The sequence below is a fragment of the Adiantum capillus-veneris genome, chromosome 17 (assembly GCF_014529385.1).
Source record: "Adiantum capillus-veneris isolate H3 chromosome 17, ASM1452938v2, whole genome shotgun sequence".
Classification (NCBI taxonomy): Eukaryota; Viridiplantae; Streptophyta; class Polypodiopsida; order Polypodiales; family Pteridaceae; genus Adiantum; species Adiantum capillus-veneris.
Window position 1 is genome coordinate 93,420,446 of NC_140947.1, and position 72,089 is coordinate 93,492,534.

General features: G+C 43.5%; 2 protein-coding genes and 1 pseudogene across 4 annotated transcripts; 1 reads left to right on the plus strand and 2 right to left on the minus strand.

Annotated features, from left to right (window-relative positions):
* The first annotated feature begins 3,432 nt into the window (after positions 1 to 3,432).
* Positions 3,433 to 51,502, plus strand: LOC147437720 (serine/threonine-protein kinase/endoribonuclease IRE1b-like). 3 transcript variants are annotated; one of them, XM_086487219.1, is made up of 8 exons: positions 3,631 to 3,768; positions 4,506 to 4,642; positions 4,710 to 4,755; positions 4,848 to 6,037; positions 7,171 to 7,340; positions 7,457 to 7,706; positions 47,965 to 48,268; positions 51,133 to 51,502. In XM_086487219.1, the coding sequence occupies exons 2-8, from the start codon at positions 4,578 to 4,580 to the stop codon at positions 51,286 to 51,288; spliced, it is 2,181 nt and encodes a 726-aa protein (XP_086343345.1). In that variant the 5' UTR covers positions 3,631 to 3,768; positions 4,506 to 4,577; the 3' UTR covers positions 51,289 to 51,502. The 3 variants fall into 3 exon arrangements, with proteins under 3 accessions (XP_086343343.1, XP_086343342.1, XP_086343345.1); XM_086487217.1 differs by having other exon boundaries at positions 3,433 to 3,768; positions 4,506 to 4,755; positions 51,117 to 51,502; XM_086487216.1 differs by having other exon boundaries at positions 3,434 to 3,768; positions 4,506 to 4,755.
* A 9,802-nt stretch (positions 51,503 to 61,304) lies between these two features.
* LOC147437721 (uncharacterized) lies at positions 61,305 to 63,201 on the minus strand (annotated as a pseudogene).
* A 963-nt stretch (positions 63,202 to 64,164) lies between these two features.
* LOC147437722 (uncharacterized) lies at positions 64,165 to 65,343 on the minus strand. The gene is made up of 2 exons (XM_086485988.1): positions 64,373 to 65,343; positions 64,165 to 64,288 (listed from the first exon to the last, which is right to left on the minus strand). Exons 1-2 carry the CDS (start codon positions 65,314 to 65,316, stop codon positions 64,270 to 64,272), a joined length of 963 nt encoding a protein of 320 aa, XP_086342114.1. The 5' UTR covers positions 65,317 to 65,343; the 3' UTR covers positions 64,165 to 64,269.
* Between the last annotated feature and the right edge of the window lie 6,746 nt (positions 65,344 to 72,089).

Consider the following 72,089-nt stretch of genomic DNA (forward strand, 5'->3'; position numbering starts at 1 on the left):
TTTTTCATCTTTGGAGAAATTTAATTAATCTCACAACCGGGGTATTTTGAGAATTTCCACAAATTAGAGGGGTATTTAGGTAATTTTCCCTTAATTATACATATGATCACCACCTTCAATGAAGGTGCCAGTCCCTTTTTGTTTTAAGCCCTTTTATCACTTTATTTGCAATAATTAAACTGATGGCTTGGATAGAGACTTGCCAACACTTGATATATGGAAATAGAAAGATGTTTTAGTGAGAGAAATCTAGTGTTTCTTTTATTAAATCTATCATCTCCCTTGTTTTATAGAAGACCTTACAAGGGGGTCTTCTCGTCTCTCCCTCTCTAACAAAGTTGTTCAGTTTGCTTTCCAGCAAATGGCTTTATCATAATTGGAAATCTAGTCGTGCATGTCATCCTCAGAGCATCTTGAGATTTTTGGATAGATGTAACACATAGTTGACCATTGAAGGCATGTGACATGTATCTCTTGAAAATTGAATTCTCATAGCAATTCTACACATCCGGGTAGAGGTGATAGACCATCCATTTTGAATTGGGAAACCATTTTGCAACATTAGTCTTGAATAAGTACGCCACAAAAATAGATACAATCTTCCTTGCATTACTACCTTGATGAACATGGATATTCAAAAGGGAAGGAAATGCATAGTTAATAAAGATGCAACTTTGCTTCTGCTGAAGTTTGATTTTTTTAATCCATTGAAACTCTTTAGCAAAAGGCAATTTGAAGCTCCGTAACACATCAATGCCGTTTCTGATTGCACTAGGCACAATGTTTTCTCAAAGAATTGCCTAAGATTACCTGCAGAAAGAAGAGAATGCCCTCAAACGTTCTAATGAGCTTCTTGCTCCAAAGCATTATTTCCTCTAACATCTCACCACTTCTATACTATATATAATTGAGCTTAAAATTTTCAAGAAAGGAGAGGGCATCCATGTGTCACTCTCTCCTTCATTTCAATAACCTCAAGAAACATTTGGTTAAATGTAAAAGTGAAGGGTAAGTAGCAAGTACTCTCATGGTAGAAAATGAAAAGACTTAGTTTTGCTTCTGGATTCTCTTAAAAAATGTCACAAGGCTTAGTACTTATCTATATTTATATTATTTTAACTCTTTAGCAAGGCCATGGAGTTTCACTCCAACCTTCAATTTTGAAGGGCGATTACTTTTGTTTTTGTAAAGGGTGGCTTTACTTCGCATTTGAAGGCCGTAAAAAACATCGAGCACTATATGGCATGGGCGTGGTCAAATGGGATCAAGGGTGGAGGTGACAGATCATGACACACATGCATTGTAGACCATGCAATCGGCACCCAAATTTACAAATTAGTCTGCACTTACATTGTATTATATAGGAGTACCATGATCTTTAGTGAAAGCATGTGAGTGTGGTGGTTAGAGCCCATGCCTTGAATAGTGGTTTTGAAGTGCAAGGTGAGAGACAATCTTGACTAGCTCAAATTTACTTGCTGGTCCGAGTTTACTTTTTCGCCTTGAATTTACTCAACAATCCAAATTCGACGGTCCGAATGACCTCCAATGTTGATCCCATTGGGATGTGCCCGGGCTAGATTGTACGGAGCATAAAGAACTCAATTTTCCTTTCTAGCCTTGAAATTTATACTTGAGCTTCAAAAAATGTAGAACTTTCAAAGATTTCACGCATTGTATGATGTTGAGCTAAAATCTCGTACTTGACACCTTTATGTATAATTTTCCTTCTAGCCTCAAGAATGTGCACATTGCATGTTGTAGCTTTGCACAAAGGGTCAGAGTCGAATGATCTCGGAGTCAATTGGTGCTACCTACAACTTATGTGGGACAACATGAGCGTGCACACACACACACACACACACACACACACACACACATGTTTCTCGAATAGGGCCTACCAAAATATCTTTTGTAATCGAAGAAATCTTAAAATAAAAAATTGCACAATTAAACAAGCTTTTGAATTTTAGGTTAAAATTTGAAGAATTGATAGTATTGACACTAAAAATTGCAAAATTTTATCAATTTTCTTCATTGACAAGCTTGAAATCTATCCAAAAATTTACAATTTTAGTGGGAAAAATACATTAAATCTTGCTTATTGCAAACATTGGGAATCTCAAATAGCCCCAAAATAGAAGAGCATGATAGACGTAGAAAAGTTGAATACCCAGTACATCCACGATCACTTTCTCACCACCCCGAGCACACCTATTGAAAATCTGCTACACCCTTGCATGGGGCACTGACGTGTGTGTGTGTTAGAGAGAGAGAGAGAGAGAGAGAGAGAGAGAGAGAGAGAGAGAGATGAGCCCTAGAGGCATCCATGTTTCACTTAAAGGGTTACTCTATTTTCTTTTGAAGGCCATAAAGAAACTCCATCCCTCAAATTTAATACTTTGATATCTATACTACTTCTTTATGAAACATGAGAAATCCTCAAGCACTGAAGCCTTCCACGCATCAAAAAGTGTTCTCTCTCTCTCTCTCTCTCTCGCGCGCGCGCGCGCGGGTGAAGCACCACTTTTTTCAGGAATGTAGAACCTCACAGGCATTGATAATCAAGACGGCTGTCTCCGCTATTCCTATGCCACTACTGGCACAACTAACAAGGACGACAAGTTTGAAGAGTAGAGTGAGCTGAACGGAAGAGAAAATGAGGGAGCTATAGTGATAGCATTTGGATTACACAAAGTTCCTTATCTTTCTCTCTCTCTCTCTCTCTCTCTCTCTCTCCTCCCCACTGTGCGCATGTTGTCGTGTGTTTTCGTCAGAGCTACAGGGCACACATGCCGGATGAAAGAAGATTCAACACGTGTCAGGGGGCTAGGAATCCCTCCCCCTTTATAATAGTATAGATTCAATGTCTGGGTAATGAGTATCTTTTAGCACTTCCAACCAATCAAAAAATTTTGCATTTTAAAAATACAACCTCCTCTTTTTCATAATTAAAAAGGTGCTGCATCACTAAGGCCTCACCCCTTTGGGATAGGCCGAAAGCCAGTTCACATGTGTCTCTGGTTCGCCACGGGTTGGCAACCAGTTGCAAATCCTTTTGGTTTCCATGAGGAGTTTTTTGAAACGGAGTCGCAACTTGTTGGCAACCAGTTTGCGGAGCTGCTCCATGGTGAAGGGGTGGAGCGAGCAAAAAACCGCACAAAATGACAAGGCCATGTTCGTTGCTTTTTTGGCAGGATGTGCACCTTTCTGTTTGCAAATAGAAAAACTCCCCTTTTTAACCAGTTTCTTGCTGCCTGAGTAGACTTCACATGAATGTGGCGAGGAGAGGTTGTAGGTTGCGCACAAGTGCGCAATCCCTCACACATGTGAACTGGCTCCAACAAGAGAGGAAATTCGCTTTTTTCTGTGATAGTGCAAAAAAATGTTTATGGTAGACCAAAACTTGGGGCTAGGTTGACAAATGTGCGACTTTCATAGGGTAGATAAAGAGGAAGTCGCTTAGTTTTCACTGTCCGCGTTGTTAGATTGTCAGATACGCAGACAAACAATTCTGAAAGAGCAAAACTGGAACATGGTGGATTGCGAAAACAGTTTTAGTTAGCAGGTCGTAAAGCAGATGATGGATTTGGCCCAGAGTCCTCACGCTTTGTCTGCGTTTTTCTTCGTTCTTTTGTGCATGACAGCATTTTTGGCCAAAGCTCAGCAGCTCTCACAATTTGAAGTGGCACCTTCTCCATCAACTCCATCCTCCGCTCAGTCTCCATCTAAATCGCCTCCCCTTCCCCCCGGAGAAGATCCTGACAAGTAAGTTCCCTTATGCTTCTCCTTACAATCCAGATCTTGTCGATGCCCTCCTTATATTCGCACAAGCCCTTCTTCTCTCTCTTTGACAACCTTGTTGGATAGCGCAGCCTTAGTTTGTAGGATTTGGGTTCTCTTGTCTGCGCAATTGTATTACTTCTGTCTTAATCTGGATAAGCTATTTTTCTTGAACTTGTGCTCTCCGCTAGGCAGGTTTCAGAGCATATTGAGGTGAATAGCCTTTGCATCATTGTAATTGTAAGGCAGCATCAATTGGCAATCTATTGATTGAATGTGTGAGAGCAGCAAGTGAAGTGAAATACATGGACATAATTTTCATCTGATGCTTTAATGCTGAAGAGAGAATGCATTGTATGATCAAGTACCAAATTATATCGAGTGTAAGGGCACAAGTGTGCGTCATGTTACCACCCATACAACAAATGAGACTGATTAAAAAGCTGAGACAAAGTGTTTCTAGGTAAGAGAAGCGGTAAACAGAAGCTAGGTGAATTATTTATTGAATGAAATAATTGCTTCTTTTCAATTTTCTTAAAAGGAACTACCGACCTAGCTATCTTGGTCCTATATATTGCATGTTTTTGCAGATTAATCAATCCGTTTTGGAGACAAGTTACTGAACCTAGTTTTGTATACTTTTTGGAGATAAGTTACTGGACCTTGAAAGGACAAAGGCATGCTTATTTCATTGCATTGATCCTTATTTCCACTTGCTGCAGATTTCAGCTTTCTTTGGAGGTAATGTGGGATGGAATGGTTACTGCTCGAGATGCCCAGACAAAGGAAGCTAGATGGTCATTTTCTTCAGGAAGTCCTTTAAGCTCCGCTCATGGTCCAGTGCTGGATGCTTTGGAGGGTAAAAACGCATCACTTGGCATACTAGGCGAAACACCTATTTCTGATGACGAGTTTGTCTTCTGTAGCTCGGACTGGAGATTATACTCTTTTGACAAAAAGCATGGCTTACAGGTGTGAGGGCGTTTGAGTAGGAGGGTTTGAGTTTACTTGGTCAGTGTTGTGAGCTTTTGTATTAGACGATTATTGATCCTTTTACTTAACAGGTTCTTCCAATTCCACCCCATGAGCTTGTTCAAAACACTCCCACTATCTTAGACGGGGCTGTCATCCTTGGCACTATGACCACTTCTGTGTTTGTTCTAGATACTAAGTCTGGGAGCCTTGTAAAGACATTTGATTCTAGAAATGAATCATTCACAGCCGGCCATGTTGGTGAAGAGGACCTATGGCGCTATTTAGAAGAACTAGTCACAAAACCGGGCAATGCAGATTACCTTTTCTTATTAAGGAGAGATTACTCAATCAAGTCTGTGTCACTGGCAGAGGGAACGCTTTTGTGGAATGTAAGTGTAGCAGATGTTCGATTGCATCACATCAATCCTGATAGCTTGCTTCAACTTCCAGGATCAGGGGAAAAAGGATTGAGGGATATTCCAGCACTTCCACCTGTCCCACTACCTGCTGCATTGCCAGGTGGGCATGAGAGGAATGTTGTGTTGCCTCCAGATGGAAAGCAAGATATTGTTTCACGATTGCTACGCCTCAGTTACATTAAAAAAACTAGCATAGTTGTAACTGTGGCATTAACTTGTATCCTTGCTCCATTCTTTATTTGGATTAAAACTCCACCGAAGCAAACAGTGAAGAAGCGAAAGCCAAGGAGAGCAAGATCAGGGACAGTGCCCACACCAGAAGAGCCTACACAATCTTCAAGTCGTACTCCAGAAAGTACTGCCAGTTTGCAGTCATCTTTGACTGATACACAGGTGCCTTCATACGACGCTAACAGTGAGGAGACCATTTTAGGGAGGCTACGTGTACTGACTACCAAACAGATTGGGTATGGAAGCAATGGGACTATAGTATTTGAAGGTTTTTTGGGGGAAAGACACATTGCTGTCAAGAGAATGCTTACACTATACTATGATAAAGCTCAGCAGGAAATCAATAATTTGATAAAGTCTGATGAGCACCCCAATATCCTCCGCTACTACCATGTTGAATCAGATGCGCATTTCGTTTATGTTGCTTTAGAACGTTGCCGGTTCAGCTTGAATGATCTTGTTCTTGCCCAGAGTGTCAAGCGCTTTAGAAGCAATGGAATTGAGCGTATGCCTGGTGATATTAGCGACGAGGAAGTGCGAAGTGTCACAGAAAAAGTTGGAGATGCTGAGGATTGTCAATTGTGGGATGATTTGAATCGCCCTTCTGCAAAACTTTTACAATTGATGAGGTAAGATTTTGATTCATCTCTCAGCAAATTGTGTATTTTTGGTAAAGAGTGCAGCAGCACTATGATGTGTATCTACTCTGGTTTTATGTGTACTTTCTTGACGGAAGTATGCAGATGGGGCTTCTCTTTGTAATACAGCTGACAAGCGGTTTCTGAAGTAAACAACTTTGCACGGTGGTGCCATCTATAAGTTTGCATGACTTATATTTGCATTAATTTGTGTGCAAATCTCCCGACATAAAGTAGGCTTCTGATGATTCTAATTTAGTGAGCGTCGAAGAAGATCTAGTTGTGTCGAATTTATTCTGCATGAGAGTTAGGTTACAACCCTCTTATGCCATTCTTCTTCTTTAGAGAAGAATAGGCTGCAAATTGTTAGTTATTGTAGATGAGTGTTGCTCTATTTTGTACTAAGAGCTCTGCTTGAATGAGTACTGCGGTGTGTATGTCAGTACCATGACAGTGGTGAAAGCATCCGGACAGGTTGACACTGAATTTGGTTGATCTCAGGAGTTCTATGTATTGCCAAGGGCTCAAAACGAATGAGTTTGTCTTGCTACAATCGCTAAAGTTTGGCTCTTTAGCTCTGTTTAGATTGTTGCTCCTTCATTTTTCCTCATGGCTTATTCCATTACGTGGTTTACGATGAATTTTACCAGCGCTCACATACTTTTTCATCAGAGAAAGAGATTGTAAACTTAGGCTTGTTGGAGAATGTGTCATCATCAGATGGGGTGAGCTCCGTAGCAAACTAGGGAGCGTTGCATTAGACTTACCACCCGACCGATCAAAGAGCCACCTCTCTGAGCGAGGCTCTTGGAAGTGTGTCAGCTAACTCATCAAAACTGCCCCGTTCAACTGGTTAAAGACCGCCTACTGGTCCTGATATGTGCATGGGGTCTTATACATTGTTCATGAAATATAAATCTTGTGTACTTGTAAATTGTTGTGTTGACAACAGACAAAAGTCTGAAAAAGTACAATTTTTGTGCAAGAATTTGTGGTTTTCAGTATTAAATAATATTCCTTACTTGAACATATATCTGCTTTGGCTGTTATCTCCGTTTTTTCCAGCACCGGACTCCAGTTGATAAAATATTTAAGCGTTAGTAACGTGCTTTGCAAATGGCCAGGGATATTCTGGCAGGGCTTGCACATTTGCATAGTGTGGGAATAGTGCATCGTGATCTCAAGCCCCACAATGTGTTGATAAGCCAGGGATGGTCACAGGCAAAACTTTGTGACATGGGTATAAGCAAACAGTTGGCTGATGGAGTAACCGCACTTGACTCTTATTCTACAGGTAAGAATTGTTGGTTTCCAGCTTGTTGTCGGCAATAATGGATCTCTTGCTTTACCAAGTGACTTTTATAACTATATTTGGTGGAGTATCTGTCAATGATGTGGCAATCTTTGCAGGTCCAGGAAGCTCTGGCTGGCAAGCCCCTGAACAGCTTAGGCGGGGTGCACCTCAAACAAAGAGTATGGACTTGTTTAGTCTTGGTTGTATACTGTTTTTCAGTATAAGTGGTGGCTATCACCCATTTGGTGCACACTTTGAACGAGATCACAACATTGTTAATGGAAAGCCTGACCTGTTTCGGATTGAGCACATGCCGGAGGCAACAGACCTGATATCAGCTTTACTTCAGCATGATCCATTGCAAAGGTAAGAGGTTGGTGGTTTTGTTATTTGTGAATTGTATGTTTGAACAAATTCTGTTGGATCCTCCAGGTTTCTATTTGGAGAAAGGTGATGAGGCACAGTGTTTTATTTCCTTTTTTTTTTGGGGGGGGGTGGGGGGTGGGGTGGGGTTTGTTGTTCTGGCATTGCTGCAAGCAAACCTTCAGAGGTTTTATGACTCAGTCAAGAACCTTTTCGACTCTTCAACAGATGGGAATGTCTGCTCAATAGATTCGCCATGGGTGATCATCTACTAAACATAGACAATGTGTGCGGTATCATCTAAATTAAGGGATTTTTCTGCTCACATATTTTGTCTATTATGGAGTACCTTGAAATTACCTTTCTGATATTTTTCCTTTGAAGCCCTGATTTTTTAACATGAAGTGGATTCAAGTCATGTTTTTAAGTGCATAATGAAACAAGGTGGGCCATCGATTGGACATTCACCGTGCCAGGTGAATTGGAAGATAAAACGTTTAAAGCGTTTAGCCGGATGCTTTAATGGAGCCTCTACGTGAATGCTATTGCATCATCATCTTGTTAAGGTGCCCAAAGAGCCTCTATGTGAATGCTATTGCAGCATCAGCTCGTTAAGGTTAGTGCCCATGATCAAGAGTGAAGAAAGATACGCTATCTGGATTTATAACAAAGCCTCCATGGTGCATACATCATAATTCATCATCAGCTTGTTAAGGTTGGTACCCAAAGAGCCTCTATGTGAATGCTATTGCATCATCAGCTCGTTAAGATTAGTGCCCATGATCATCAAGAGTGAAAGAAAGATAGGCTGTCTGGCTTTATAACAAAGCCTTCATGGTGCATACATCATATTTTTCAGTCATCATAACTGCTCTCCCATAGCAAGCTCTATCCCATGCATGATAGTGAGACTCCTGTCACAAAGTGATGGCATGGCAGGACCTTGGACCAGATGGAGGAGAGCCAAACGCAAATCCCCAGCATTTGTGCCGTAAAATGTGACGGAATCTCCGTATGTCTGAAAGTGATGCCAAACACGAGTGATGATGTGGCCTTGGATGCTGGCACCTTTTTTGGCTAAAATTATTGAAAGCGTTGACCTAACAGGGCGTCGATGCTTTTGGGCTTCTGCTGTTGATATCATATGCTTTTTGGTTTGTGTGCCTTCATAAGGAGACCTAGGGGTGTCTCTAGTGCTCTTTGAAGTTCAAGTATTAACATTTTTCAAGTCCTTCGTGTGTCTGTTGTTGATTCAGTGCCTTGCTAGTGACTTTTCGGTTACTTCTAGGGAGGATCCAATCTGACTTTATGCAGCATATGTTATGGAAGGAGACATACAATTTGACAAGGAATATGAGCGGGAGACCAAGTCTGAAGATAGAGGAATCTGAAGATAAAGCAGCAGAGGAATCTGAGATAGGAGCCAAAGAAGAAGAAGCCTATCATGAGAAAGCTTAGGATGAGGAGGTTGAGCGAGATGACGCTCAGTCTGAAGGCAAGGGCGCTTACGATGAGGAACCTGGAGATCCTGTTCTCGTCGATGACAGATGGAGGTGCAAGTTTATATGGATCTGTGCTCAGGACCTCTTATGCCAAGCACATATGGACTCCGCTACTGACGGAAGTCTACAAGAGGTGGCAGAACACAGTAAACCCTAAATCAAAGACGCCAATGAAAGTCAAAGCAAAGCCAAAGCAGACATCTTCTACCAACAAGAAGGGATCAACCTCCCTTTTTTTTTTTTTGCAAGGAAAAGATCCTTCCATAAGTTAGTATTAAGTGTCCAAAGGCTACAAACCACTTCTGCGAGAGAGGGCTACATGTGAAATATGGGGAGACTCTCCTAGTGAGAAAAAAGTATGTACAATGAGGGCCAGATCACGGGTTGGGAGGAGGAAAGAGCCACACCGGTGGCCGGTAGTGCGATCTAGGCAGTCCTCGAACCATGGTGAAGAAAGGCCCTGGGTGCCAAAGTCGCAAAAAAGCCTCTTGGCACTCTCGCATGCGGTCGGAGCTGCCTTGAAGTCTCTCAAACTGACCCCTGAGTGTATGAATCAGCTCCAACCAAACGTCACGAACAGTCTCTACCGTTGAGACAGGGCGAGCCTCGAAGATGTGAAAGCAGCGGGCCTGCTAGATGAACTAGAGTGTCAGGCTGCATACGAGCTCCTGACACCACACTCTATCACTGCACCACTCTCTGGGGGATGAGCTCTGTGGCAAGGTGAAGTGTAGGTCGACCCCCCTGAACCACTATCATCTTGCTTGTGGAAGCCAACTCAAAATGGAGCGGAGGGCACGTGAGAGTGGACCAAGGTGCAGCACCCTAAGTGTACTGTCGGGTTGTGGAAAGGGCTGGCATCAGCCGAAGAACTTGAAGCCAAACTTGCCGTGCCATGGGGCAGTCCCATACACAGTGGTTTCGGAACCCGAAGCCAAACCTGCTGTGCCATGGGGCAGTCCCACAAACAGTGACGCTGACTCTCCAGAGGATAGCCACAGGCTGCACAAGCTGTCGGGTAGCCGTTGTGTACCAACCAACTCTCAACTGCTGTAGCCCTGTGCGCAACTAGCCACTGAAACATAGTAACTCTCCTCGGTTGCGTGCTGTCCCACAACCTCTCCAAGAAAGCCTGACAAGAAATCGGCTATGAGACCCTCCTCTTGCCAGTGAAGTGTTGCAGCTGGGCGAGCCTCGCTTCGTGCTGCTAGTATGTGTCGCCCCAGGCGAGCTGTGTATTGGAAAAAAGGAGTCCCTGAGTGGTCGGTTGAAGAGAGAGGATCCCGCCAGAACCACTCTCCTGGGTCCCACTGCACTCGTACCAGAGGGCGGCTCTCCCAAGCCAAAGCCGCCAGTGTCCTAACTCAAGATCTGATGGGGCAGGATCTATGACACAAGTCCTCCCACAGATGCCCACAAATTGGATCCTCTGAAAACAACACTCTGCCACTTGTGGTGCCTCTACTGAGACTCTGGGAAGATGACCCTCACCCTGAACTTCGAAAAACATGTGTGGTACCGACTCCGAGAAAGCCCTAACTGCATCTGGGAGCTGCTGCCTCAAGAGGGGTATGCCACTTAGCTGGTATAGCCTTTGTGATATCCTGACACATGCTCTGCACTCAGGTGGATTTTTACAGAGATGAGCCGAGTTGGCCTGAGCAAGAGCTGGGAGGACCGATTTGAGCCTACTTAGGTCCTGGGAGCGGCCTGGAGTAGCACTAGCCCACTTGCATGGAGGAGCGCTTGAGGCAGCCTCTTGTTTGGAACCCCACGGTTAGCAATTAGAGAAGCCACGTGGTTGGTAGCAAGCCTCACGTTCCTTGGGATCCCATGGCAGAGGGTCCAGCCCGCCCTCTCGGCGACTGGCTAGTCTTTAGGCATTCCCGAGGAGATTCGGAGCATCCAATTATTAGGGATGAGGCCAACGCCGCCCGTATGAGGGACTCGAGCACGAATCCCACTCCTCCTTCCAGGGCTCCTCCCCCGGAAGAAGTCCTCTGACCACAAGCTTCCCAAGGAGGGCTCTGCTCTGTTGTGCTCGGTCGATCATCCCCAGCCCTTCCTGAGAACATGCTAAGGTGATGACTTGCGAGGACACTTTGGCCCGGGCTGAGTGGTATTGGGTATCGCACCCTGACCACAAAAAAATCATCATCAGCCTCTCCAACTGGCTGATGTAGGAGCTCGAAAAGATCTGGCAAGATGTTATGTAGCACAAAGTAGCCAAAAGCACCTGGTTGGCCACTACAACTCTGCCAGCCAAAGAGAGCCGTGCCGAACTCCAATGAAGAAGTTTCCTCCTAATGGAGAGTAGGGGAGCAGTCTGCTTTTTTGGAACAAATCCAAGCCAGGTAGCGTACAAAAGGCCCTAGGGGGGGATCCTTGAAGCTCTCACCGGGCGACCAATCAGGCGTAGGAGCACTACCAACCCAGGATGCCATTGTCTTCCTCTAGTTGGTCAATGCTCCTGATGCACAACAAAACACCTCAAGAGCCTGCTCACACGTGTAGATTGCCCTTATTGCCCTCCAAGTACATGCCTGAGTCATCAACAAACTCAGCGTCAAGTAGCTCGACTCCCCTAATAGGGAGAGCTCTAAACCACTCAAACCAACCTCCTACAAAGTCAAAAATCTGCTCATTGCCTCAGCATAGGAGGAGAGAGGAAGGGGGCAAGAGGGAAACCCTGTCTAACCAAACGCTTAAGCATGAAGAGTTCCCCTCTTCCCCCTGCCAAGAGCACCTGATTGTGCGCACATCTGTAGAGAGCTGACATCCGCAATTGGCGCCGACTGCTTTTACTAGTAGATTTTAACCAAGATACTTTTCGGAGCTAATTGCTTTTGATTTATTGTTTTTGGGGGCTTTGCTTTTGGCATCCCTTTGTAACCTTTATAAGTGACCCAAGGGGCTCACTTCTCAGAGCATTTGGACGCAGAGTTTGAGAGCGAGCACTGGCGGGCTGTTGTACTTTGCTCAAAGATTAATATAAAAGATATACCGAAAGGGGCGCAGTCTTTGGGGCCTCTCTCTCTTGGCATGGAACTACAGCGGGCTGTGTCGACTCTTAAATTTGTGAAGTGTTTTGAAGTGAATCTCCGCTGTGTTGCGACAAAATCTTGACTTGGGGTGTCCAAGTTTGTGTCAAAGTTGACGATGCGGAAGCGTAGAGATCAAAAGAGAGAGAGAGAGAGAGAGAGAGAGAGAGAGAGAGAGAGAGAGAGAGAGAGAGAGAGAGAGAGAGAGAGAGTCTCCTGAACCAATTAATCTTGGCAATGAATAACTGAATGTGTATACAATGGAGGCAAGGGGTTGCTTATATAGCAATCCCTGTAAATTGCCCTACCCAAGACTTTGACAAATAAGTAAAATAAATACCTAAAAGCCAAACTAAATAATGGGATCACATTGAGCAGTTCACTTGAGATGCCTAAACTTTAATACCCTCTCTGCAGCTCATAGTGGACATCAATAGTGAGACCAAGTCGATGAAGAAGCTACCATGGACACCCCAGTAGTGGCCACCTGGATACACCTCGGTGTTGCTCTCCTCAACTTTGTACCTGAAAGTAATGCCATCTTGAGCATCGGTTGCCTTTGTAGAAACTTTGAATTGTAGACTATACGATGTCCACTGTCCAATAATCCCCATTTGTGAACTGTGAACACATTACTTCTAAAATATAAAACTCCAAGATAATGAATTGTTGGAACACATCCTGTCCATAATTTGACCAACAACAATGAATTGGCTAGCCCATCCATAGTGTTTTAGACGTCTGATTGGTTCCCTGCCAGATGCATGTGCATTGAACTCCGACCTACGGGTCCAAACACCAATAACTTTGAACTCCAACACAAGGGTCCAAATTAATCATAGGGCGCATTGCTTGCCCCTCTCTGCCACTCACAAGGCTCTTATTGGCTGAAGCTAGTGGTGACAGCTATCATTTGACTAGAAATTTGACATCGAGGCCACTGTGGCCACCGTGACGTGTGCCATGTCGATCTCCTCTGCCAAATCTTTATTACCGTAATCTTTGTCCGGCTTGCCTTTATCCTTGTCTTCAAGTGAATTCTTGCTTTTGCCTTTGGTTTCCAACTCTCGAGCCAAACAAAGCATTGAATCATAGTCATGACTGTGGTCGTACCTCTCGGGTACCGAGGCAGCTAACTGAGTACTGGTACTGCCATCCTTGTCCAACTGACCTTTACCGTTGTTCTCTAGCAAACTCTGCCATTTGCTTTTGACTTCACAAACTTGAGCCAAACAATTTGCCGGGTTCCTTGAGAATTGTACCGATGCACAGGCCGCTAAATGGATGGTTGACGATCCGTTATCCATAGCTTTTGGTCGGTTAATCTTGCCTCTTTTGTTGCTCCCCGACCGCTTCAAAACCGCTCCCAAGCCGCTCCGATTTAGCTTCTGTCTCGGCCTCTTTTGAGCCGCCGGGTAGCACTTCAATGGTGGCTTTGGAATGTGCACCAAGCCGGCTCCTAAACACATTAGGACGCCGAAGTCTTTCCCTCCAAGAGGTGGCCGTACAAAACTCCACCAAGCTGTTTTGCCAAATTTTCCCTCCAAGATCCTTGCCTCCAAGGACTGCAAGATGGGCACATAACCACTCCCAAAACTGCTCACAGCCCTTGGGGCTATTGCCACCTTCTCCCTCTCTTTATCTTCAGAAGCACCCTCCACAGCCCACAGCCCACAGCGTTTCAAAACGCTGGGCTAAGAGCAAAGAAGGGCTGGGTGGGAGCGTTTTAAAAAGCGCAGGAGAAGTGGCTGGAGTCCGGCGCTGTTGGGGCGTCTCATAACACGAACGGGAGGGGGGTCAGGGCGCTGCATTCTAAAAACGCAGGCAGGCAGGGGGAGCTTTGTGGATTGACGGCAAGGGAGGGAGGCGCGGGCTGGGGGGGGCAGTGTTTTGAAACGCTGTAGTGCAAAGGGGGGTCGACGACAACGGCTGCTCTGGAAGCTAGCGTTTTAAAACGTTGCAGGCTGCTGCTCCTCCTTCCGGTTGCTCTTCTCCGTGCTGCTCCTCCACGCCAAGGCCTTCAAGGAGCACACAACTCTGATATCATGTCAAAGTCGACGATGCGGAAGCGTAGAGACCAAGGGGAGAGAGAGAGAGAGAGAGAGAGAGAGAGAGAGAGAGAGAGAGAGAGAGAGAGAGAGAGAGAGAGAGAGACCAATCAACCTTGGAAATGAATAACTGAATGTATATACAATGGAGGCAAGGGGTTGCTTCTATAGCAATCCCAGTAAATTGCCCTACCCAGGACTTTGATAAATAAGTAAAATAAATACCTAAAAGCCAAACTAAATAATGGGATCACATTGGGCAGTTCACTTGAGATGCCTAAACTTTAACAATTTTGTTGCAGTGGTATCAGAGCACAGCCAATTTCTCTTCTACCGGGAAATTCGATCCCTTTTCTCGTGACACTTATGGATTTCGAAAAGAACCAATCAACCTCTTATGCAACCACTGAGGCGGGAGGAGGCAACGGAGAAAATTCAAACGACTTAACAGAAGATGAGTACGAGCCACCTCGGCCTACATAGTATGAACTTTTTGGAGATACAAAGTCGATTGAATGGGTCGTCAATCTTCTTTTGCATGTGCACGAAAGCAGAAGAAGCAGGACTACCCAGTTCTTCTTCCTCTTCTTCTGACAGTTCTTCTAGCTCTTCCGACTCGAGTGAGGAGGACAAAAAGGGCAAGAAGCGAAGCAGAAAGCAAGCTTTGGAAAGGACAAGAAAAAGGCAAAGAAACTCAGATTCTGACCAGTTTCTGATAGCTAACGGAGGAGTTATCCTCTGACAGTTTGGACTCCGACGACCACATGTTTTATGCGAAGAAGAAGCATTTCCACAAAGCCAACCAATACGATTTTCTTGAAGATAAGAGCAAGAAGACTAAGGAATTTAAAGTGGGTGGATATGTCAAAGTCGACGATGCGGAAGCGTAGAGACCAAGGGGAGTGAGCACGAGAGGGGGAGAGAAAACGAGAGTCTCCTGAACCAATCAACCTTGGCAATAGATAACTGCATGTGTATACAATGGAGGCACGGGGTTCCTTATATAGCAATCCTAGTAAATTTCCCTACCCAAGACTTTGACAAATAAGTAAAATAATTACCTAAAAGCCAAACTAAGTAATGGGATCACATTGGGCAGTGCACTTGAGATGCCTAAACTTTAACACCCTCTTTGCAGCTCATAGTGGACATCAATAGTGAAACCAAGTCGATGAAGAAGCTATCATGGACATCCCAGTAGTGGCCACCAACTGGATACACCTCGACGTTGCTCTTTTCAACTTTGTACTTGAAAGTAATGCCATCTTGAGCATCGGTTGCCGTTGTAGAAACTTTGAACTGTAGACCATACTATGTCCAATAATCCCCATTCGTGAACTGTGAACACATCACGTCCAAAATATGCTGTTGGAACACATCCTGTCCATGATCCGACCAACAACAATGGTGCACTCATCCATAGTGTTTTAGACGTCTGATTGGTTCCCTGCCATATGCATGTGCATTGAACTCCGAGCTACGGGTCCAAACACCAATAACTTGAACTTCAACACAAGGGTCCAAATTAATTATAGGGAGCAGACATTGCCCCTCTCTGCCACTCACAAGCCTCTCTCTGACTGAAGCTAGTGGTGACACTTTCCTTTTGACTAGAAATCTGACGTAGAGGCCACTGTGTGCACCGCCATGTGTGCCATGCCGATCTTTTTTGTCAACAAGTGAATGCCTGCTTTTGCCTTTGGCTTCCGACTCCTGAGCCAAACACAGTGTCGGATCACAATCATAACAACTGTGGTCGTATCTCCCGGCTATTGAGGCAGCTAACTGAGTACTGGTACTGCCATTCGTGTCCAATTGACCTTTGCCGTTGTTCTCTAGCAAACTCTGCCATTTGCTTTTGACTTCACAAACTTGAGCCAAACAATTTGCCGGGCTCCTTGAGAACTGTGCCGGTGCATAGGCCGCTAAATAGATGGTTGACGATCCGTTATCCATAACCACTTGTTGCTTTTGGTCGATGTCGGGGGCACTCGAGCAAAGGGAGGCCATGATGAAGCTGCAAAGAACTGGTAATCTGGTACCTTCTTGCACTTCCAAACTGGTCGCACAAAGCAAGCCGATCAATAAACTCCTCCAATGCCCTTCTCTCGGGGTTTCGCAATCCTTGCCTCCAAGAGTTGCAAGATTGACTCCATGCCAATGCCCAAAGCCGAACTTTCAGGCCCTCTCTTGATTCCTGCTCTTAAGCCAAGGTTGCTCCTCGAATGGACACTTCTCAAGCCGGCCATCACCATCGCCCAATGGGCAATCACAAGCGCTCTCCCACTCCTCTGTCGGAAGACTGCGTTTCAAAACGCAGGACACAAAGGGGGGCGAGGTCGCCGCTGTCCAAGGGATGCCCGACTGGGCGGCTCAAAACGCAGGTCTTGGGGCTGTTAGACATGGCAAGCGTTTCAAAACGCACAGGGGGGGAGGCGCTGCCTGGCTTGGCGTCTCAGAACGCACATTGCACAAAGGTTTCCATCACGTAGCGCTATCGATAGCGTTCTGAAATGCTATCCGTAGGGGGACAGTTGAGCTCTCCACCACGCAGGAGAAGAGGGCGCTTTTCGGCAGTGCTGGGGACAAAGTTTTAGAACGCAAGCAGGAAAGGGGGGGGGGCAGCGACACAGGGAGCCGGGGAGGGAAAACACTGGATTCTTCTCTTCTCTTCACGGTGTTGGCTCCTCCACCAAGCGCTTCAAGCTGTAAGCTTTGATGCCATGTCAAAGTCGACGATGCCGAAGCGTAGAAACCAAGGGGGGGGGAGAGAGAGAGAGAGAGAGAGAGAGAGAGAGAGAGAGAGAGAGAGAGAGAGAGAGAGAGAGAGAGAGAGAGAGAGAGAGAGAGAGAGTCTCTTGAACCAATCAACCTTGGCAGTAGATATCTGAATGTGTAAACAATGGAGGCAAGGGTTGCTTATATAGCAATCCTAGTAAATTGCCCTACCCAAGACTTTGACAAATAAGTAAAATAAATACCTAAAAGTCAAACTAAATAATGGGATCACATTGGGCAACTTACTTGAGATTCCTAAACTTTAAGAGGATAGTGTCAATAAAATTTGAATCCTTTTCTGGGTTCCGAGATGCTCTGAGGGCTTTGGCCTCCATCCATCAGTTTGACATAGCCTTCTGTGGAGGGTATTACTCAGAGCACTCCAAGATCAGGAGGGTTGTATCTTTTCTAAAAGGAAATGCTCGAACATGGTGGTCCACTCTTCGCTTGGAACCATCTTCGGATGACCAAGGGAGATTCTTGGATGCATATTGCAAGAGGTTTTGGGACTCTTTTCTATCGACCTCTTCATTTAAGAAGGTCACCTTTAAGGAATAGACTGAGCGGTTTTGCTGCGGACTATCTACAGAGATCCGAGATCACTACCTTGAACAAATGTCAGACTCTATTCAAGAATTAACGGGTCATGTGAAATGGGGGTTCTCGATTCATTCGGGGAATTTGACTTACCCCATTGATAAAATCTTGACTCGGAGGACCAGACAGACTTCGAACAATGAAAAAAGAACCCCTAGGAAAAGAAAGATACATGACCCCGATTGACTCTTAGGGAAAGGGCTAACTATCTCAAAGAGGGGAAGTGTTTTGGTTGCGGGGAAAAAGGGCACATCTCTGCAAAGTGCCCCAACAAGGCACAACAAGGACAGACTGAAGGCAGGCCAGAGAGTTCTAGAGTAGCAGAAGAACGTGGCAAAAAAGACAAGATGAAAGGAGGACTGGTACCAGTTTGCATGGGAACCGACCCAAGCCGGATAGATGAAAGTACAAAATTTTGACGAGCTTGGGGCAAAGTGAAAGATCAGGAAGCCCTTATCTTCTTTGATGGAGGAGCCAAGTCCAACTTCATTTCACTTGGATTGGCGGCGAGGCTCGAGATTATGCCCGACAGGATGGGGCCACCTACGGAGGTAGTTCTAGCGGCGCCGGACGGGAGGTAGCCATTACGCCTGTCATTGGCAAACTTCGTTTGCATTGTCAAGGGTGTTTAGGGCACGAGGACTTTTACATCATGCCTTTGGAAGGGTGTGACGTCCTCCTAGGAATCCCTTGGTACCATAAGAACAACGCGGTGGTCGACTATCGGGCCAAGAAAGCGACTTTGACAAATAAGAAGGGCATAAAAATTGTACTAGATGTAAAATTGAAGGGCGAGTCTGTCCCTATTGTATCGGCTTCGACCATTTCAAAATTAATAAAATCAAGTCTTAGTTTACTCGATCTATTTGAAAGAGTGGAATGATGAACATTGAACGAACATGTATGAACTAGACAAAGAACGCCAAGATTTTCTCCACACATGTGCTGATTGTTTCTCTGAAGGCCTGCTAGGCGAGTTACCCTCATCTCGTCCTAAGGACCATACTATTGATTTAATTCCTGGAAGCACACCACCGAACGGGCCTCCTTATCGTGCTAGCCGAGCCTAGAATGAAAAAATCATGAACCAAGTGAAAGACCTTCTAGAAAAGGGTCTCATCCAGGCGAGTACTTCACTCTACTGCTCTCCGGTTTTACGGGTACTAAAGAAAGACGGATCTTGGAGGATGTGCATCGACTATAGAGCTCTCAATAAAATCACTATTAAGAACAGATTTCCGATTCCAAGGATCGATGATCTTCTTGACCGACTTCAAGGATCCTCTTGTTTTAGCAGGATTGATTTGAAAAGCGGATATCATCGGATGAGAATCGCTTCGGGAGATGTCTACAAGACAGCCTTTCGGACAAGCTTTGGTTTATACGAATTTTTGGTGATGCCTTTTGGACTTACCAATGCTCCGGCGACTTTCAATCGAATGATGGATAGGATTTTCCGAGAGCATCGGTCTTTTGTGGGCTCTTTCTTTGATGATATTATAGTTTTCTCCAAGGATGAAGTAGAACATCGACACCATTTGCTACAGGACTTTCAGGCATTGTGTGATCACAGATTAGTTATCAATGCCAAAAGGGGCGAGTTTTTCTTACCGGAGGTACACTTTCTGGGACACAATCGGCTTCGAGTAGGTAATGACTGAGTAAGAGCATGGATCATTGCCAATAGCTCTTTCTCATAAGTTTGTGCTGTCAATTCTGGCCTTGAAAACAATCTGCTTTCATAAGCAATCACATGGCCTTCTTGCTTGAAGACCGCTCCAAGACTACGACCACAAGCATCGCAATAAACTTCGAATGGATTTGGCAAGTCTGGCAAAGCCAACACTGGTCCAATAGTCAGTTTTTCCTTAAGTGTCTGAAAGGCAGTCACCTCTGTCGATCCCCACGAGAAAGGGACTCCTTTCTGAGTCAAAATGTGCAAAGGGGAAGCTACCTCTGCAAACTTCCGAATGAACCGCCTGTAGTAAGAACACAACCCCACGAAGCTTCTAACTTCACGAAATTCTTTAAGTCTGGCCAATTACGGATAGTCTCAATCTTGGCTAGACCATCAGAGTTTACACTACCTCTTGTCACAGAAGCAGCTTTCAAAAAAGCAGACGCGGTGGGCTAACATCTTGTCACAGTTTCTCTTCGAGATTGTCCATGTTCAAGGACAAAAAAACTTAGTGGCATATGCATTGTCTCGGAAACCCCTAGTCTTGGCTATTTCCGCGATCCATCATAGAAGCTTGGAGGATATGGTTGATCAGTACGCCATTGATCCAGATTTTTCCGATGTTTTTACTCAGATACAGAATGGGGAGATAGTGGCAGGGTATTCCATACATGATGGCTAGTTGATGAAGAAAACAATGTTGTATGTTACATAGCCGTTGAGAGAAAAGGTTTTGGCTGAGTGCCATTGTTCACCTTTTACGGGTCACCACGGCATTGACACCACCTTGAAAGGTGTGGAGCGTTATTTCTTTTAGCCAAGACTCAAGAAGGATATGGACGACTTTGTTTGCAGTTGTTTAGTGTGCCAGAAGGTCAAGTTTGACAGGCATAAGGCACAGGGGTTACTACAACCTTTACCCATTCCCACCTGACCCTGGGAAAGTATTGCAGTGGCTTTCATCTTTGATCTCCCAAAGACACAGAGTAGGCACGATGGCATTTGGACCATCATTGACAGATTTAGCAAGCAAGATCACTTCATTCAAGTGAAGAAAACAGTCAGGCCGGACCATTTAGCGAGACTGTTCATTGAACAGATATTTGGATTACATGGCATGCCTGAGACAATAGTCTCCGACAGAGATCCCCGATTCACGAGTTTGTTTTGGAGGGCTATTTGGGAGAACATTGACACACGGTTGCAGTTCTTGTCATCATTCCCCCGCAGATAGATTGGCAATCTGAGATTGCAAATTTAGTTGTTCAGGATTTATTAAAGTCTTACATCTCTGATCAGAAGACTCAATGATAATTTTTTTTGTCTTTTGTGGAATTTGCCTACAACTCGATCCACTCTTCGACAGGGAAGGTGTAACAAACAGCTGACGTGCCAACCTACTGAAGAATGGAGCTACCGGCTGAGGTGCCTAAACCCTAGAAGAAGCAGAAGCAGCAACATATTTCCGAAAATTGCCTAACTGCTGATGACGTGACAGATTTCCAAAAATTTCGTTGGCATGATGACGTAGCAGGTTGTACGGATTTCCACGTTTCGCGCTGGCTGATGACGTGGCAGGTTGTACGGATTTCCGCAAATTACGTTGGCAGTTTTTGGCTTTGCTTTTTGGACCAGAAGCTTTTGAATTTTGAAGGCTTTTGATTGTAACTGCTTTTTAGGCCAAGGGCCTTTAAATATGAGGTTAGGGCTCATTCTCTGGCATGCTTCTTGGAGAACGTGCAAAGTCTCGAGTACCGGCTTGTACTGTGTTGATGCAATATAAAGAAATACCGAAAGGGGTGCCAAGGTTTGGGGCCAATACTCTCTGGGGTGGAATTCTGCCACTCCGTGTCGCGTGTCGTCTCTCTCTTTCTGTTCAGTTGTTATTTGAAGTGCTTAAAGTCTGTTCAGTTTGTTCTTTTCTATTGGCATGTGGTGCCCGTCTTGTGACAGAAGGCGCCATTTGAGATAATCGAAGGTGCTCCGAAGGTCCACTCTTTCTCAGCACTAAAGACAAGATTTTTGAAGCTGACCAGTACACGAGGGACTTGGATAGTGCTTTTGCCAAGGTCCGGAGGCTTTAGAGAAATCTCAAGAACGACATAAGAAGGTTGCAAATCGACATCGACAAGATTTGAAATTAAAGGAAGACGATTGGGTGCTCTTACAATTTGAGAAGGCACGCCTAAGGAAACGAAAGGGAAAGGAGCAGCTTTTTCCAAAGCTTAACATGAGGTATCATGGCCCTTTCCAGATTAAAGAAAAGATAAATGATGTGTCCTTTCCACTCAAGCTGCCCGATACTTGGAAGATTCACAATGCATTCCATATGAGTCTCTTGAAACCTTTTAAAGGTGACGTGCCAATTGATGGGGAGCCTGATGGGCAACCTGAAGTGGAAGAAAGCGAGGAGATACTCGTTCTTGAGCAGATTTTGGCACACAAGGAAAGAAAGATGAAAGGTAAAGTGATTTGGCGGTTCTTGATTAAATTCAAGAACTATCTGGCATTAGAAGGAAAGTGGATGGAAGAGGAGGACCTAGCAGATACTCCTCAAATTTTGGACCTTTATCTTGAAGCATTCGGTTTAGCATAGTCTACTCCGATAGAACCCCGAACTCAGCAAGGGTGAATCTGGTGCAGTGGGTTTGCACAAGAGGGGAGTCACTCCACTCCTTTGTCAACAAATTACTTTGATTTGAATGACGTCACTGATGTTCCCTTTGGGTTTCAGGGATACTAATGGGCTGACAAGTATTTTGGTGTAAAATTGAATATGATTGATTTATACTCTCTCACTTGACTTGTTTGAGTGCAGGAACTGAAAGACAAATGACTGCAGCATTTTGGTCTCATAAATCTCTATAGACATGATCGTAATAAGGATTAGTTAATCGGGCATCGGTGAGGTCCGGAATGGATCTAGATGCGATTACTAAATACATTACTGGCAGTCATGGTCTGAGATTCGGAATGATTTTTTTTCGTGTGATTTGTCTTGTGATGTCCTGTGATGTGATTGTCGTTTTTGTACAAGAGCTAGATGTGTCGTGTTGTCACAAGACGGGCACCACGTGCCAATAGAAAAGAACATATTGAACAGACTTTTAGCACTTCAATAACAACTAAATTGAGAGAGAGAGAGACGACATGCGATACGGAGTGGCGGAATTCCACCCTAGAGAGTATTGGCCCCAAACCTTGGTGCCCCTTTCGGTATTTCTTTAAATTGCATCAACACGGTACAAGCCGGTACTCTAAACTCTGCACCTTCGCCACGAAGCATGCTAGAGAATGAGCCCATGGCCTCATATTTAAAGGCCCTAGGTCCCAAAAGCAGTTTACATAAAAAGCCTTCAAACTCAAAAGCTTTTGGTCCAAAAGCAATGCCAAAAAGCTGCCAGTGTAATCACGGAATTCCGTACAACTGCCACGTCAGCACTGTCAGCGCATTTTGCCGAAATATGCCACGTCAGCACTATCAACGTGAAATGCGGAAATCCATTTCTACCACGTCATCATGTCAGTGCAATTCCGGATTTTTTTGTGTGTGTGTGTGGGTCCATCTTTATTTTAATCCTTTGTCACTTGGGGCCCCATCAGACGGGGTCCCCATAAGTTGGTAGGACTTCTTCTCCTATTACTTGTTCTTCTTAGGGTTTAGGCCCCTCGGCTGGCATCTGTAAGTTGGCTCCATTCTTCAGGGCTTTGACACGGCAACAGTTTGTGACACGTGTCTAGTGTGTCGGTACTAACACTCAGTGTCTACTAAGACAGTTTATCGCCTATGTCTGTTTTGCAACCGTAATCGAGGGCGATTACAATTCTTTCAAGAGGGGGGTATGTCATAGATTGATGACGTGGCAGTGCAACCCAGACACAACAAGTGATGACGTGGCTGATTGTACGGACACTTGGAAAACGCGCTGATTGGCTGATGTGGCAGCGTATTGATTTTTACGCGTTTTACGCTGGTGCTGACGTGGCTTGGCTAAACCGATTTTTGCAATTGGCGCTGATTGCTTTTACTAGCAGATTTTAGCCAAGATACTTTTTGGAGCTAATTGCTTTTGATACACTGCTTTTGGGGGCTCTGTTTTTGATATCCCTTTGTAACCTTTATAGTGACCCAAGAGGCTCACTTCTCAGAGCATCTGGACGCAGAGTCTAAGAGCGAGCACCCGCGGGCGGTTGTACTTTGCTCAAAGATTAACATAAAAGAAATGTTGAAAGGGGCGCTAGTCTTTGGGGCCTATCTCTCTTGGCACGGAACTATGTCGGGTCGTGTCGACTCTTAAATTTGTGAAGTGTTTTGAAGTGAATCTCCGCTGTGTCGCGCAAGGTTGCATTTGTACGTAACGTACGGATTATATCCGTACCGTACAATCGTACCGTACGTATGGATAGGTTCCGTACCAATGTTTTTTTTAATGAAAAAATTTCAGTACTATTTCAAGCGTTTGGTCTATTTTTGCAAAACGTCTTCTGTGGCTAATTATTGAGGGCTTCTGGTTAGAACTTGCAGGTACTGTGCAAGGTGCAGTTGATCAGTAAGATGCCTCGCAAACCCAACCCAATGTGGGAGACGCACACCCACGTGATCAGAATAGTTACTACGCGCTAGGTCAGCAAGGGTCGGGCACTCGTCAGTGGCAGTGCAAATATTGTGGGGAAAGCAAGATAAGTACTATTACTCGTGTTCTCAAGCATCTTACAGGGATAGGTACTACAATTCATTGCGATGGCTGTGAGAAGATTCCACCTCTAATCAAGGAAAACCTAATTCGAGAGCATTTCTCCTCAACATCGAGTGCACCTTCGAGGGGGTCTTCGATTTCACAGGATGCCTTGCAAGATGGATTACTTGGGGACCTTGGTGACAATCCAGGAGATGGAGGGATGGGTTCTGGCTCTTAGACTACTGTGCCCTCCAGTGTCAACACTAGTAGGATAAGAGCTCGTGTAGCAGGGCATGATGAGGAGGACATTGGGGATGAATGGTCTACAGCTCCCACCAATGCACCGAGGGAGACCACGTTGCCTTCACGCGTAAACTCTCAGTCTTGGGTGAAAGAGAGACAGAAGATAGAAGAGATGGAGATTGCTCGCACTCTTGTAGAGTGCAATATTGCATTCAATGTGCTTCGAACAGATCAATGGAAGAGGATGGTCAGAGCCATCTCTCAGGTTGGCCCCACGGAGTGGACTGGCTTGGATTACAACAAGATGCGTACAAGTATGCTAGATGAGCAGAAAGCAGTCATTGACAGAGCAAGTCACTCCAGCAAAAGCTGGCTGGCAGATTTTTGGGTCTTGTATCATTTCTGATGGATAGAGTGATGTACATAGACGCCACATCATCAACATTCTAGTCTCATCTTGCCTTGGTACGTACTTTCTGAGAGCCGTGGATGCCGGAAAGGCAGGTGAGAAGATCACTGTAGAGTTCATCTACAAACATATTCGTCAGGCCATTCGTGAGGTGGGAAAGGAGAATGTGGTGCAGATAAATTCAATGTCTCCATCTGGCTGCTAGCATTTCTTCTCTTTGTGTTTTTTGTTCTATCTCTGCTATTTCAATGTACATTGTTTGGCTACTTGCAGGTTGTTACCGATAATGCTAGCAATTGCAAGGCCATGGGTGATATGGTAGAGAGGGATTTCCCTCGCATTGTGTGGACTCCATGTGCCGCCCATTGTCTAGACTTACTCATGGAGGACATAGGAAAATTGCGGTGGGTTCAGCCTATTGTGTCTGAGGCAACGAGGATTACTAATTTTTTTCGCAAGAAGCACCAAGCTCTAGCGATCTTAAGGAGCCACAACACATTGGATATGGTGCGGCCCTCGAAGACCAGGTTTGCATACGTGTACCTTGTTCTTCAGAGACTGTACAGGTTGAGGGACCCACTTTTGCAGACTGTTGTGGATCCAAAGTGGCGCCTAATGCGCCATGCAAGACAGGAGCCTACCAAGGCCATTCGGAGGAAGGTTCTAGATGAAGCCTTCTGGACAGAGGTGCATAGCTTTGCCGTGGCTTTTCAGCCACTCTTTGTTCTCTTATGCGTGACAGATATGGAGGGATCTACCCTTGGTCTAGTATTTCACCTTTTCATGCAGATGAGGGGACACGTTGAGACGTGCAGGACACTACCTCTAGAGCGGTAAGAATCATTAGGTTGCTTACCTTGCTTTTTTTTAATAGAATGATAGGCAATTTGCCAATCTCAAATTCAATGATTGTTCTTTTTGAACTTGCAGACGGAACGACATTCTGGCTATTGTAGATGCGTCGTCCCATTCATGGGATGGCGGCTATACTCCATCCCTTCTACAAGAAGCCCGAGCTTTTGGGAAACATGGCAACGTAAAATCAGGAAATCTTGGATACCCTAAGTGAAGATTCTGTTCGGGGCTCCTCTGACAGCTTTTTGCGACAGAATCTTGACTTGGGGTGTCCAAGTTTGTTACACCTATTGTGCGGTCAGAGCGAGAGAAAGATAAGTTGTCTGGGGCCTGCACAAAGCGTGCATGCTGCCAAACATCTGAAACCCTCAAGGTCATATATAAGCGCTCCCAAGCTGCCAACTCAACCCCGTGCTCAGTAGAATGGGCCATGGCTACCTCCACTCCTATCTGAGGGGTCCTTTAACATGTTGAAGTCTCCCCCGACTGTCACAAATGGGAGCGCATAGCAATATAAAATAGACTCGGATAAATAGAATTTATCACTCAGTATTGAAGCCAGAGGATATATATATATATATATATATATATATATATATAGAGAGAGAGAGAGAGAGAGAGAGAGAGAGAGAGAGAGAGAGAGAGAGAGAGAAGATCGACATAGTATTGGGGACCAGAAGATGGGCTGGTTCCCCCCCCCCCCCCCCGGTAATAGTATCTTTATTACTGAGGAGAAGTCTTTACAAGCACTTGAACCAAACGTATTACCACGTTCGTTCTAGAATAAGACTTGATGGTTCCCGGAAGCCTCGGCTTCCTATTCCTAGGGAAAAACCCTATTCCACGGAACTTCCGTTCCTTATTCCAAATCCTCGAGAATCAAGGTTCTTTGTAACGATTGTGACTATGTTAACAACAATACATCTACTCCTAGTTGCAGATACGCTAAGTGCCATGCCAAGGAGGACCCCTGCGCTTGGATGGTCACACCCCTTGGCCCAAGAGACGTGCCTCTTCGCCAAAAGCCACACTTCTTCAACGACTGGTCACACCCCTTCGCTCTACGGGTGCGACTCTTCGCCTAATTGCAGCTCTTCGCCGAAAGGACGTATCTTTACATCTAAACTCATGTCTCTTCACCATGAGACGTGTCTTTTCATTTGTGTCTCTTCGTCTCCTATATAAGGAGCCTATTGTACTGCGTTTTGAGAGTCATTCAATCAATCAAATACAGAGTCTTCTGAGTCTTTCCTTGAGTTCAGTTCAGTTTCTTAAGTCTTAGTCATGAGTTTAAGTACTTAATAAAGGATTAGTACCTAGAATCCTCACAGTGGTATCAGAGCAATTTTTTTTCCTCCTCCCGTGGGTTATGCAGACCACTTAGCCTCTTCGCTCAACGTACCCCCCTCGACAACCCGCACGTTTGTATGGAAGAAGGAGAACGAATGAAATCCCCAAGATTTTTCCCTCTTCTCCCCCCCCCCCCCCCCCCCCCTTGCACATGTGTTAAATTACCACTTTCGGGCAACACTAATGCAATGCGAGATGCTCTCTTAAAGTCTCGGAGGTTCGACATGGCAGTGATGGCGGTGCCCTGTCCCGCGTGACGGGTGGAGGTACTCAAACTAGCCTCCCCATGTCCCTTTTACCCTCTCGGAGCCTCTCCAAGTGATGCAGCCCTTCCAAAGGACACATCTTTTAAAACATGCCCTTTCGCATGGAAATGACCTTTTTCTTTAAAAAAAAGTGACCCTTGACTTTTTTTTAAAAACCTAACCATTGGACACCCTCTCCTACCTCAAAAAACGGGGATTTATGTTTTTTTAGTCCTCCGCTTTGACGCGTGAGCATATCAGCCCCCCCCTCTTCGATTGCGTGCAAGAAACCAACCCCCCGTCCCTTCCTTGGGTGCGCCTCATCACAACCCCCCCCCCCCCCCCCCTTTCTTCTCCTTGCGCGTGATGTGGGCTCGCTGTGTGCTCTCGAAGGCGGATTTGCATGGCTGTCCAGAAATTACAGCAGCAAAATACTTCAATTTTCAGCACCGAATGATCTTCTTCTTCGCCACTTTTACCTCCCAGGAGTGATGCTTATCAATCTCCTTTCTAATGCTTGAGTACTACATGCTTTTTCAGCCCCCTTTGTGGTGAACTCTCGCCTCTCATTGTGGAAGCAGCTGGTAGCCGCCTTGGAACAAGACATCTCCTCACTTACAATGAAATTGGAGGCTCTCCGGCGACAATTGCAACAACCTTTTGGTATCAAACAGTTTTCGACGGTTTGTTAGCAATCTATGTCTCACCCTCAGCATGTTTCTTCAGAGACAACCCAACGCAAACTCACTTTGCTTGAGCAACAACGTGCTCAGAAGCAACATTCTTTGCAGCATGACTGCTATAACTGAACGGCCGAAGTTCAGCCATTTACTAACGCTAGGTATCTGCAGCAGTCAGCGTTTTTGATCAGCAAATTCAGCCTTGAAGAAAACACAGATTTTCAGCCTTATGCACAGTAGCAGATCCCCCCCAAGTTGGTTGCAGATGCTCCCCTATTTTCAGCCATCAAAACGCAGCCAAAACAGTCATTTTCAGCCACCAAGAAGACCATGAAAATCAGTAGATAAAAGATCCCAGATTTCAGCCATCAAGTCGTCGTCGTCACCACCGTCGTCGCTATCGGCATAGAACAAGTTGCATAGTCCATTGCATTCGCATTGTACACCTTTGTGCAATCAAAGTAGACCACTCTCGCCGACGAGAGTGGGGCCTTCGGAGGAGGGTTTTACAACCTCTCGGTGTCGTATTTCTTCTCTCTCCTTCTCTCAGTCTCATTCACTTGCACGCACAATATCCACTCACTTTGTTCGTGATCATAGCACTCTCCATAAGACGGAAAGCTCTCTCTTTTTCTAAGAACTAAAAGGAACCTTGAGCAATAAAGATCACTAATCTTGAGAAAATACAACATTCATTCCGTTGCACCTTACATTGGTATCAGAGCTTTGGAAGTGTTCTGCATTACTCAAGGAAAGAACCACAAGAACCACAATAAATTTTTTTTCTTGTTGAAGTTGCATGAACCCAAGTTTACTGGGACGTGGCGATTCCTAATCGTGTTTTGTTGAAGAGTGACAGGAATCCCAAGAAAGAAGGGCTTGTCCAGCCTCCCCTTGTGTCTCTTTTCACTTATTGAGAGCGGATCGTGCACTTAGTGGCCGGCCAATCGACGTGAGGTGGGAAAAAGCAACCTTGGTGTGAGCGCAAGGCCGCCAAGGGGTGTGCCCGTAGAAAAGGGTAGAACTCGGGTGAAGAGAAGATTTTTCTCCAACGCGATTTGCAAGCGAAAGAAAACCTCAAGAACCTCAAGATTCTCAAGAACCCAAGAACCCAAGAACCAAGACCCTCAAGACCCAAGTTCCTCGCGAGCTTAAGAACCCAAGATTATAGTGGATGGTCGTCATCCGAAGCGGAATGGATACTTCGCATACAAGTGATGAGCATGAGAGAGGCGACGAAGACTCGTCCCCACCCGGAGATGATTTCTTCAACCCTTCCCCTTCGCCATCTACGCCAGACCCTATGGAGGCAATGATGAAGCAGATGATGGCCATGATGGATAGATAGGAAGACAAGCGCCTTGCTTTAGAACGTGAGCGCGACGTAAGAAAAGAAAGAAAAGAACTAAGGAAGGAAGAAGCGGCAGTAAGAAACGCAGCATTGGAGGCCTATCGTGCCGCTCATAGATTGGCTTTGGAGGCCAAGCGTGAAGCTCGACGAGAGCTACGCACTCAAGAATTGATTGCCCAAGTCCTAGCCTCGAAGACCGAACCACCCAAAGATCGTAGAAGTTTGTCAGGTGGCGCAAGCCACGACGCGGATTCCAACCATCCAGTCACAGAAAAGTTGATTTTCAGTAAGTATGACGGTAAGATGGATGCTACAGTTATTCATTCTTGGTTGCATCAATTTAATGCTGATTTTGCGACAACTAAGAAGACAAGCAATAGCAAAGTTTTGACGGCAGCTATGTACCTTGCCGGTGATGCCATTAATTGGTACCACGCATGGCAAGAGGCACAGCTAGCCGCGCACCTAGAGGCAGCCGACGATTTCACGTCCCTCTCTTTTAGTTGGGCTGATTTCCAAGACAAGCTCAAGGCGCGGTTTATGCCACCTCAATACCTCGCACGATTGAAAGACGATTGGCGCGCTCTCAAGCAAAATGGTATGCCGGTTATATCTTTTTCTAATCGTGTTTTGTAGCTAGGTACCCAACTACGCATGTCGGATGATGAGCGCAAAGAGGCTTTTCTCTTTGGATTGGACGAGTATATCAAGTACGATGTCGAGGTATTCGATCCAATTGATCTCAACAAGGCGGTAGCGATTGCTCTCGCACACGAGATGAAGCACAACAAGGGAAAGCCTAAGGAGAACAAGACTTCCACAAGTACCTCGCAAACTTCTCAGAACCCCCAGAACAGTAAGAATGGTAAGAATGATAACTCTTCTAACCTATCTACCAACAGTATCTCATCAAAGAATTCTTCCAATGAATCTAAGGATAAGGCTAACACAACTGCTAAACGTAAGCTTACTCCAGATGAAAAGGTAGCACAAGGAATTGTAGGAGATACATCACATCGGAAGAACAAAGCACTTATATTAAGGAAGGTCGTTGTTTTCATTGTCACATTTAGGGTCACATAAAAAGAACATGTCCTAAGCTTGAATCGAATGAATCTAAAGAACCCACAGCACCCACTACATCTGTCAATGCAATGAATGATAACACGATTGTGCCCAAAGTTTCTCAGGACCCTTCCATTGATGATTCTCTCATTAAATGTTATGGTCGTACGTCGGGGCACCGTTTTGTCATATTGTTTGACCTAGGTAGTATGCATGATGTGATCAGTTCCTCTCTTGTTGAGAGAGCCCGCCTCGAAGTTAGTCCGAGATCTCCTATCGAGGTCTCTGGCTTTTGTCCTGGTATGGACGCTCTCATCTCGAAGGAGTGCCTTGATGTGTTGTTTGCAATTGAACAGACTGCCTTCACTAGAAGATTTGTTGTTTCTCCTCTCTCAGGATGTGATATGATTTTAGACATTAAATGGTTTCGTGACAATGACGCTCTCATGAAATTTACGGCTAACACTATAACTCTCAATGCCGACAGTGATTCTCCTATTGTTATTCATGGAGAGGACATTACTCCTCCATCTCTCATTGCTAATATGCTCGACAAGGTTGAAAGGATTCAGGAGAAGGAGACTCTCTCAATCTCTTTTTCTCCACAGCATGACACACTGGATTTGCATGATTATGAGAAGCATGATGATTTGAAGGATAATGATTTGCATGATGATTTGGATGACAATGACAAGCATGATGATTTGCATGAAGATGATGTGATTGTTCACAAGAATGATGAGTTAGTTGATGCTTTTTCTAGCGAAGCTAACCTCGTTGCAGATTCGATCAATCACGAAGGATCGATCTTGGCTCTCAAGCCTAGGTCCCAAGAACCCCTTCAAGAAAAACGGATCTTGGCTCTCGAGCCTTGGTCAAAAGCACCCTCATAGGAAGTATTATGTGTTCGCATGATTGATACGCACGCATTGTTCGAGTGTTTCATTCGTGAAGGTTTCCTGTATTTTAGTCAGTATCGTTATGTGATCCCTTTTACTACGCATGACATATTGTATGTTGAGCACGTTTCTCTCATGGATGAGCATGAATGTATGCGGATTGTTCATGAAAAGTTGAAAAGTTTGTATGTCAGGAAGTCACATTCCATGTCTCTTCCTTTACATGACACAGTTTTCGAAAGAGCACATGATAGTATGAGCACCAAGCATGGGCATTTCCATTGTGATTTGCCACAGTTGATTGATTTCTATCAAACAGAAAAGATACGATCTTATTGTTTGCATGTGTTTGATGAATGGATTGTCACTCCGTCTCTATGTTCATCTACATTGCATACACAGTCTTTAGCGAAGACAAGATTTTTTTCCTTCACTTTACATGGAATGGGTATGTTCATGGTTTTGTGTTGGAGATGGTTTTAGGAATTTTCAGCCACGGAGATTCTTGAAGACGAAAGAAGCAGATCTCTAGACGAAGTTGACGCAAGAAAGGAGATTCAGAAGACTTTGTGTCGCTTTTGGCGCGGCCCAAAGAAGCAAGCGTTGCAGACCTTTATGAAGTTAAAGTACCGCATGACCCACACATCAGAGTGGGCCGGCGAAGAGTCCCTTCCAGGATTCCGGATGCTGTTGGCGATCTCCCTCGACGCCATACAGTTCGGTACCAGTACCTCACTTTGAAAAGTAGGGGATGTCACGTGATACATCCCAACCCTATGTGTCCGTGGACAAGCTACACCACAGTAGGGTTCAGTCAGTTCGGTCAAGTCTAGATTAGCAGTGATCTGGCACTTTTGTGAGTCTATTCGTAGACCGTGCATGTCCAGTCACTTAGCATAGATGCATATCCTCCGGTTGCACAGAGCATGATCATCGGAATTCCCATCAGAATCCATTAGCATCGGTTAGGGGAATTTTCCAGTGCATTTAGCCTATTTTCCTATTTATTGGTATTTTCACTTATTACTTTTAAGTGACTTTTCCAACAAAAGTAGGTAGGGCAATTTTGCTAAGTTAATATATAAGCAAACACAAGTTAGCACTTTCTGGCAGAAGAGGCAGCAGGAGCTTCCCGCTCAACAGGCAACTTCTCAGCAGTACCCCCCAGCACCCCTAGCGTTCTTGGATTCCATCCTCGCCGGGCCAACCCCATCATTGGCGTTTCCTCTTTTGCAGTCATCGCCATCAACCACAGTACCCTAGCGTTAGCAGATTCTTGCAGATCAGCCCCATCCTCGGAGTTTTCCCGCGACAGAGTCACCTCAGCCTTAGCGTTTTTGACCTACAGCATCAGCCCCAAAAAAAAACCAGCTTTTTTGGATTGCAAAACCAGCAGACACCAGCGTTTTTCATCAGCTTCTCAGCCTTGTAAAAACGCAGCATTTGGTAGTAGTTGAACGGCAGAAGTTCAGCCATTTACTAACGCTAGGTATTTGCAGCAGTCAGGGTTTTTGATCAGCAAATTCAGCCTTGAAGAAAACGCAGATTTTCAGCCTTATGCACAGTAGCAGATCCCCCCCAAGTTGGTTGCAGATGCTCCCCCATTTTCAGCCATCAAAACGCAGCCAAAACAGTCATTTTCAGCCATCAAGAAGACCATGAAAATCAGTAGATAAAAGATCCCAGATTTCAGCCATCAAGTCGTCGTTGTCACCACCGTCGTCGTCATCGGCATAGACCAAGTTGCATAGTCCATTGCATTCGTATTGTACACCTTTGTGCAATCAAAGTAGACCACTCTCGCCGACGAGAGTGGAGCCTTCGGAGGAGGGTTTTACAACCTCTCAGTGTCGTATTTCTTCTCTCTCCTTCTCTCAGTCTCATTCACTTGCACGCACAATATCCACTCACTTTGTTCGTGATCATAGCACTCTCCATAAGACGGAAAGCTCTCTCTTTTTCTAAGAACTAAAAGGAACCTTGAGCAATAAAGATCACTAATCTTGAGAAAATACAACATTCATTCCGTTGCACCTTACAGTCTAGGCTCAGTCCAAAGTCATTTAGGCCCCTAGCTACACTTAATAAGTCGGTGGGTACTAGGAATTAACTCAAAAGAGGAAAAGTGGATACATGGCGGCTCTGAGTGGACTTGCCATATCCATCAGCTGGAGGGGGCCCCCATTTTAAGAGAAGGGGCCGATTTTTGCTCTTCAAACGACTAGAGTGTGTGTGTGTGTGAGTGGTGGGTGCAGGTGATCACATCTTTAATGGAAAGCTTGCCTAGCGTGATGATTTGCTCTCGTGCATCTCTCTCCCTCTCTCTCTCTCTCTCCCCTTTATACACATGGTAATGCCCCACTAGTTGGGCTTCTCAGATGACCATGTATAGTTATGGGGATTTTATGCACGTTTGCCAAGGCAAGAGCCTTTTGTACAGGAACTGGATTAGCTAATTGCTAATCCTCCACAGGTAAGCATAGTTCCATTGCGAAGGATTGTGAAAACAAAGACTTTTCTCGTGTGAAAACCCGTCCGTTTCAAAGAGGCACTGTCCCATTGCATGCGGGAGCACTTGAGACACGCGTAGACGTGTTCGCTCCGCCCAAAACGATCCAAAACAGAAAATTACAGCCTGCTGTGTTTTTTTGTAGGTTTAGGGTTTCGCACCTAAACTGCAGGATATCGCCAGGGGAGCCTTGGGAAAGCCTTGGGATGCTTAAATAGGGCTTTGGACAGTGATAAAACAAGGAATTACAACACTTGAAATTGACTTGCAGCTCATTAGAAAGCTTCCAAATCGCAAGGGAAAGTGTCCTTGATGTGTACTTTTGACCTACAGAGTTTTTTGCGCCGTTTTGCCGGCAAAATTGGGTCAAAACCTTGCAATTACAGCCATGGACAGATTTGGACAGCTTGGTCAGAGTTAGGTGAAAGTTTTCAGGTTGTCTATTTGCAATAAGAAAAAAGAAATACTGAAAGGGGCGCCAATCTATGGGGCCTATAGGGTGTCGCTGTCTGCTTGGTAGTGCTCTAGCTGCCAGGGTGTTGTTTGTTTGAAGTGTTAATTCAAGTCATAGGTTTATTCGTGATTCGTGAAGTTCCTCTGTGTCGTAAAGTTTTTCAAGTAAAGACTCAGGTGAAAGCTAAAGTCTACCGCCCTACGGGCCGGTTTCATGGTTCCGTCGTCGGGACAGAATCACTTTTTCCTTAAAGAGTGAGTGTTGGTTGGTTTGTGGCGAAGACATAGAGCATAGGAACTTGGAATTACACTATGGCTGACAGGACAAATGGCGCAAGAAAGAGGGTTGCTCTTCACAGGATAAACAAGCTATTCCTCCAATGTTCCGAGGTTGGCGAGAGTTCACGGCCACCCCTGTCTGTACCTTTTGTTGATTTGAATGCTCCACAAGGTCAAGGGTATATGGTTGGGCAACTAGACGAGGATGCAACTAGGACACAGTTGGTTGCTGCTGTGAATGTGTTCTCTCGGTTGGTGCAGAATCCTAGGTTTATGGAATATCTGTAAGCGATGCTGGTGCCACAGCAAACAAGGCAACCGTCTCATGTAGTAGAGCCCGTTGAGGCTCAAGCCTAGGTCCCTTGTGTGTCCCAGTAGGGCAAGAAGCACTCACATGTTGCGGAGTCATGTGGGGCACCAAGACAAGTTCCTTCTGTCCATGAACAGGTGGTTAGGACGCCTATTCCACATGATTTACCAATCCAACCAGCCACCTTTCAGAGTTCTCATGTTGCATTAAATGGACGGGGAACTAGTTTCCAGGCTATGCATCAAGTTTTTCCACCACCCATGTTACATCTTGGGTATTTCAGGGGTGGATCAGTGTTTCAAAACATGGCTGGTTATGCGCTTGAAACCAACAATTTATGCCAGGAATAGTGTTTGGGGGTATGCAAGGCATGATGCCAAACCCCATGTATGGAAATATTGGCATGCAACAAGGGTTTCAGAGCAACCAAGGCCAGTTTGGAGTTTGGGGTGTCACATGGCAATTTTGGCATGGCTGGTTTTTCTGATCAGCAGGCGCATATGGCACGAGTGACGCAAAATGTCAATGGCCAAGGGGCGCCGATGATCCCTATTGCAGTGCCCATGTTGCAGACAATTCCCTATGACAATTTGGGAGCACTGGAAAAGACAAAAGCCTACAAGAAGGTGGTGCAACTGTAAAGTTTGATACTTTGAGTGGCTTTGAGGATAAGGCAAAGACTCCTACTTTCCTCCAGCAATTTGATACAGCTTATACGAGGGGGGGGGGGGGGGGGGGGGATTTTACAGAGGCCTCCAAGGTTAGGAAAGCTTCCACTTTCTTGAAAGGCAATGCGCTTACATGGTGGACAACATTGTTGATGCAAGGACAGGCACCCCCCACATGGGTATACTTCAAGAAAATGTATGCATCTGCGTGGCTGTCAAATGAATTTGAAGCCGATGTCATGACGGATTGGCACCAACTCATTGCGGTTATTTAAAAGAGCCTACAAGAGTACAATCATAGGTTCTGTAAAGTGTTGCTCTGAGTAACCTCCTACAGGTTTGTGCCACTGACAGAGCAGATTGAGAAGTATTGTTGTGAGCTGGCCTAAAGGGCTTCGAGATTACCGTACAAAGAACAGACTTGCTACCCTCACTCAGCTTAAGGAAGTTGCCAACACTGGTCTTGCCTTGTTGAAGGAAGAGGACAATGGGTTTCAGGGCAACGTGAAAGGGGATCATCAAAAGAAAAATTCAGCAAAGAAGCCCATCGTGAAAGTGACTCATGAAGCGTCCCAGGGGTCAAAAAAGGCGAACAAAGGCAAGGACTCAGCTGAGATGTCAGGCCAAGAAAAAGAAAAGGAAGCCTTTTGTGCGCAAGTCGTTCAAGGAAAAGAAAGTTCTAATGGTTGAGAACAAATGTTTCATATGCGAGCAGCATAGTTATTTTGCTGCAGATTGTCCCAAGAGGAGGAGGCCAGCTGACTCAGAGGATAGGAAAGGCAAGAAGCCTAAACCCACGGTAGATCTAGTGCCAGCTATGGTGGGTGATAGGCCAAGTTCAGATGCCAGTGAATTATACAGAGCGTGGGGTAAAGTCAGAGACCAGACAACACTTATCTTCTTTGATCCAGGTGCTAAAGCAAATTTTATCTCACTAGAATTGGCCCTCAAAGCTGAAGAGATGAGGTACACAACAGAGGCAGGGTTGGCATGTCTTGGCCACTCAGAGTGTGTTACTCCTGTCATCGGAAAGCTGTGTCTGCATATCCAGTCATATGTGGACACATAGGAATTGTATATCATGCCACTGGAAGGGTGCGATGCAAAGATGAGTTGAGACTCAGTAATTGTTTTACCAGATCTCAGAAAGTCGTTTGTGGTCTAGTGTGATGAGTGTGGCAATATTTTGGGGGCAGTGTTAATGCAAGATGGTCGGGTAGTAGCTTATGAGAACAGAATCTTGCAAGGGCCAGAAAAGACTAAGCAAATCCATGAGAAAGAGCTATTGGCCGTGATTCATGCGCTTTCTAGCTGGAAGCACTACCTGTTAGGTGCCGATTTTGTTGTCCAACAGATCCTCAAACCTTGCGATACTTCTTGACGCAGTCAAAGTTATCCGAAAACCACATGCGATGGGCAAACATTCTCTCTATGTTCCACTTTCAAATCTTGCATGTGGAAGGCAAGAAGAATGTTGTGGCTGATGCGTTATCAAGAAAGCCACAAATTTCATCTTTGTCAATTCCTTACCATCATGAGCTTGATGACATGAAGAAACATTATGCTATCGATGAAGATTTTTCAAGGATCTCTGAACAATTGCAAGACAGGAAACGCCATGAGCACTATCTCCTCAAGGATTGTTTTATGATGATGCATGGCGGACTAGGTGTCACTAGGCCATTGCGTTATGGTAGAAAACCATGTCCCACCGTGCAGGGCATCGTGGTATAGATGCGACATTAAAAGCGGTCGAGACATTCTTTTATTGGCCTACTTTGAGATGTGGATGCCTTTGTGCTAGCATGCGTGATTTGCCAAAAGGTCAAGTTTGACAGGCAAAAGGCACCAAGGTTATTACAACCATTGCCTATTTCAGATAAGCCATGGGAAAGCATTGCTATGGATTTTATCTTTGATCTTCCAAAAACGCCGACAGAGAATGATGGTATATGGACCATTATTTGCAGGTTCAGCAAGCAGGCTCATTTTATTCTTGTCAAGAAGAAGATAAAATCTGACCAGATGGCACGATTGTTTATGTACAATGTTTTCAAGTACCATGGTATGCCACAGTCTATTGTGATCGTGATCCTCGTATGACCAATCTTTTTTGGAGAGGCTTGTTTGAAAACATGGGCACCACACTCAAGTTTTCATCCATAAACTGATGGGCAGGCAGACGAGGCTAATTCTACTGTTTTAGATCTGCTGAAATGTTATGTGTTAGATAATAAGGGCAAGTGGAAACAATATCTACCCATGCTTGAGTATGCATACAACAATACGATGCATTCGTAGTGAGGCAAGGCACCTCTTGAGATTGTTGAGGGTGGCAAAAAGGTTCCTCTCATTTTGCACACAAAGGACAATTTTTTTGAGGCAGATTGATATGTAGAAAACATGGATGATGTGAGGATTCTAGGTAGAATCCTTAATTAAGTACTTAAACTCATGATTAAGATTTAAGAAACTTGAACTGAACTCAAAAACAAGACTTATAAGACTCTCTGTTTGATTGATGACTGCTTGAAATTGAGTACAATAGGCTCCTTATATAGGAGACGAAGAGACATAAATGAAAAGACAGGTCTCTTGGTGAAGAGATATGACTTTAGACGTAAAGACACATCCTTTCGGCGAAGAGCTGCAACCATTAGGCGAAGAGTCGCACCCGTAGAGCGAAGGGGTGTGACCAGTCGTCGAAGGAGTGTGGCTTTTGGCGAAGAGGTACGTCTCTTGGGCGAAGGGGTGTGACCATCCAAGCGTAGGGGCTCTCCTTGGCATGGCACTTCGCGTATTTGCAACTAGGAGTAGATGTAATGCTAACATAGTCACAATCGTGACATTCCCTCCCATTTAAAATGAGAGCCCGTGTCAAAGAAATGACTTTTGATGTTGATAGAACTCTGGAAAAGCATTGAATCTTTGAAAATCTTCAATCTTTGAGTTATCGGAAACCTTTGTCTTGAACCTTTGCTTCTTGTGAAACCTTTTTGCTTTGACTGCTAAATCCCACGTCATTGCATTATTCCAAAACTTTTTTGAGGAATCTGGCATAATCAGGTTGACTGCAACAAGAGGTTGATCTTCAAAATCCTTTATGCGACGTAAGATTTCTTGTTCAAAATCTTCTAGTAACTGCGAAATATTTGGGGAAGAGGAAATCTTCTCAAGGTACTCTTCAGATGGGGTAACTTCAACTTTGGTAATCACTGGAGAGGACTTTGGCTTGAGATTGTAATCATCTTCCAAGAATGAATCCCAAAATTCTTCAGAATCATCTTCAGAAACTTTCACTTCATGACTTGCAATTGGCATATCATCATCCAGTAAAGAATCAAAGAAAGCATAGTCATCTTCAGACTCGGAATTTGCAACTATCTCCTTATCTTTGTCTTCATCAATTGATTCAGGAGAAGTTAATGAATTAAAAAATTCATCAATAATAATATCTGGGGATGAATCCAATGTGACCGTACCAAGGGAATCCTTGATGGTGGCGCTGGGTTAGCATTGTGACTAAAAATTACTGAGAAACTATGGGAAGACCTGACCTTGGGACCACAACCATAGTAGTAAAGATGGCCAATGGGTCTATTGTTAAACCTATTGGGATGCTAGGAGATCTCAAGATCAAGGTCTTTGGACATAAAATAAGAAATACCTTCATTGTTATGGATTCCTCTAAGCACACTATGACATATGAGATGATCTTAGGACGTCCTTTCATGAGGGAAGCAAAAATGGTGCATGACTGGTTTAAAAACCATGTCTACTTGCAGTTCCAAGATTCGGTCATTCGAGTGGATCTTGTAATTGGTCGAGCATATCCTCTAGGAAACAGATTTATAAGTGATCATAGATCTGACACCATAGTTCACTCCCCATTGCAGTATTGTTACACATGTAAAATGGACATTGATGTTGGGAAAGATTCGCCTTATATGGATGTTCTACCTTGGATGACTGAGTCTGACAATGTGGATTGGGTCCACCTAGTAGCAACCATAGACACCTGCATCTGTATCAGAAATCATATTCTCTTCATAATCCACTATATCATGTCGCTTGACTAGTACACGTGAGGCTTGAATCACTCTTTCTGCATGAGAAAGCCCGTGTAAAGTCAATTCACGTCCATCTTTGAACAAATTGATAGTATGTCCTCAAAAGCTAATTGCTTGATCATATTGGAATAACCAATGCTGACCAGAATCATGTCGTAATAAGATAAAGGCATGACTTTAAAATCCAATTGATGTGCATAAGTTTGAATCTTGAATTGCAATTGTCGAACTGTTTGATCACAAGTCAAAATTGATCCATCTGCTAATTCCACATCATATAAGTGAGGTGTCTTCTGAGTTGGTAAGCCAATCTGTTGAACTATATGAGTGCTGACGAAATTATTTGAGCATCCACTGACGAAATTATTTGAGCATCCGCTATCCACCAAAATATTGATGGAGCGACCATTGAGTGTTCCAAGAAGGCTCAAAACTTGCTTTGAGAGGCTCCAAGACTGAAGAATTGTACTGAGCATGCTTCATAAGAATAGTCATATCCTCTGAGACACGAATCGTATTGACCATAGATTTTCCTTTATCCTTTGCAGAATCTGGTTGTTCAAAGTTCGATGATGTTTCCGCGTTTTGAATTAGACGGATTCGGTTTCTTTTGGACATTGATACCATCTATGGTCACCACCGTAAATTGTACATAATCCTTACTTCTTTGAAGTCGAAGATCCATTTGACGAAGAGCCTTGCTGAGTATTGGAATGCCGATCTGGAGAAAAATCACGTCCTTTACCACGATCAAGTGGAGGAACATGTGAAGAAGATCTGCTTTGAGATTGTCGATCTTGAGAATAGAACCTTGAAGTTGAATAAGGTGCGTTGCTTGTTGTCTGAACTGAGACTGATGTTGTTGACTTTGGCTATAGCTGTCTCTGCGATAGCGCTGTGAAAAGCGATCGTTGTTTGAAGATCTGTCACCAGGGAGAAAATCTCGTGTAGGGCGTCAATTATCGCCAAGACGCTCCACATAGGCAATTGCAGCATCCAAGGTGGTAGAGTTGTATTTGTGTACATCGTCCTTCAGGTGGGGTTCGAGTCCGTCGATAAAACTGTGAAGTTTATCAGAGGGACTAAGGGTCTCTATCTCCAGAGTTGTTAGCCTTTGGAACTCTATGATGTACGCGGCCAAGGAACCTGTCTGGCTCAGGCGGCGAAGAGAGGACGGGACATGAAAATCCGCATTGGTAGGTTCGAACGCCTTGCAAATAGCACGCCGGAATTTATCCCAAGAAGGTGTGTGTTTACCATCAGCAACCCGTCGTTGCCACCAAAGAAATGCTGTGTCCTTGAGCAGAGAACTAGCAAGTGCAACTTTTTTACTCTCGACCAAGTCTGTGTTCGATAAGTAAACCTCCATTTTGAATAGCCATTGGTCTAGCACGCGCTTGTCGCCGCGACCAGTGTATGGTTCCGGTAGTTTAACATCAAGCTTCTTCTTCTGTGCAACATTAAAAATTTTATAAAGTAATTGAAGTTCGCGATTGTCTACCTCTTCAGTTGGGTCTGGTTCGTTTGGTTCGTCCACTGAAGCTTCGGAAGAAGGTGTTGAAGATGTTGCATGAGTAGTCCGAGAAACAGCAGGATGACTTCGAGAATTGTTTTGCGTCTGCATCTCATCCAAGCGAGTGTGAAGTGATGCGAGACTTATGGAAAGTGTGACCATCTGCTCCTTGATAAGAGTAAGGGCATCGTTAGATTGACCACCTCCATCGTGAGAATTTGAAATGGTTACGAGGTGTAAGTTCTGGGTCGGGAACAGGTTCTGGGACGGATGCTCCGTGAGCGGAAAATGCGTTTGGAATAAGTTGGCGCTCTGGAGTCGGGGAAATAGAAATAATTATCACTGCCGGCTTTGAGTACGGAAATTTACCTGCAAAATTTCATCGAGAAATCTTGTGTATTGGTTCGCGTCGGCCATGTGTGCGAAACGTCTTGCGCAAAGGTGCACACAGAGCAGAGCAAGGGAGAGGCAACGTACGTTTTTTTTTTTTATAAACGTAAGCTCATCGGAGGTTTTTTTTAAAGTTCTAAGTGAATTCACATTGGCTTATAAAATTTTGGGTGTTTTCACATGGGGTTTTAAAAAATTTGGTTCTTGGGCGGCCACTGAAATCAAGTGCATGGCCGGGTCGTTTTAATAAAAATCCTTGCTCTGAATTTGACAAGCTGCCAGCGTAAAAAAAACTTCCGAGCGTGAAATAAATGCCAGCGAAAAGGTGCAAATCTGCCAGCGCTTCAGATTTTCAGCCTTGCGTAGCAGAATTCAGCCAACGTTTGCAGAAATTCAGCCCATCTGCGAGTCTCATGGCGCCAAGGGGTACCGCCAAGGTGAAGGGGTGTTGCTCGGCTGATTTGAGAACCGTTCGCGTGAAGGGGTGCGATCCTTGGGAAGGGGTGCGAACTCTTCAAACTGAAGGGGCACTTCCGCTCCAACCTCCTCATTAAGGATCATTATCACCGGTACACCCGCACACACACATTTGTACTGCTGTCCGTTATGTATAGAATTGGAACAGAATAAGTTTAAGCTACCTCATGCTCGTATGCACATGTGTACCACCTTTCTTCTGCTTCCATGCAACTCCGGGAAAGAGGGGGGGGGGAGGGTAGCGGTGAGGGTGAGAGGCTCACAACCTTCGGGTCCTGGGAAAAAATTTGCTTTGATACCACTGTGAGGATTCTAGGTACGAATCCTTAATTAAGTACTTAAACTCATGATTAAGACTTAAGAAACTTGAATTGAACTCAGAAACAAGACTTATAAGACTCTGTGTTTGATTGATGATTGCTTGAAACTGAGTACAATAGGCTCCTTATATAGGAGACGAAGAGACAAATGAAAAGACACGTCTCTTGGTGAAGAGACATGACTTCAAACGTAAAGACACATCCTTTCGACGAAGAGTTGCAACCATTAGGCGAAGAGTCGCACCCGTAGTGTGACCAGTCGTCGAAGGAGTGTGGCTTTTGGCGAAGAGGCACGTCTCTTGGGTGCACGGGTGTGACCATCCAAGCGTAGGGGTTCTCCTTGGCATGGCACTTCGCGTATCTGCAACTAGGAGTAGATGTAACGTTGTTAACATAGTCACAATCGTGACAGATGAAATGTATAAGAAGATCAAGCTTGCCTTGGAGAAGACTTAGGCAACACAGAAAAGGGCTGCTGATCGTCACCGTCGTGAATTGTTGTTTTCACCTGGTGATCGGGTACTTTTACGGTTTGAAAAGGCAAGGTTAAAGAAAATGAAGGGCAAGGAAAGGTTGTTTCTGAAGCTCAGCATGCATTACTATGGGCCTTTTCAATTACTTGAGAAGATCAACGATGTTTCTTAGAGGATGAAATTGCCTAATACTTGGAAGATTCATAATGCGTTTCACGTGAGTCTTCTAAGATTCTCCATGGGTGATGTGCAAGAAGATCTGCTAGATGAGGATCAACTAGAAGTCGAGAAACTTGATGAGATCTTGGTACCTTTGGCACATAAGGAAAGAAAAGTTAAGGGACAGGTTGCAAGATGCTATTTGGTGAAGTTCAAGAACTATCCACATATGGATGCAAAGTGAATGGAAGAGTGTGAACTGCTAGAGTCACCCGAATGTATTGCAGCTTTACCTTGAGGCCTTTTCGTTACAACCTACGTATGCCCCAACTCAACGTGTTTGAAAGAGGGAAATGACGGAGCTAGCACATCATATGTACATACGGATTTAGTGCAATAGAAGTGGATACTGCTCTACAAATGAAAAAGGTATTATGTTCACTTCTATTGTAGATGAAATGACAAAAGTATGAAGGTCTCATTAAGTCATTTGTATCTACGTTTCATGACCTTTCCTGTGGATATATGTGATGATAAAAGGATGCTAATCATACTAAATCATCTACGACATGTATATTTGGCATGCAATCGAAGACGTTTGCGATTTCAAGAGGGGGGTATGTCGTGGCAACCACTAACCTTAGTTGTTGGTTTCTTTCCCTCGATTTTTAATTTTTCGGACCCTCTTTTTGAAGTCACAAATGGCCGGACACTCTGTGGCCAGTGTGAAACAGCCGACGGCCGGGAGTTTCACCCACAGTTGAGAAGGGAAGGGCAGGTCACCATGAGATGGTCGGTGTTACAAGACGGGCACCACGTGCCAATAGAAAAGAACAAACTGAACAGACTTTTAGGACTTCAATAACAACTGAATTGAAACAGAGAGATGACACGCGATACGGAGTGGCGGAATTCCACCCCAGAGAGTGTTGGCCCAAATCTTGGCGGCCCTTTCGGTATTTCTTTATATTGCATCAACACAGTACAAGCCGGTACTCCAGACTCTGTACCTTCTCTCAGAAGTGTGCCTGAGAATGAGCCCTCTGCACTGATTTAAAGGCCCTTGGCCTTGAAAAGCAGTTACATGAAAAGCAATCAAACTCAAAAGCAATTGGTCCTAAAGGTGGTGCTGAAAATTCAGCCAACGTAAATCACGAAAATCTGTACAGGCTGCCACATCATCATTGTCAACGTGAAACGTGGAAATCCGTACAGTTTGCCACGTTAGCAATCGAGCGCGAAATCCGGGCTTTTAGTACAGCCTGTCAACGTGAATTTCAGGAATCCGTACAGCTGCCAAGTCATTTCTCCGCACGCGTGTATGTGTGGGCTTTTTGTATTTTAATGCCTTTATGTCACTGGGGCCCTGTCGGCACATAAGTTGGTAGGACTCCTTCTTCTACTTTTGCTTGTTCTTCTTAGGGTTTAGGCCCCTTGGCCGGGATCTGCAAGTTGGCTCCATTCTTCAGGGCTTGACACATCAGCAGTTTGTGACATCCCCCCTTCTTGAAAGAAAGTAATCGTCCGTGATTACAACATATCTGCAAAACAGCTCAAAGTTAGCTCAAAAATTTCCGAGGGTCATTCCGAGGGACAATCAATTTACTCTTTTTGCTAAGGATTTGGCTTCTCCCTTTGGTTCTTTTGATCAAGGAGTTGGCTTCTCCTTTCGTCCAAATCGGAACTCTTGATATTCCGGCGTAGTAAGATTAGCCATCACACCCAGACCGCATTGATGTTCCGCGGGTGTCTTGATGCACTAAAATCACATACCCAGGCAATCTCATCCAATCAGGAATATTTAGTGGTTGGCATATCACAATGCAACACAAATGCGCTCATATGCATGCTACAAGACATAGAAACATAAAGTCGTTGATGAACACTCCTCCCGCATAACCTAACAAGGTCCTGGCCGGGAGATATTCAACGACTCCCTCATCACTCCTCCCGCATAACCTAAAAAGGTTCGGGCCGGGAGTCACAACAACAATATTTTTCATGCATACAACCAAACGCTCCCCAGACATCTCATCTGCGTCGTTTGGTGGTTTTCTAGTATACAATGAAACGCTTCCCAGACATTCTGTCTGCGTCCTTCTGAGGTTCAAACAATACCAAAAACAACATTTCTCACTACTCCACCTAGTAGTAAAAATCACCAATTAATGAAACCAGTATTAAAACCAGAGTCAAACATTTCAAATTGGCACCAAAACAGGTTCAAAACAGATACCGTCCATTTCAAACAAATTCCAAACAGGATCACCAAACAAGTTTAAACAGAACTCAAACTTAAAAAGCAATCTCGACATCAGTCGAGCTCGAAAAGTCGACTGACTTTCCATCGTGAAACCTGCACAAAAAAAAATTAGGGTTAGGTTCCGTCCATAAGGTCGTAGCCGACCACAGCATGGTCCATCAGCTCTTGGACAGGTAGTGTTCCTCTGGTGGCGATGGTAGTCCCAAGCCATAGCAATCACATCAGACCTCCAAGGTCATCAGCTCGTGAAAAGACATCTATTGAGAGTTGTGGAGAAATTTCAAGTTATAATCTGCTAGGGTTTCCGTGGCAAGCATTTCAAGATACCCCACTCTGCCAAAAGTTGCACTCCGACGGAAGATGTCAGAAACCATATAACTTCGGGCAAAAATTTTCTTGAAAGCTTGCCAAGTCCTTGGAGTGTGCGGCTTGGTAGCTATAGTCATCAACCTCTGTATGGCACTGTCTCTGAGAAAAACCAACTCGAAACAAATCTTGGATCCTTCTTTGCAAGTGATCTTTATGGCTCATGCCCTGTAAGACATGAGCGGTGAAGACGGGAGCGCACCCGATGCGCGATGAAGTAAGGGTGGGAGTGCCTAATAGGTCCGGGGTCTTCAAATAAAATTCCAGTAGTCTCTGGTTTGCTCTGTCTGCTCTTTTGTAGGAATGGTATGCTTTCAGAAAAGCACACGCTTGATGCTCTGATACTGCTGTCACAAGACGGGCACCACGTGCCAATAGAAAAGAACAGACTGAACATACTTTTAGCACTTCAATAACAACTGAACTGAAAGAGAGACACGACATGCGACACAATGGCGGAATTCCACTCCAGAGAGTATTGGCCTCAAACCTTGGCCCCCCTTTCGGTATTTCTTTATATTACATCAACATGGTACAAGCCGGTACTCCAAACTCTGCACCTTCTCCGAGAAGTGTCCCAGAGAATGAGCCCTCTACACTTATTTAAAGGCCCTTGACCTTGAAAAGCAGTTACATGAAAAGCAATCAAATGCAAAAGCAACTGGTCCCAAAAGGTGGCGCTGAAAATTCAGCCGGCGTAAATCACGGAAATCCGTACAGGCTACCACGTCATCATTGTCAGCGTGAATGCAGAAATCCGTACAGTTTGCCATGTCAGCAGTCCTGCGTGAAATCTAGGTTTTCCGTACAGCCTGTCAGTGTGAATTCCGGGAATCCATATAGCTGCCAAGCCATTCCTCTGCGCATGTGTGTGTGTGTGTGGGCTTTCTGTATTTTTATGCCTTTATGTCACTGGGGCCCCATCGAACGAGGTCCCATAAGTTGGTAGGACTTCTTCTTCTATTGTTGCTTGTTCTTCTTAGGGTTTAGGCCCCTTGGCTGAGATGTGCAAGTTGGCTCCATTCTTCAGGGCTTGACACATCAGCAGTTTGTGACAGTTAGGCCAGTTGGTATTAGAAACCGAGCAGTAAAAGGGTGTTTAGCCTCAATCCAAAGTCATTTATGCCCCTCGCTACACTTAATAAGTCGGTGTGTACTAGCAATTAACTCAAAAGAGGCAAAGTGGATACATGGTGGCTCCGGGTGGACTTGCCAAATTCATCAGCACGAGGGGGCGCCCATTTTGTGAGAGGGCTGATTTTTGCTCTTCAAGCGACTACAATGTGTGTGTGAGTAGTGGGTGCAGGTGATCACAACTATAATAGAAAGCTTGCCTTCTCCCTTGCTCTATGTAGCGCGATGATTTGCTCTTGTGCATCTCTCTCTCCCCTTTGCACATATTGTAACACCCCACTAGTTGGGCTTCTCAGATGACCATGTACAGTTCTGGGGGTTTTATGCATGTTTGCCAAGGCGAGAGCCTTTTGTACAGGAATTGGATTCGCTAATTGCTAATCCCCCACAGGTACGCACAGTTCCATCGCGAAGGATTGCGAAAACGGAGAGTTTTCTCGTGTGAAAACTCGTCGATTTCAAAGGGGCACTGTCCCATTGCGTGCGGGAGCACTTGAGACACGCGTAGATGTGTTCGCTCCGCCCAAAGCGATCCAAAACAGAAAATTACAGCCTGCTGTGTTTTTCTGCAGGTTTAGGGTTTCACATCTAAATTGAAGGATATCGCCAGGGGAGCCTCAAGAAAGCCTTGGGATGCTTAAACAAGGCTGTGGGCACCTGACAGTGATAAAACAGGGAATGACAGCACGCTGAAATTGACCTGCAGCTCACTGGAAAGCTTCCAAATCGAAAGGGACAGTGTCCTTGACATGTACTATTGACCCACAGAGGTTTTGGCGCCGTTATGTCGGCGAAATTGGGTCAAAAACCTGCAATTACAGCCATGGATAGGTTTGGACAGCTTGGTGAGAGTTAGGTGAAAGTGTTCGGGTCGTCTATTTGCAATAAGAATAAAGAAATACAAAAAGGGGCGCCAGTCTTTGAGGCCTACAAGGTGTTGCTGTTTGCTTGGTAGCGCTCTAGTTGCTAGGCCGTTGTTTGTTTGAAGTGTTAATTCCAGTCACAGGTTTATTCGTGATTCATGAAGTTTCTCTATGTCGTAAAGTTTTTCAAGTAAAGAATCGGGTGAAAGCCGCCCTACGGGCCTGCTTCACTAATTATGTGTATAGACCAAAGGGTTCCATGCAAGTGGCTATCTCAAGCGATCCTCAATGCATGTAGGCTGGTGTTGCTCAAGGCCACTCCGTAGCTGCTTTTTTCTTGCTTGGACTGCAGGTTTGTTTAGTGTTTGATTGGGTCTGTGCTTCTTTCTAACTCTCATTTTAATTTCATAGCCCATTTTTTGTCCTGACTTTCCTTCTTGTTCTCTCAAAGTCAATGTTCTTTGGAGGATGCTGTTTTGGAGCTTCAAAAAATGATGCTTTGCTCATTTGTATTAAGGGCTGCTCGTTTTTGTCAACTATTACAGGGCACTGTTTGGTGGTCTAACATTTGTTTTCAACTTTTAATTTCTGCAGACCGGACATTGGTAATATACGAGTCCATCCTCTCTTCTGGAGTTCTGAAAAGCGGCTTAAGTTTCTATGTGATGCTAGTGACTACGTAGAGGTAGAGGACAAGGAAAACAAGTCGCCTATTATTGAAGATCTTGAGGTGGCTTCACAATCAGCTCTTGGTTGCTCTTGGGCTGAAAAGTTGGATGCAGTCTTCCTACAAAACATTGGGAAATATCGGAAATATAACTTCAACAACGTAAGGGATCTTCTTCGTGTCATCCGCAACAAGTCCAGTCATTTCAGGGAGTTACCTCCAGAAGTTCAAGTACGTTAATTTCATGCTATTTTACTCAAGATTCTCATCATTTACATTGCTAATGTGGGTTTGTCTTTGCTGAAAGTTGTAACATGCCCCCACCCCCCTCGCCCCCCCCCCCCCCCCCCCCCCCTCTTCCGGTGGCCCCACACCGTAACCACCACCAAAAACGCCTGTTCCTTGAAACCCCCTTTTGTGCCACTCTTACCTACAAATTAACTCAGCTGATAATGGCATATATTGCATGCCAAGCTTGATGTGAAAGATGATGTCTGTCTTTGCGAGTCTGTCGACTCTTCTTGATAAGAATATGTTCAGGTTTGTATTCTTTCGCTTTGGTTTGGCATCAAAGAAGTGCAATATTACATCAACCTTCAGTTGAGTGCCTGTGCTAAGTTACTACTATGAAGATGCTTGACTCGTTGCTCTATAAGACTCTTCTAAGATAGTGGCTGTTTCATCTCATTCAAACCACCTCACTTTGCCAGCAAGAGTGAAAGTGATGAATAGTAGTCTAAAGCCCAGCTTGTCCCTATGCTCTAAATTAGTCTGAAGCCCAGCTTGTTCCTGTGCTCTAAGTTAGTCACTCTGTGCATATGAATTCAACGTGGCCTCCAGCACTGCTCCAAGTTGCCGGGGTTGAGTGTGTCCCTGGAGTTGTTGGATAGGTTCGATATGTTCTTAGTCCACTCTGCTTGTAGTCCCTTTGCCAGTGCTCTGTTGAAGAGCAATGCAATGAAAGGAGCGGGGGTGCTAGTTGCATATATGAGGTGCTCACTCTACTTACCTGTGTGATCTGTGGACTAGCCAGGCTGTAAGTAGCGGATGACTCTCTCTACCATCGCAACTGTGAAGAATGTTGATGTGGTAGGAAGAGCCCAGAGACTCTAGTATATGTGGCTGTCAGGAATCGTGGTAGTATGCGCATAGTCATGCCATCTGTGGGGGTCATGAATGGGATAGGTGGGCCCCCGGGGCTCTCATAGTCGGTGCCATGCCAGCGTTGAATCTGTGCTCATGAGTAGGTAAAAGAGCTCCATTTCCTAGGCCTCCTTGAACTCCCGCCTTTATGGCGGTTAAGGGTCCTCATCTCTTATCTCCTGGAGTGCGTGCTGTGCTTGCCGTTCGGAATGGCTTGTAGATCTCTTTCTCTGCACTCATCACTAAACCATCTGTTCTGGGGCATTGTCCAAGATGGTGCAGTACCTTTTATGTGTGTGTGTGTGTGGAGCTAGTATTGGCAGGAGTGAAATGCTGGTATACCAAGTGGAGTTAGAGACTGTATTTAAGTATGGAGTTACAAATGTGTGTGTGTGTGTGTGTGTGTGTGTGGTGTGAGAAGCTACTAATGGCGATGTATGCAACATAGATGAGAGCTGATCAGTGAGCGTCCAGGGTGCTGATGGATCCAGATGACAGATGCCCCAAAAGCGTGAAGAGTATATATATCTGATAAATCATGGGTGAACTATATCATGGTATGACCCTCTTGGGAATGGCAAGTTGCGTACAGGAGTTCAAATGTTCTGCAAAACACCCGTCTTCTTTAAAGTTGGCCTCTTTTTCTCCTCTGCTTCCATGGAGCGGAAGTGCAAAAGAAGTTCCCTTTCTTTGACCGAGGATGTGCCTATATTTGCCTTCTTTTTCCCCCCACCCTCCATGGTTTTGTATATGTGGGTGCTGTCACCCCCATCATTGTCATAAGCTCCTTAACTTCCTCATCCACATTATCACGGTCTTTAATACCAGATATGCGTACATGCATGGATCGTGTCCTCCTCCTTTGTTCTTCTTCCAATGTCATGTTAATGATAGTTCGGGTAGATGTATGATCCTTGGTCTTCTCTTTCTTGGCCACTCCAATCCACTTCTCGCCCTCTCTTACTTCTTGCTGGAGGTTCTTCTTGACAGCTTCAGTCATCTGTTCTTCTGCGCATCGAGCTTCTTCTCAATGCTCCCTGTGATCTCCTTGGTGATCTCTTCTTTGATGGGTTTCTTGTCGGTGAGTATATCTCTCTCTCTTCTTTTGTCGTAAGGGTAGCAATAGTGCCTTCCAGAAGAGAGATTCTCTCTTGAAGACTTTCTTTCTCCTCTTCTCAATGCTCCCCGTGATCTCCTTGGTGATCTCTTCTTTAATGGCTTTCTTGTCAGTGAGTATCTCTCTCTCTCTTCTTTTGTCGTAAGGGTAGCAATAGTGCCTTCCAAAAGAGAGATTCTCTCTTGAAGACTTTCTTTCTCCTCTTCCATCCTCTCTCCGTCTCCTCTTGCTCGTGGAGAAAAACTATTTTCCCTTCTCTTCATTCTTCTTCCATCTCCTTCCTCCGAGCTTTTATTTCTATCTCCAATGTCGAAATGCGCTTGTTTGTCAGCGCGAATTTGCCTCAAGGCTGTATCCTGACGTACGTCCGTACCGTGCGGATCGTAATGTACGCTTTTTTTAATTTAAAATAAAACAGCTAGGCTTATCCAGCGCTTGTTTTCGCCCTTGTTTTGGGTTATTTAGGCGCCTTATTCAAGAAAGCTATCTCTGCAACAGATACAAGAAGTTACCTACAGAGCCTTGCACAGGGAGAGTACGGATTGTATGTATGTTTTCTGCTTTAAGAAAAATTTACATACGAATTTTACGTACCTAACAACTCAATCCATTTGGTACTACGTACAGGACGGACCGAATATGTACTGTACCTTACATATTTTTTCTAGCTTGATTTGCCTTGCTAGCCATTGGTGTGACTGGGGAAGACGTTCTCGTTTCTCGGTTGTGTGTGTGTGTGTGTGCGTGTGAGAGAGAGAGAGAGAGAGAGAGAGAGAGAGAGAGAGAGAGAGAGAGAGAGAGAGAGAGATTCAGCTTCAGCTTGTCTTTCTTGCAGCAATTATTCGGCTTATATCCAGAGGGGTTCGAGAATTACTTCAGGAACAGATTTCCTAGGCTTTTGCTTGAGGTCTTTGGAATAATGTACAGACATTGCCAAAATGAAGAGGGATTCAGAAAGTACTTTTCAGAGGATTTTAACTTTATTAATTAATTGAGCATACTGTAATTGAAGAGGTATGGTTGCTGCTCAACACAGACAACCTTGCCAAAGAGACAGTCACCATCATTAAATGATGAGTTTCTGGCCTCTCGTTGTACCATATCAGGAAGTAAATTCTAATCACTAACAAGCGGCTGCCATGACAATGCTATACGGCATTCTTTTGTGCATCGCTTCCTAATCATTGAATCAAAGGCTTACACAAGGTCTCTCTCCCCCCCCCCCCCCCCCCCCCCCCCCCCCCCCCCGCGCGCCAACTATCAGCCCCATCCATAGGACATCACATGTATCTTTGGGTCATATTTGACCTCCGACCACAATTATGAAATCTATCTATCTTGCGCGTGCACTCTGCGCGCACAGATTGTTCAGAATGCTGTATTTGGGTTGGTTGTTTGGTGACATATGCTTCCACACTCTTTCTGTGCAAGATATTATTTTGAAACATCCAGGTTTTTGTAAATGGTCTTTATTTCAATTGCTGTAACGGGTTACGGTGTATAGAATCTCATGAACATCAGATATGTAGGGGCTTCGTGGAACATTACAAGTTTTTAAAGCGCTTTGTATTTTGTTTGAAGTCATTCTTTCCTTTATGCCTCCAAGCTGGCATTTACCAAGTTTCTGCATTTCTGTATACGTCTGATAAGCTGATTATGAACATTGAAACCCAAAGAAACAAAAACCGGCTCCGGAAAAAAGAGTGTAAGCCTCATACAGTTCACATCAATCAGGCTTTCGCCAGAAGCCAGAGCATCACTGGCCCTCTCTGCATGTACCACTCTTGGTTGCTCTGCCTCATTTATCCTATGCACCAACCTGCAATCTAAACCTGCGATTCTTAGTTCTGAAATTGTGTGTTGTGCAAGAAGCTTGTGCCTTCTCTTTATTACATCAATCCAGGCCTTTTAATCAATGCAGGGCTATGCACTTCGCATGCAAATCTAGCATGTCAATGTTAAGCAGCATGATATCCTACCCCGCTGCTCTCCTCATTGAATATAGAAGCCCTTGTCTCACTGGGTTCGTCTTGGGGTGGCAATTCTCAGGTGTGATAGTGGATGGTGGATCTGGTATCAACGTGATGCCTGAGTTCACAATGTTGGCATTAGGTCTACAACCTACTGGGATGGTTGCACCTATAGCTGTAGCTTCCTTCAATACTTCTTTCAAGCTGTATGCTTGAGAAGGACAGCGATGCAAATCACATAGTAAGTCTTTTGTGGATACAGGCTGAGATGATGGTTAGGGGCAGGGCAAAGATGTACTGAGGGTGAATGGAGCTTTCTTTCATTCTGTGTTTGTACTTTCAAGGCTCGATTTTGGGGCGTGGCCATCAACTTTGATCTCGAATCAAACAAAAGCTTGTCACAGTCAAATCTGATGGCAGGTGATGCAACGCCAAAGGGGACCGTATTCATCATGTACAATATGGGCATAACTCTATTGACAAAGAGTACAAAGGGTTGTTGAAATTATGGGCAGCTGTTGATGAAGAGCACTAGGCCTTGTTGAGATCATGATCAGGGACAGGGCAAAGAGTTTTTGCTGTTTTCTATTGAATGCTGTCATGATGCTTCACATCCATGATGGGAAAAATTGGGGTGAAATGGTTTATGGAGTTGATTTAACTTTGATGGATTTTTGGTTCATGTGTATGTCAAATGTGGTGCTTCTACAAAAGATTAAAAAGACTTTATGTAGCCCTTCGATGGGTATTTGCATTTCTGCGCCAAAATTGTGGCTCATGTTTTTTTCTTTTCTTTTGGGGGTCCAAGATGAAGGAGAAATGGGAATTTTTGTGGAAGTTTGTAGTGGAATTGCGAGGGGAGCTTGAGGTGCTCCCAAGTGGCAGCGGAAGAGATCCTAGGTGGGAAGGAGCAAGAGGAATTTGAAGGGTATATGTATTGGAGTGGGAGCACTAGTCTCATAACTCAAAAAGGAAGAGTCTTGTGTGGCTCACTCTTGATTTACTTCGTGGATCGCGGGTGGCTTCCTTGGGGCATGTGGGTTGCCTTCAGGCTTCTCTTTTGGGAGCCCTTTCCTGCGCAGAGTATATCTTTGATGTCTTTCAAGAAGTCTCAAGAGATTGATGTCTTTGGGGATATTGCAGGGATACCATTTAGCCATGACATAAAGGGTTTTTGATCCATGTTGATAGAACCTGTGGAAGCCTTCTTGACTACAATTGGTGCCATGTGAACACTTACTAGGATATGCTTTGGAAATGATATCCTGATGGATTTGTGGCACAAGACGAGTTTTCCATGCATTTTGTCCAAATTACTTCATGTGAAGGTTTTTCCTCTGAAGGGTGGTCATATATGGCAGGATGCACATCTGATGGACTAGTCCTGCCTAAATTGTTATACCCAGCTTCAAGTCTTTAACGATTTGTAATAAAATATGCATGGTGAAATTATTCATCGAGCCGTGGTGCATGTGAATTGTGGCATACTTACTAAAAGCACTTATAAGCTTCGTGTTGCTCTCAATCTCTCTTGATTGCAAGATATGCCCAGGCTTGTTAGTGCCTCAATATTTTTCCATGTGGCTTTAAGGAAGAAGCTAGCATGGGCAAACAGATTCACGCTAAGATTGTTAAATAGTTTGGGCCAACTAGAGGAAGATGTCGTGTTTCAAGTTGATTGGGCCATTATATCTTGAGAAACTATTTAAAGGATGCTCCATCAAGATTCATTTGAATACATGTTCTAACACAAAATGTTGTTTGCAAAATCATCTTTTTGTCATCGAGCTATGGTTTGAACTCAAAATTTGAGTCATATAGTAGACCAAAACATGGCCAATCACACTCTCAAGTTTGTGGTCACAAAGTGTGTGAATCGAGTGATCTTGTTCCTAGCTATGAGTTCTCTCTGTCGTCCCCAGCATGTGGTGCATCAATTAGGTGTCCATGGTGATGCCTACGCGTGGCTCTTGCCCGACCATGTAACATGGCTAATATTTGGAAGGGTTACGCACCTCCCCCTATAGGCTCTATGGTGTGTCAAAAAAAAAAGTGTGAATCGAAGAGATCTTGCTCATGGCCAATCGTCTTTGAAAACCCCTCCCCAAGGTTTTAGAGTAAGGATATGGTAGAAGAGTCAACCTTAGGTTTCAAATAGGAAAGTAACATGTATGGTTGCCATGTCTACCTTTTCACAATGATCCACTAGATCAAGCCAAATATGTAACATGTATGGTTCCATTCTCATTTCCCTTTTCACAATGATCCACTAGATCAAGCCCAAATCAAGGGCCAAGAAAAGTAGGCACCCCCCTTTCCCCTTCTCCCAATTTCAAAAAGAGAACTTGCCATGTCCGCACCACTCCCCTTCAAAGACTTTGGAAGTTGCCTTATCCAAATAGGTGTGTATCCCATCTAGTTGCATATGCAATCCAATCATTATCTAGTCAGCAAAAACAATGTGAAGTCGTGCATAATCCACTTAGGCAAGTAATGCTATAATTGATGAAACTATCCATGATGTCTCCCATGGTGTCACAAGAACTCAACCTTTATATAAAAGGCATAAATGTACCTCAATTGAAGTTCCAATTACAAAGATGTACCTCATTTAGCATCTCTCTCTCTCTCTCTCTCTCTCTCTCTCTCTCTACACACACACACACACACACACACACACACACGTGTGTGTGTGTGTGTGTGTGTGTGTGTGTGTTTGTGTGTGTGTGTGTGTCAACTCTCCTCATCGGATAGATCTTTTAAGGTCTCTTGGGATAGTTTCCTATGACATTAAAATACTCTTGGTGGTCTTCTCTCTCTCTCTCTCTCTCTCTCTCTCTCTCTCTCTCTCAACCATGAATGCTAGCTTGGCGAATCCCCCCACATTCTTCTTCTTTGAAACCCTTACCCTAATTTCCAATAACTTCCAATAACTGGTGTCAAAACCATGCCCTAAGGCATATAGGCATACGTATATAAACGGGGACTTGAACCCTAATTTGTCAATAGAGTTAATAAAATACCACGGGTCCATTTCTCTCATTTAGATTATATACTTTCTTTGTAGAGTTGTGGGTAGCCAGGTCACCCATGATTAGACAAACAAGATGAAAAAATGTGATAAAATCACGAGGCCTGCCATAGAAATTTGCCTTGCTAATAGAAAAATGGAAAGCGAAGATTAATCGAGAAAGAGAGGCAGGTGGAAATCCATTGAATCTAGCATAGTTGCTTTGGGAGAGACACATTTTAGAGATGAAGTAATTGTCATACATGCATGTTGAGCCTCAAGATCGAGCAGGGGGAAAAACTATGTTGACCAAATGGTTGCAGGTTACAAAAATTGTGTTTGATACATATGGTGAGATTAGTTGATATACATCAAAGCAGGTGTTTGGATGGTATGAATGTAGATTTCCTTTGCTTCGATGGTTTGGTGGGTAGGAAGGGAGGGGGAAGTGGGAAGGGAGGGGAGGTCTCCCCTCCAATGATCTTTGGGTTATTTATTTTGGGATCAACATATATGTGATTGAATGATCTGACCAAAAGCAAAATCTTGTGCCATAAATGTAGTGAGGTTGTTGGCTTCTCACCCAAATATGGTTTAGCATTGAATTATAGATGGTTGTTGTATCTTTGATTTGTTGCCGATAGTTCTCCGAATGAAGTAGAGATTCCAACTGTTGGTATTGGGTTTTTGTGGTGCTGATGTCGATGTTGAAGTCCCCTAGTATGATGCTCACATTTTTTTAATTGTTTTCTTGTATCAAGTGTTGGAGTTCTAAAAGAAGTGTTTTTATTGGTGTGTTTGGTGATTTGTTTACATTCATGACATGGATATGAGTTGCAGTTTGATTTTCGAAAGAGAAAGTTGCATCGATTATTTCAAGTCCTGCTCTTGAGACAATTTTTTGATATATGGATTGAATGCTTGGATGGTGGAATATAGATACACCATAACCATTATAATGTTGAATATGCTCAAAGTTTGGTGTCAGGGGGTTCGTACTTTTTTTTTGTTTCGTTTCTTGGAAGCACAAGATACTGGATGACATGAAGTTTGGGTCGCCCTTGATGTGGTCAATGTGTTTGTTGATTGAGACGATGTTTAATGATTCAACAATATGGTGTGTTTGTGCAAGTGCAACCAGGAGCTCGTTCAAGTAGGACCATCTTGCATCTGTCCGGAGACGTTGGATTTCTTTCAGGACTATGGGGTCAATTTTGATGTGGCTCTTGAGAATGGGACTAAGAATATGTAGATTTGCAGGGTCTTTGATACGTGATAGAGCTGTGTAGACCAGGCCATGAGATTGGATCCCAGTAGGGTCGAATGCGACTGTTGTCATTGTCAAGCCTTGGGATCTATGGATTGTGCGTGCGTTCGCTGCTTGTATTGGGAGTTGTGATCTTGAGACTAGGTTGAGTGGGTTCTTTCCTACCTGAAAGTCTTTTGTGACTTGAAGTATTGGTGTCCATTGTTTGTTCATGTTTGCATGGTAGAGATGTGCATTTTGGGATCGTTGCCTTCTCCCAATTGAGGTATCGAAGAACTCCACCCAAGCTATCAATGATTGTTCTCTGTTGTTTGTTGTTTGGAAGATTCCATCTGCACCATTGACCAAACCATCAAGCACATTGATATTGCTAGCACAAAGTTCGACTATCATCCCTGGCTTTAGCTCAAGGATGGAGGATAATCCAGCAGTTACTTGAGGGTTGTTTGGAATGATTAGGTTCTTTGAGCATGTTTTGTGGAATTTGTCATGAGCCTTGATGATGTATGGTGTCTCTTGCAAGTTCTCAAAGACCGTTTGGTTGTGCTTGGACTTTAGTTTATTTGTGAAGAAAAGATGAGGTGTTGTAAAAATGTCGAATTTGTTGTTTGCAAATGTGTCATTCATAAATGCCAAGTCTCTTTGTGTTTTCTCCGCAACACGTATCCTATTTAAGACCTCTATAAACAATTCATTTGATTGGCGCATTGGTGTTGTTAGCTTAGTGCATGTGATATGTGTGTTCTAGCTCGATGGTGTGAGGATGTCAAGTGTATTGCTTGTGTCGCTGAATATCCAACGATCGCGGATAGGGCTTGCTTGGCAAAGATCGCCACAAAAGATAACGTCTAGGCCACTCAAGGGTTCATTGTGTTTGTGCTTTATAGATCGTAGTCTTGTGTCAATAATACGTAGCAGCTTGTTGCCTATTAAGGAAGCCTCGTAAAAAAAACCTAGTTTGAGGTTTGTGTTTGCCTGGGATAGGTCATTGAGGGTGTCGTTGGAAAGAGGGGAAATCTCAGTCAACATCAATGGAAGGTGCAATGCAGTGTGTATTGTTGTGCCACCAAGGTTGAATGCTGCTTTGCCACTATATGCCATCAACAATGCTGTTGGAAGCTCACCATTTCCTTCTATCGAAGGTGCATAGTGTCGAACCAAGCCTTGGATGATTGCACGCAAAGTAAAGGTTTTCCCTGTGCCGGCGCCTCCTGTTAAAAAAAGGTGGATTTTGTCATTTGGGCATACTCTCTTTCGTGTCATAATATCATCGTAAAGATGTCTTTGCTCTATATTCAAACTCATGACAATTGAGTGATATTCTTTATTTGGCATTCCAAGGAATCTGGATGATGTTGGTAGTTGAGTGATATGATGCCTTGTGGTTGGTAGGTCGAGATCAAGCTCATAAGTGAATTGTTCTTGTTGAGTTTCTTGTGAGGAGATTGAGCAAGATGTGAAGATTCTTGATTGTTGATTTTTAGTTTTGTGAAAGGCTCCATGTTTTGTGCAATTATAGAAATATTAGATTCATATCTCTCTCTCCAAGTTGATGTCAAAGCATCGAACGTGGATTCATCGCTTGTGAACGGTAGAAACAACAGACATAGTTGGTGGTAATGTCTCTCGCTGTCGATCTCCTTGTTGAAGCTTGTATATTTGATGATCCGAGGCTTTTTGCACTTGTGGTGTGTCCCTTGTGAGATAGTGTATTTGCTTGCATACTCTGCCAAACAAAGATTTTGTATGTTAGCTGGTCTTTTTGTATACTTTGTTACGAGATCATCAAAGAATATGTCTGTGTCATCAGGATGAAGTGTTTGCAAGGAAGTCTTCCTCTTTAACAATAGTGTTCTTTGGGTTTGGTAGTCTGCATTGATGAAGATAAATTGCATGGTTGTGCTGTGCAATGGAAGAGATAGTGAAATGTATGTTGCTTGTTGAGCTGTGATTTCTTGAGCATTGATCAAGGCACCTCCAATTTTCTTAAGATGCTCCAATGTGGGAAGACTCTCCTTCTTGCATTTCTCAAGGATTTTGTTGATTGCTTTGCTTGTGGTCGAATCTGTTTTTGTCATATATGATGTGCAGTATGCAGCAGCTCCATGAGGATTGAAATAAACTGAATATCAAGATTGCCATCCCACAATGTGCAAATTGTTTTGTTGAAATTGTTTGTGTATATATCTTTTGGTTGTCTTTTGAGAAAAAGTGTTGGTTCTGAGAGCGAAACTGAGAGTGTCTCAAGGTACATGTCTTCATCCATGCTTAAAGAGGATAACCAATCATCAAAACTCATTTCAGGGCAGTGTATCAGAGCTGCAAGTTGGCTTTCGAGTTGTGTCTTATTCGCAAGAAGAATGGATTCCCTTTCTTCACTTGATCGTATTGGACGCAAGATGGTTGTTTGCCGTGCAGGCGGTCTTGGAATCCAAAACGGCAATGCTTCTTTCTTTTTTTGCAAGTTCTTCGATGGGAATGGATTTGTACTTTTTGTAGGTCAATAGGTAATTCATCTTTGTCACTTGAGATGTATTTATCAACAAAAGCAATCACTTCTTTGTCATAAAAAATCCCAAGCTTTGGAGAATTGTCAATCCAAATTAATCCATGATCATGTTGGCTTCCCCTATGCTAAAATTCTGTGACAAAGAAAAAATCCATGATTTGGCCAAGTATTTTTGAATTTCGTTTCAACTCTTTCTTAAGTGCGTTGAATCTATGGACATAGTATCAAGCTGTGGTGATAGGATCTGCACGAACCAACGCACGGATATAATGTGCACTAGATTGGAAATTAGATTCATTGATTTGTGGATTAAGCGCAGCAAGACATTCGTGCAATGGCTTCCATCTTTGCTCTGCACATGATAGAGTGACAAAAAGGGTAGGCTGTCCTATTTGTCGAATCATGGCGACGACATTACACTTGAGTTTGGCCTTGTAATCTGATGATGTTCGCAGAGATTCAAAGTCATGATATCCTACCTGGGATGATAGTATCCGATCAATGTTAGTGTTGTTCTGAACATCTTTTGTGCATAGTTGCATGCCTTGCAATTTTCCCTTGCGTAGACGTACCCATATACAACCAAGCACCTTGCCGATGATAATCTTCATCACTTTGAAGAACAAATTTTCAATGTCTAACGCAAAGCAACTATCCTTGTTTTTGAGCTCCCATTGTGCGATCTTTAAGTAATTTTTTTTTCTTTGCATAGGTTCTTCTTTTTCCAAAGAACAAAGTTGGAAATGATAATTCCTCACAATCGGCATCATCAAATAGGCTCAATGGGGAAAATCCTTCGCACGGAGCGACGCTATGGACATGTGCACTGTGATCGATGATTAGTTGTGAAGAATAGATACCATGTACAAGGGTGTCGGAATGTTCATTCACTAACTCATCAACCTCATCTTCTTCATACAACACTACATCTGGACTCATGTGAAAAGTAGAAACCCAAGATTCATTAATAGAGGCTTTGTGCTCTATGTATAAAGGGGTGCTAATCAAATCTTTCAATGCTTGGAGCACATAAAAGGGACATACACCCCTTCTAAGGTATGCAAGGGCATACTCAAGTTTACGCTTAATCTCCACAAGGATTGTAGCGTGCTCATCACTAAAACGCGGCAAGATTGCTTGAATTCTTGTCAAGTCTGCCATGACATTAACAACACTACCTCGCAGCCCGAACTGACCCTCATAATTGAGCTCTCGTATTTGGGTGAAAGGAATGCGAAGTGATACAAGGTGCTTCTCGATTGCATTTAACAATGCAATGCTCCCAATACTTTCATTGAGGAGAGAATGTGGATGTATGCAAAAGAGTGGCTTCCTTTGAGATTTCAAGCTTTGCTTACAAGAGAAACAAACTCTTTTGTCTAGAGCAGAGTTAAATATTTGCAATCCCATCAAGGTTTGAAGAAAAGATGCTTCGAGCACACTCAAACAATGCAAACTCTTTTTGAACAAAAGACTACCACAACTTAAACATCCATATGCAGGAGTGTCTTGAATTTCCACTAGATATTTTTGTTTCCTAGATCTTTTATTAGATTGAGGCACAACATTGTCTTTATGCAACATTTTCGATATTGAGTAAACTTTCTTTTGAATTTGTTTCAATGTGTAAGAAGAACAAACTTGTGCTCGAAATCGAGAAGCTATATGCAATGCTGTCTCATTTGGAAAACTCTTCACAACATCCACCAATCTAGCGGCAAGATCTTTAGGCCAGGAGCAACGCTTACGTTTCTTGATGGAAGGCGATTGTGGAAAAACAAACAATCCATCTTGACAAATAAAGACGAACAAGCCATGAGAAGAGGAAGAAGATGCAACACAAGGATTAGCGTTGAAAGAATGTTGATGATTTTGTTTTTGAAACACATGAACAACACATTGAAACTCCAAGACATGGCAAGCTAGATTGATCAAATTGATTGAAAGCAAAGGAGAATTTGCTCTTGTGCCCATACGTTGGCAAACTAGAGATTCAAGAGTTTTATCGTCAACATTACAAGCAACACGCTCATCATTCCACAATTTCAGCCACACACTTGTGATCTCCAAGTTGTGAGAACAATTTGCAACAATATGCTTGGAAAAAATATTCTCTAATGAATTGATAGAGATATCTACACCACATACAAACAACAATGTCCTTAAAATATCTTGATTACAAGGAGATGTCGTCCAAAAAGTTGAGTCGATTGAACATTGGAAACCATTTATACAAAAAACAGTTTTATCGTCAAGAGATAATCCCGCCATAATGCCTAGATACAAAAGGATATTCAGCAGAATATAGGCTTACTAGACGAGTGCAAGGCACATTAGATAGACAACATCTCCCTATTCAGACTTAAAGCTTGTTACATAGCCATGTGCATCAATTGAGAAATGCCCAGCTCTTTTCATTCCCACCAAGGAAGCTTTCAAACTCACTAGATCAATTTCATACAAATGCAAAAAAGAAGAGGGTAGGCGAAGGACTTGGTCAACGATCTTTCCGTGCAAGGTGATAGAAATGCCTTTGCCGTCATGAGAAACCGGCTTTGCTTGAAGAGCAGGAACTTTCCAAATTTCAACAACTTTGTTGCAAGCAAAACAATGAGGATTAGAGCTTTGGTGGTTGACTTGGGCAGATTTGCAAACTCCACATAAATACTCCAATCCAACGCTGTTGACGTTAACAACCTCAAGAGAACCAAACACCTGAAATTAACATAATGGGATCACACAATTCACAATGAATACAACGAACCTACCAAGCGAAACTCACCGTTTTTCCGAATCCCATATTAGCAATCTGCTTATCACGGATATCTTTGAAAGACAACTTCAATTGAGAGGGCAATGGCAGCAGGATAGTGTAGTCCACGACAGACAATGTGTTAGAGAATTGTTTGAAGACATTTATGTTGTGGGCCACACAATCATAAAATCCATTCGCTTTGACTTCATTGGATATGTTATAAAAGTCAGCCTTTCGAGAAGGTACAAACAAAAGCTGCAGCAATAAAAAACAATCAAAACACTATCAAGAACACTTAGAGCTGTGTATAGAAGCTTACCATTGCTCTATCAACATCAGCAAGGCCATCAACAACAATAAGCCTAGTGCCACTACTCCCATCACTTTTCGCCATGTTCTCCACCTTGATAACAGTAAATGCTACAGTAGGCACACCATCTTCAATTGAAGAAGTCCATGATGAGACAAGATTTTTAATCTTGTGCTCGGGAAAGAAAGTTGGCACAAAGTCGAATGAAGGAGCCTTCACAATAGATGGAGTTGCATCAGCATAGAGAGCAAGTTGGCAAGTGCCTCCATCACTAGGATTCTTTTTCCTCACAACAGGGCCCTCAATACGTATAAAATCACCCACCACAAATGAGTTTACAAACTGTTCAATATAATGTTTTGCCACAACAAAAGTGATAGTATGATGTGCAACCTTGTCCACAAGATCAGCCTTCAAAAATCTGATGTAGTTTGCTTTTTGGATTTTGTATGTGCCATATTTTGCAAGAACCTTGCCAATGAAGACAAAACGGTAGTTAATAGCATCAGCAAGCTCAGAAATAAGAAGCTCGGGCGTAGATGGCTCAATGCCAATTGAGATTCAAAAGAGTCAATAATAGGCTTTGGCTCTTCTTTAATAGATGCTAAGCCCACCGAACGACTCACACCAACAGAGGGAGTGGCAATCCCAGAAATGTTAAGCGGTGTTCGCCCTACATCACATGGCACATGATACTATTATTATCGATTACACATTGGTAAGCCATAGAAATTGGAAACAAAGCTAACCTCTCACAGAGGCCATTCCCCTTGCAATACTAAGAGCTTTTTGAACAGATTTTGGAGATTTCTTTAACTTGGCCTTGGGACTAAGCTTTTTAAATGCTGAGTTTGGAGAACCTACTAAGCTACTTGACGATCCAAGGCCCCCACTTTCAGACACAACTTCATGCAAGTTTTCAGTTCTAGGAGCTGCGCTTAAAGTCTCAAAGTAGTCATTGCTTGAGTTTGTAGTGAAAGCATCTATAATCAAGAGCAAATTCAAAACAGTTTCCAAGATAAGCAAGACAACAAGACTCTTAAGCACCAAAAGAGGAAACGAAATGCAGAGGTATATTACCATCCATATTCGAATCCATGTCGCCTTGGTATAGAGAGTGATGCTATGCTTTGATAATAGATGTGGCTATAAGATTTAAAAGACTGTACTATAGAGGAGGTAAAACTCTCAACAACAAGAGTAATCTCACAATACGAGTCTTGTAAAATGTGATAGTTCTTCAAAATACCTTTGGATTTTATATACTTACAACTAAAAGAGTGAAACGTGATGGATAATCTTGAGTACTTCAAGAAAGATAGTTTAAAAGTTCCACTCAAAGGTTGGAAATAAATACAAATTTTTACAATTGTTGCCATTTATCATTATATAATATTGGGTCACGACCTATACACTTTATTAAGAGAGAAAGAGAGAGAGAGAGAGAGAGAGAGAGAGAGAGAGAGAGAGAGAGAGAGAGAGAGAGAGAGAGAGAGAGAGAGAGGCTGCTCTTTTAATTAACTCTACTTCGATTTTTTGAATAACAGTAAAAGCTACAAATAACTCAACTATTACTAGAGAGAAGAGAGAAGGGAAGACAGGTGCATCCTAAATATTAGAGAGAGGAGAGAGGAGAAGAAAAGTGCAAGGCTGCAAATGAGATGAGAACTACAACTAAGTAAATTAAGAAATCTAAAAAATAGAAACAAATATGATCCTAAATCATCACAGCAAAACAGATTTATTTTCTCACTTTACAATATTAACAATGAACCTTGAGACAATCATATTTAATAATGAAAGTTGAATCATTTTTTTACATTAAAAAAATAACCCCATAGCCATAAATTTTCAACGCCAAATCCCCAAACCCTAACCACCTACTCAGCTAGTCCAAATAATCCATCAATAGGATTAAATCATGGACCAAAATTGCATCATAGAATGTGGAGCCAATCAAAGCAAAGCATAGAGTCCATCAACAACAATCGGACAAAGTTCAAGATATAATTAACTTCAAAACATTACACAACATCAAACTTAATTGACACCGAAAAAGTTGGCAACTATTATAGTATTCAAGTTATTTAGCCCGTAACAAAGTGTGCTTGACCTCGACATACATTAAGCCACCCAAACTATCCAATCCCGTCAATGGTTCCGCACCACCCTGCAGAAAACAACAAACTGTTAAACAAACAACCAACCGGTAGAAAGCAACAAATCAAACAAAAAAAAAACTCTTATAACATACCGAAAATTAACACAAACTGCCGATGACGAGGCACATGTGACACCAAACCGCCATAGATCGGCAGGCGGGACGACATAGCAGAGCAACACAACACACCGCAGCAAGCCTGCACAGCAGAACGCCCCGATGCACCACAGACCGACGGAGAAGACGACAATGCAGCATGACAACATCGGAAACAACAACAGCAGAACAGATCGGCGTCCAAGATCCATCACAGGCCGACGGAGGAGACGTCCTAACAGAGCAGAAAAACCCCGATGCATAGAGCAGCACGACACAGAACAGAACGGCCCAATCCACCATAGACCGACGAAGTGGACGGCAATGCAGCACGACATAACCAGAAACAACAGCAACACCACAGATCGACATCCAAGATCCGCCATAGATCGGCGAAGGCGACGTCCAAACAGAGCATCACTGCTCAAATCCATAGAGCAGCACGACACCACATGTTCAAGTGCCACTTCAGATCGGCGAAGGAGACGAGAAAAAAGAGCAACACAACCCCGAGACACAGAGCAACACAACACCAAGGCACGACCCCAATCCACCATAGACCAGTGAACCAAGAACACGAGGCACCCATAGAGAAGCACAACAGAGCACAAGCGCGGCCCAAATCCTCCATAGATTGGCGAGCAGGACGACAAACCACAGCAACGCATGATTGCGGAGAGGCATGGCACTGAAACACACCCAACAGCACCATAGACCAGCGAAAAGAACCATGCCACACAAGCCAGCATGTTCTCAACAACCCCATGCAAGAAGCAGGACAACACTACAGGAGCAGAGCAGGACAGCAGAGCAGGAGCGCGGCCCAGAACCGCCACAGGCCGGCGAGTAGGGCGATGTGCCCCCATGGCGTCATGCGCGAACGACAGCACTACGGGAGCGGAGCAGAACAGCAGAGCAAGAGCACGGCCCAAAAGCGCCATAGGCCGGCGAACAAGACAACAGAGAGCACCAAGACAACACGCAGAGGCACCCCATGCGCAGCGCAAACCTACGACCAAGAACCGCCATAGACCCGCCTTGAGCCTTGCCTTCCCTACTAAGGGGCTCATGAGCCCTAACCCTAAGGAGACCTCCACAAGGCTCCACTCCAAAAGAGGGAAGAATGATAACCCATGCACTCATTATAAGGCCCTCCCACCAACCCCACTTTAAGCCTGACAGCTTTTAGCTTGCACCCAACGTCCACCACTCGGAATCCAATGCACCTATCCTCTCAAGAGCCACTCAAAACAACATACTTTAATTTTTATTTTCCACACTTATTTATAAAACCCATGTCATATTTTTCCCTAAGAAAAAATGCAAACCACCACTATGGCCTTAGCCCTTTGGGCAGGCCAAAAAGAAAACAATGAAAATTCATAGATGATCTTAGAGCTTTAATTGTGGAAATTGGTTGCCATACACGCCAATTTTAGGCCTAAAAAAAACCTTGCGGCAGTTGGAAACCCAATTTTGAGCTTGTTCTTAATATCTACTAAAAATGGGGATTGCTCCTTTAAGCCAAGCTATTTCTTGAGCCTACCAACAAGTTCCCCTAGTCTCAAAGCCATCAATTATGGGTTTGCTTGGGACACTCAGGGTGGAATCTTGACCGAGAGGCCAAGTCCTCGCAACTTGAGCACGAATCTGGGAGGCTCGCGTTCTGCTAAATTGAGTCCCATTTGTTGCGGCTTCTGGAGGGGCACTTCTCGCTCGATGCGCGAGAGAGCCTTCGTCACACTGTGCGGTGAAAGCTGAGTTTTCCTCATATACATGTTTTTGTTTAGCCATGTGAATTTTTTCTATTAATGCATGTGTGTGTGTGTGTGTGTGTGAGCAATAAAACTCTTCATGGGTTGGGTCTCCTGAAGTATGCATCATTAGTTTAAGTGGTTGAGGGTTGTGAGGTGAAGGTTAGTTAGTGCATGGGACTTAAAGGCTTTATAAAGACATTGTAATACTTCTTTTTAATAGAGAGAATTACAAATTCAAGTTCTCTGTTGGGCCTCTCTATCTCTGCTTGTGATCACCTCCATCTCCACCCTCTCTTCACGATCTCCATCTTCCTCTTTGTTTCCAACATGGTATTAGAGTGAGGTGTTGATTAGGATAATTTTTTGTAAAGACTAGTTTTAGGAAAATAGCACAAGGAAGAGGAAGGAAACACTATTTTCTGCCTTTGTGCATCTCATGCAAAGAGTCCAATTCTACACCATTTGAGAGGTACTGATGATTTTTGTTAGAGTCCAATTCTACACCGTTTGAAAGAGATTATAGATTTTTGTTTCTTCTTCTCCGAGTGTTGAAGGTACTTGGTGGATCGGCATAATGCCTTCAAGCTTCTATGCAATTGCATGGTATTTCAATAGAATCGAAGATGGAGTTGTCATGTACATCAAGCTATTGCTTTGTGATGTTGGAGAATTCTTTTATGACATGGATTACTTATCTTTTTCTACAAAGATAAAGACAAGAACGAGGAAACTTTTTACAATTGTGAATCTTTTTGATGACTTCATAATTTATGTGAAGAGCACGACAATGCAAAATTTGTGTAATGTGGGTGTGCGTGCTATGAGTGTAGAGTGATAGACTGTGTGTGGGTGGACTGCTCAATACTAAAATGATTGAGACCCTTTATTCTTTTATGTAGAAAGAATAGGTCAATGGTGAGTGAAGTCAATGGACGGATGCTAGACGTTCAGTCCTAGGGCAAAGCACATGCTGCCTTTACCTCAACATACTTCCACTTAAAGGCGAATGTGCTAATAAGTGGGCCCTACTAGTTTATTACTAGTATATACAAGTAATATAGGCAAGAGACTCTCTTAGCCAATGCCCACTGGCTCCCTCACTCGAACTACATGCTATCGTATTGTTTATAGTGATACGTGAGTGTTTATAGAGTCTATAGGCATGTCGTGCACAGTTAAAAGCTCTATCTCTCGAGAAACTGGAGCTCACTCACTAGAGCAATGCCGATCTACCTTTGCCTTTATAGAGTTCACTAACATGTCGTGCATAGTTAAAATCTCTATCTTCGGAGCATCTGGAGCTCACTCATGAATGAGACACGTCTCGTCTCTTGTATACCACATGTCAATGAAGCAATCAAGAACAAACCATCTTGAACCTTAGATATGTTCAATGAGAAGCCATATCTAGCTCCTCTCACAATCACAAGTGATCCGCAAGGCATCTGGAAAGACTACTCTTGAAGGAGTACATGACAACCACAATCTACTAGCTAGCTTACTAAGATCAAACTTTGCGCGATCTTAAGAACATAACGTAGATGCTATAGAGTAAAAGATGCACCACTAGGCAATGATATATATATATATCTCCTTCTCCTACAATGTCAAATGTTGAACCAACGTCCAAGTGCATTCGGCCAAGACTCCCACTAGAGAAAGTGTTAAACCAGTGACGACATAGTGTGATGTGGAAGACGACATCCTCATCTAGTAATCAACAAGAAGAAATGTCATATGTGCCAGACATGTAAGCAAGAGGAACACTGTAATGTGACATCACTGTGTTGGCATACTGAGCCACCTCTCTAGTTTGTATCTAAACCTCACATGCATCCCACATACATCTTCAATGTTGCCTCATGCGTATGAAACAATGATGTTGGATGTGCCTTGTGTGATTACAATGCCAACAATGCATGCATTGACAACTACAAGACCACACTCTCTCATGAGTTGTCATTGTCGACTTAGAACTTTCACACATAATGATGTCAAATCAACAAAATTCTCATATACATAAAAGTGGGAAATCTCTCAAAACCACTACTCTAATCAAACATGGTTACTGCATCAATCTAATGCTCGCATATGTAGCTGTAGCTTGATGAAGCTGTACCAAGAGATGTACAATAGTAGTGTCTGACCTCTACTCTAAACCAAGCAAAATTTGCACATAAATAAGCGTCAACTAATAATGCAGGCACAAGCTGGGATAAAAAATTCTCAATTGATAATAAAACGCATGATCCACATGCATAAGTAGATAGAAAATGTAATGCTAACTACACATCCTACAAACAATGCTGTAAAATCCAAAAACTGCATAAATCTATACTTGTAAACATGTAGAACATGTAACTCGTAAGTAGTAGACTTACAATTGGAATGTTCATCGACAAAATAGTGCAGTGAAATCAATGGACGGCCAGACGCTAGACATTCGGCTCGAGGACAGGGCACATGCCACCTTTATCCCAACACTATGGTGATATTCTTTTCCTTGTGACATAAAGTATATTTTCAAATTATGTGGGATGTGTCCTAAATCTTCTTCTCAGTAGTCGTAGATTAAGAGTTTTATTTGTGGTCATTTTGAGCTATGGGTCGATAGTTACATTATTTATTGTAAATAAAGTTGTAAGGGTTCTTAACACTACACTAACATGCTCAATCATTGTTAAGACCATCCAACTTGCCTTGGTTAGTTGTCATGTCTTGTGGATTGGGTCTGTGTTTTCCATCCAACCTGATTCTTCTTGGACAAAAATACACACACCCTCTCTTATGGTCGACAGGGGGAGGTTCTACTTCATGTGGTCATATGGATCATATTTACACTAGTTTCTGATTTTGATCATCAATCCTTATATAGTAGCTAGGCTTGAAGGGGGAATGCTAGCAATAAAGCTCTTCATGGGTTGGGTCTCCTAAAACATGTAGAGCATGCACAACTAGTTACAATGGTTGATTGTTATGAGGTAAAGGTCATTTAGTGCATGAGCTTTGAAGGATTAAAAAAAAATTGTGATAGTTCTTTTTGATAGAGATATTTTCACATTCAAGTTATCTGTTGAGTCTCTCTCTCTCCCCACAGATGGTCACCTGCATCTCCACCAACTCTTCACAATCTTCTTCTTCCTCTTTGTTTTTCAACAATGTGTCTGTGCATGCATATTTGTGTTATACACACAACACATTACAACCTACTTTCTTTCCTTGTACTCCTAAAAATAAGGCCATAAAAAAAACTATTAGTCAATGTGAAGCATTTTCATTAGAGGACAACATTCACCATCCATAGACATTCCACTATGCTATTTTTCATTCTAAGCATGCCATGCTTTTCCAACCCTTTTATTTTGTTGAAAAATTATGAAATATTTTCCACAAAATTCCTACGTATGGACATTTACATGAGCTCTTCCAATTACAATCTCATTTTGTAAATTCTTCTCTTAGAGCCTCATCATGAGAATCATTGTAAGTGGAGTGTAGTGAATTTAGAGGGATAAACTCAAGAAATATAAATGCAAAACGTGTTAGTGTAGTCAACTTGACTATGCCGTGAATATCTAAAAGTCCATGTAGTGAGAGTTACAACATGACGAAGAATTTCATTCTTAGATTCATGTGATGGATCGTGAGTGTGATACACATTCCTGATAGTGAAAATGTATCTGAGATCAGATTATGTGTTACAATAGCAACTCTGTACAATTTATTGCTACAACTCATAATGTAGCTCATTTCTTCAATTATTGATAGAGATAAAGAATAATATAGTTTGGTTAATGAGTAAGGCAGCCAATAGGGCACATTGGCCCTTTATACATAACAACCTTCCAGTAAAAGTCCAATGTACATTTAAGCAAGATATAGGCATACTTTCAAGGTATGTTGAACCTTGATCTCTATCAAATTCCCATAAGTACTCAACAATTTGAAAACTTTCTGGAGGGTGGAAATTATCAACAAGGTTACCATCTGTGTGAGCTTACCTGAAGGCGGACCTTATCAATAGGATTATCTATATGAATCTTGATATCCTCAATTGTGATTGTTTTGAAGGGCCTCAGAGACAAAGTGATATTGCACATCGATGTGGTTGGTATTTACATGACACACTAGATTATGTGCTATTTGGATAGCACCCCAATGAGAGAGAGAGAGAGAGAGAGAGAGAGAGAGAGAGAGAGAGAGAGAGAGAGAGAGAGAGAGAGAGAGAGAGAGAGAGAGAGAGAGAGAGAGAGAGAGACCGTTGTAGATTTTTTATGGGAGGTAACTGCACCTATTTTATGGTTTTTTTGGTGGCACTTCTCTCATACTCAAATCTATTTTCAAGAGGCAAATGCGCTTTGTCAATTCATCTCCTTTATCTTTTTTTATTTTTTTTTGCGAGAAGGGGGAGCATAGGACTGGCATACTATAATAGAAACATTTTCGTTTGACACTTGGAGACCATCTTTGACCCTCAAGCAATGGAACCAAATTTTGAAATTCTCCTAGAGGAGATAGAGCAATATGTAGGTTGCGTGGACCTCATTGACTTGTTTTCTCTCTATACCAACCTTAATACCACCATCCAACTTCACAACGAGACCCTTTATGCTCTAAGTGACTACATCAACATGTACATATTTGGATACACATTGCCACTCATTGGTAGTAGGCTACTAGACACCATGAAATCTTCTCTACTACATTCGTAAGGATGATTGCCCTTTTGCCCAAGGGCTTGCCCAATTTTAGTAGGTTTCCACAAGTGCTAGCCATTGTGTGATACCCAATGCCACGACGGTAGCTAAGATACAAAAGGGCAAGTTGGATTGCTACGTCTATCATACCGTCTTATCATACACGTGCAACAATTGCACATAGATAAGCTCTCAAAGATCTACCGCGGATTGTGAGAACTTCATGTTCGCACTTTAAATAGATATGAAAATCTCAAGGTTTTCAATTAATGCTCATGTTACAATGAGAATCAATTGCAAGATTTGATTAATATTATCGATTATTATAATGTGTGAAAGCCATAAGCTTGCACTTTAGATAAATCAATAGAGTGCAACGTGATGATGATGCGATTTATTTATATTGTTTTAAATAAGTGATTAAGATTATTGATTATCGTAATGTGTGAAAGCCAAAAGTTTGCACTTTAGATGAATTGATATAGTGCAATGTGAGCATTGTGATTGAAATGTTTTGTTTGAAGTAATGAATTTATTTAGCGCTTGAAAATATAATTTGATTGACATGAGTTATACATGAAGAATGATAAGACTATCATAGTTTATTGTTAATTGATAATGTAGTGTAAGTCTAATTGATAACGTGGACAAATTTTGATCACTATATTGATCGATAGAGCATTGCTTGTGTAGTTTGTTTCTTTGAATTAATTTTGACCTCAAAATTGTCAGCTGGATTTGTTGATTCTAGCAAGTTAAATTCATATGTCAACATGGTGAATAGACATGAGTGGAGTTATGCCCACAAGCTGCATGCTCAAAAGAATACATCTCGATTGAAATGCAAGACCTCGGCTACTAGTTCAGTGTGGTAATGCGACCAAAATCAAAGAGCATTTCTTTAAAGTCCTTCGTAATGTGTCCGAGTGTACGGCTCTGCCAAGAGATATTCATGCTAGATTTCCAAAGTATGCTTGCATAGTAGAGCAAATTCTTGAGCATAGTAGAGCAAATTCTTGCAGCTAAAAAGAAAAGTGCTACTACCAAACAAGTTGCAACGGATGTTAAATTGAATGTTTTCAATGAGAGGACAGAGCATGTGCCATCGGAAGCAAATGATCACACTCCCTAGTCAACTCCTCTTCATGGAAATGCTTCAACGTCAACAACACACCAAATCCTAGCTCAACTTAAGTTAGTAAAGCATCATCCAATGGCCAAATGTTGTATGAAGTGTTAGATAAGCAATGGTTACTTGAG

Excerpts from the sequence above, each read along its gene's own strand:
- LOC147437722 (XM_086485988.1), bottom strand. The coding sequence starts at position 65,316 with ATGGCGCTTTTGGGCCGTGCTCTTGCTCTGCTGTTCTGCTCCGCTCCC.
- LOC147437720 (XM_086487216.1), top strand. The coding sequence starts at position 3,581 with ATGATGGATTTGGCCCAGAGTCCTCACGCTTTGTCTGCGTTTTTCTTC. Across the intron at positions 3,769-4,505 it reads CCCGGAGAAGATCCTGACAA|ATTTCAGCTTTCTTTGGAGG; the intron begins GTAAGTTCCCTT and ends CACTTGCTGCAG. Across the intron at positions 48,269-51,132 it reads AGTTACCTCCAGAAGTTCAA|CAATTATTCGGCTTATATCC; the intron begins GTACGTTAATTT and ends TCTTTCTTGCAG.